The 72,089-nt window shown below is 42.7% G+C and overlaps 1 protein-coding gene across 1 annotated transcript; it reads right to left on the bottom strand.

The window, feature by feature from the left end:
* Nucleotides 1–51,530: 51,530 nt before the first annotated feature.
* Nucleotides 51,531–55,139, bottom strand: NR0B1 (nuclear receptor subfamily 0 group B member 1). The gene is made up of 2 exons (XM_053304492.1): nucleotides 54,275–55,139; nucleotides 51,531–51,856 (listed from the first exon to the last, which is right to left on the bottom strand). Exons 1-2 carry the CDS (start codon nucleotides 54,921–54,923, stop codon nucleotides 51,612–51,614), a joined length of 894 nt encoding a protein of 297 aa, XP_053160467.1. The 5' UTR covers nucleotides 54,924–55,139; the 3' UTR covers nucleotides 51,531–51,611.
* Between the last annotated feature and the right edge of the window lie 16,950 nt (nucleotides 55,140–72,089).

The raw sequence follows: 72,089 nt of genomic DNA, 5'->3' as shown, positions 1-72,089 counted from the left end.
ATTTTGATTTTAATTGTTCTGCAATCATCTCCAAATGTCCCCCTAAGCTAAAATGCCAGCCAATGATATGAATCTGATTAATGTTCCTTGGGTCATTTTTTAACAAATAAAGAGTGGTGCTATTTAATTTATAGACCTGCAGAAGTAGTTAAGGTTTTTAATAGCAGCATGTATTTTGTTTATGTGGAATCCTCCTACACCACATTTACACTTTCAGTCTCTAAGATTTGTGTGTCCCTTGAAGAGGCATAAGAGGGAGTTGTGGCATTTTGCTCCATGCTAACAGTCCCATTTTACTGAACTGTAATTATATTGTCATCGTCTTTATAGAGTATGCTGACCTTGACATTGTTTGCTTTCATAGTACAAGGAAGGTTAAACAAATCTGAAAACTCAAATAGGTAAATGTCTCATGGGCAGTGGGAGAAACAGTAATTATTAAGTGCATATCACCAGCATATCTATCTGCAAGAAACTGGTGCTAATTCTTTCAGTAGAGTCCTTTCAGACTTATTGTAAGGTCAATAATAATTAAGCCTGAACTCAAAGTATTTTCAAAGTATTCAGCAACAATTATATTAACTCACGTTGGCTCATTGCTTGACTAATGTGCTCATGGAAGTATTTCTGCCCATGCAATGGAGAAGGGCCAATTTTCACTGATCCCTTCCTCCCTGTCCTGCACCTGATGCCTTCCAAAAATATGCCCCTGGGGGTTGAGAGATCTTCAGGGGCATCTTTTATGGAGGTACTGGGGCAGAAGAGGGAAAGGGTGGATCAGCAAAAATGACCACTTCCTCATTGCACAAATGTAACATACTTCCATGTATGCGATGGTGGTCAGGTTGTGAGCCATTAGCTGGCATCCTGACTAACAAAGGCCCAGCACAACAACAACAACATTTATATACCTCTTTCCAACAAAGGTTTCCAAAGCGGTTTACGTGGATAAATAAATAAAATGGATCCCTGTCTCCAAAGGGCTTGCAATCTAAAAAGAAACATAAGATAGACATCAGCAACAGTCACTGGAGGTACTATGCTGGGGGTGGATAAGGCCAGTTACTCTCCCTCTACTAAATAAAGAGAATCACCACATTAAAAGGGTACTCCTTTGTCCAGTTATCAGGAGTTAACGGGAGAAGCACTGGTCTAACACCAGTGCTTCTGAAGAGTTGCAGATTATTGCTGCACCAGTGCTAGCATGTGAGTCAGAGAGAATTTCAACTACCTCCCCTTCCCCCAGAAGCTCTCTGTATCACCCAAAAATATGTCCCTGAAGACTGCATAACCTTCATATTTTCTGGTGGCACAGAGCACTTCCTGGGAAAAGGGAAGTCACTGGAATTTGTCCCCATTGTTGAGCCAGCAGTCAAGCTGACTGAGATAGTTGACTTTTTCAGAGTCTTTTTCATCCTGTTAGGATGTCAGCCACTGTGTTTAAAAAATAATAATTAATAGGAGCCAGATCTAGACAGATAAAATCATATGAACATTTGGTATGGCTGTCAAATAGATGCATTCAAATGGGATGAATTTGATTTGATTTTGATTTGGTAACACAGTCTGAAGCTCCTCTAAAGGAGGGGGTGGGGAATCACACCTGGCTGTCCTACTTAAAGACAATTTAGATAGAGACAGAGGACAACTTTGTTTGTTTAATTAATTAATATACTGCCTGACTCCAAAGGCTCTAGGTAGTTCACAAAAATAAACAAGAAAAACAAAATAAAACAAACTGTCAAAAACAGCAATTAAAACAATTAAAACATTCAAAGAGTACTAAAAGTCCATCTGAAAAAAATGTGTCTTAAGAGCTCTTTTGAAGGCTGGCAAAGATGTTAAACCACGAATGTCTATATAGGGAGCGCATTCCACAGCCTAGGAGCAACTACAGAGAAGGCCCGCTCCTGACTCACCACCAGATGAGATGGCGGCATATGGAAACAAACCTTTCTCGATCATCTCAATATGCGGTGGGGATCATACAGAAGAAGGCACTTTCCTGGGTAACCTGGTCCTAAGCTGTTTAGGGCTTTAAAGGAAATCACCAGCACTTTGTATTTCGCCCAGAAACCTATTGGTAGTCAATGCAATTGCTTTAAAACAGGCATAATATGTCTCTCTGAAGCATCCCAGAGACCAATCTAGCTGCTGCATTTTGAACCAACTGAAGTTTCTGAACTACATACAAAGGTAGCCTAATGTAGAGCGCATTGCAGTAGTAAAGCCTAGGGGTTACCAGAGAGTGTACCACAGTTTTGCGATCACTTACTTCAAGGAAAGGACACAGCTGTTGTATTAACCAAAGCTGATAGAAAGCGCTCCTGGTCAGAGTGAGGCCTGGGTCCAGAAGCACTCACAAGCTACATACCTGTTCCTTCAGGGCGGTGGGGAGTGTAACCCCATCCAGAACAGGAAGATCAATTTTGTTCCTCGAAGTAGGACCACTTACCATGAGTACCTCCATCTTGACTGGATTCAGTTTCAATTTATTATCCCTCATCTAGTCCATTACTGCCTGTAGGCAGGCATTTAGGGGGCTTATGCCAGTTCCTGATCTTGATATCATGGAAAAATAGATTTGGGTGTCATTGGTATATTGATAATATCCTGCTCCAAATGGCCTGATGATCTCACCCAGTAATTTCATGTAGATGTTAAAAAGCATTAGAGATAGGATCGAGCCCTGATGGACACCATACAATTGCTCTCATTTCAAAGAGCAACTGTCTCCGAATGACACCATCTGGAATCTACAGAACAGATTGGAATGGAACCACTGCAAAGCAGTGCCACCTATTTCCAAATCCCCCAGATAATCCAGAAGGATACCCTGGTCAAAAGTATCAAAAACCAAAGAAACGTCCAAAATATCCAACAGAGTTATACTCCCTCTGTCCATACTCTGGTAGATTTCATCCATCAGGCTGACGAAGGTTGTCTCCACCCCATAGCCTACTCTAAAGCCAGTTTGAAATGGATCTAGATAATCAGTATCTTACAAAACTGTCTGGAGCTGATCGGCCACTACCCTTTCAATTATCTTGCCCACCAGAGGAAGTTGGAGACTGTCCTATAATTATCCATTACTGAGGCCTCTAGGGCAGGCTTCTTAAGCACAAGTCTCACAATAGCTTCCTACAAACATGGAGGTATTCTACTCTCCCTCAGCAAGGAATTTATGATGTCAACTAGGCTATCTCTAACAGCTTCCCGACTAGAAATGTTGCGCATGGATCTAAAGGACAAGTGGTAGGCCGAACAGCTCCAAGGACCTTGTCCACATCCTCAGACGTCACAAATTGAAATTGAGCCAGAGGAGTTACTGGATACCTCTGCAATCGGCCCTGCCATAACTGTGGAGTCCAAGTCGGCTTGAATGCAAGAGATTTTTCCCACAACAGAGTTAATAAAATCATCACAGTGGGATTATGACAAATCTGAGTTTGGAGAGGAGGGAACCTGAGTCAACCCCCTCCCAAGTCTGAAGAACTCTGCTGGACATGAACTTGCAGACACATTATGTGCAGAATAGAATCGCTTCTTTGTTGCACATATTGCCACAGAATAAACCTTCAAATGGGCTTTGTGCAGTGTCTTCAAGTTGAGTCTTCCTCAACTTATGCTCTAGTCTTCTGCCTTGCCACTTCAGCTCCCATAGCTGTTCAGTGTACCATGGAGCCAGTTTTTAAACAGAACAGAGAAGGTGCTTAGGGGCAAAAGTGTCTCTGCACTGGTAAGCTCCTTATTCCAGGTCTCCACCAGGGCATTAACAAAATCCCCGGCATAACCAACTCTAAAACCTTCCAAGACCTCTTAGAATCCTATAGGATCCAACAGCCTCTTTGGGTGGACCATCCTAATAGGCCCTGCACCCCTGAAGAGGTAGGTTGTGGCCAAAAAAACCAACCTTAACCAGATGGTGGTCTGTCCATGACAATGGAGACCCTCTAGGAGTCTCCACCCATTGAACACCACCCTGATCTGAACAAAAGACCAAATTGAGAGTGTTACCAGCAGTGTGTGTTGGCCACGTAAACAATTGGGGTAGGCCCATTGTTGTCATGGCCACTATGAACTCCTGAGCTGCACCAGGACAAGCCAGCCCCGAAGTGAACATTGAAGCCACCCAACACCAAAAGCCTGGGCGACTCCAACACCAACTCTGCAACCAGCTCCATCAGCTCAGTTAGGGACTCCAATGGGCAACAGAGTGTGCAGTACACCAATAGAATCACTAGTCTATCCTGAGTCGCCAGGCCAAGACACATACACTCAATATGGTTCAATTGTCTCACAGGGATTCTGATAAGGAAGATGTTATTCTGATGGATCACAGCCAGTCCACCCCCAGCCCTTCCCCTAACCTGCTGAACCACAGAGTACCCAGCAGGGATGAGCGGAGCCCATTCTGGGCCACTTTCTTCCCCTCCCGTCCCCCAGCCAGGTCTTAGTTATACAAACCAAGTCTGCTTCCTTAGTCTTATTTTGAACCGACCTGCATTGCAAAGGAGTAAGGTCAGGTTCTGAGGGTGGATGGAACTACACAATGAGGCCTGAAAGCTGATGGGAAACCCAGAAGAGGAAACAGCTGTTAAATTTTTGATCTCCCCTTCCCTGTAATGGCCTGCTGACCTGCCAACGCTTGCCACTCCAGAAACCCCAGAAGTGCCCCCTATTTCCACACCTGTACCAGAGCCCTGACACATAGCTGTAAGTAGCCAGGCGACAAGAGGAAACCTGGCACTAAAGGAAAGGAGCCCAAAATAGTAGACTGGCCTCAGCCCTCAGTCCCACCCCTGAAGGCCGCCACCAAAGGCCAGCCCCCTTTGGTGGCTGGCTTCAGCAGCCTCCCACACACAGCCTGCTCCAGCGGCTGTGCCGCTGGCTGCAGCCTACCCTACTAAGGGGCCAGAAGATCAGAAGCCAATGGGTGAGGTTCACAACCCCACCTATCAGGTACTGCAGCCCAGGTGAAAGATATCAAACACAATTAGAGTGAGCTCAGCCCGATATAACTGATATTCTGATAGGCTACGGAAGGCTGGAAGAGAGCAGAAAAGCCTCAACCAGTCCCTTCCCCAGTCCAGAAGGGTAGTGGGGAGTAGAAGCCAGATGAAAAACTCCTTACCCCACAGTGTGTCTTCCAGAAATCTTCTGAGCCAACAGTCACTTATAACTGTGATGGGAATGTGCACGAACGGCCTGTGTATGGGCTGGCAGGGTGGGGAGTAGTTACCTTAAGGAGCCAGTAAACAGGTGCTTACCTGCTCCGCTGCTGCCCCATCACTTTTCCAGGCACAGCACTCACACTAGCAATGGCTGAATGGGGCTGTGGCGCTATTCCCTGCAGCGTGCACATGCGGCGCCAGCATGCACATGGCATCAGCGCATGCATGGGCACCATTTCCATGGTCTGCATGGTGTTGCTGACCATGCAAATGATGCCCATGCATGTAGGGCATGCTGATGCCACATGCGCAGTCTGTTCAGAACAGCGCAACAGCCCCACATGGCATTGTTAGGGCAAGCGTCGCACCTGGAAAAGGAGTGGGGCAGCATCTGCCTACCAGCTCCTTAAGGGAACTGCTCCCCCTCTTGCGAAGCCAGATTGGCTGTGGCTGCTCGAGCCAGTTTGATGCCTCCCAAAGGAGGCATCAAACCAGCTTGTGCACATCCCTAAACTGTGACAACCAGGCTTGCTACAATACCTCCAGTATATCCCTGTGCCCCCTTAATTATCACCTTGGAATAAATCTCCTTCAGTGCATTAGATAATGCAGTGCTCTCTAGAGCTGTCAGGTCATTACTTAAAATGGGAATAAAGCAGTGTTGTAGCATCTGACATTGTCACCCTGTTCCCTCCTGAACCATACATACATACATACATACATACATACATACATACATACATACTAAGCTATGGGCCAGCTTAGCCACTATATTATTGTGTTTCAAGTTCTTTTCATATTAATGCCTACAAAAGATTGGTAGGTTCCCTGGTCCCAAGTCTGATGATGCCTGTATGCAGAATACTGACCTTTTTGCCCTTATAAACATCTTGAATGTTGTTATTTTAGTTGCATATTGCCATATGTCCAATGCTCAGCTTGCAGGATTTTTAATTATATATAAGAGATATAGGGCAAAAATACTCATAAATTTTCCAGTGTTAGCTCACTGCCAAATACTAACAGTGTGAAATCATAATTTGCACCTTAATGAAAGAGTTTTGAAGGAAACAATTGACAACTGCAATCCAATATTCATAACAGGACTGTTTGCAATTTCCTGGCCATCCCCCAAAGTTACGGTTTGTTCAAAACTTCCAAGACAAGATAGCCAGGGCTTTTGTCCACTGCTCTAGAGCTTTAGGTGCTGCAGCATAGTTTTTGCCCCTCTAAGGTATCTTTTGCAGTATCTCAGATGTTCTCTCTCACCATAGAGAAAATGCTCATTGTCTGACATAACTGAGTTCAACCTTCAGACCTGCCACTGTTTATAGGAATATACTCAATTTGTGAAAGTCTTTCTTCAGATCCTGAAGGACAATGTGAACAGGGACAGTTATGGGTACATGAATAATTATGTTAATTATAGATTCCCTTATCTTAAGCAGATGCCAAGCACTGAGACAGCAAAGGTCGCTTGGGCCAGTGGAGACTGTTGTCAGCTAGGTGGTTTCTGTCACTTGCTAATATATCATGCTGTATATATTTGTAAGGCACAGCCTGTCTGAGGAAACAAGTACCATATTAAATAGTAGAGAGAGAGAAAAGCTACTTTTAAAGCAGAAATAATATGAAAATGTGACCACAGTAATCTGTTGGTAAATGAACTGTTGAGATATTTTGAACTTAGATAGCAAGCAATGCAACTTTCCAAAAAAGAAAGTATTATGTGACCATATTTTCTATTGCCAGGCAAGTTTCAGCTCACTGTGGAGAACCAGTTGCAAGCAGGTAGTAGAAAATGCCCAATATGTCAACATTAATTTGAGGTTTGAGTCAAGTGGCTTTTAGCAAGGATGCCCCAAAAGGTAAGGGGAATTTATCTAAAATCAGGGTTAATCCAGATTAATGAATTACTGTTATCTTTTCTTCGTGGTGCAATGGCCTGTAAAGTCATTCTTATAACCATTGCAGCCCAGTGGGGAGGGTGTGGGGGGAAGGCGAGATTGATCTTAGCTTCCCCCAGACAACCAGTAGCCTTGTGTGGGATGTGTGGTTCACACACCCACACAATCCATGCTGCTCTGGGCAGTGCAGATTTATGAGGATGGGAAGATGCAGGCCATCCTCCAGATATTCCTAAATGCATCACACAAGGATTTCCCCTCAAGCTGGGCGCTCTAGATGTCTGGCTCTGTGTCTGCTTGGGTGGCCTGTAGCCCAAGCAGACCCACCACCAGGGACCTGTCATGCCATTTTACCCAGATAAAAGCCATGGAGAAATTCCCAGGCTATCCGGTGAGGTAGGGCTGCTCAAGACTGGGTAGGGGTGTGTGTGTGTGTGTGTGTGTTGTGTGTGTGTGTGTGTATGTGTGTGAGAGAGAGAGAGAGAGAGAGACTGATTAATCTAGTCAATTAAGTTGCTATCGCTACTTAATTGATGGGTAGACATTGGAAAAGGCCAAAAGGTAGCATCTGGGACTGAAACAAACAGACAAAGGGGCAGAAAATGAATTGAGATAATAAGAGCAGGCATGAGTCTTAGAATTTTCTCCCTGCCTTGGAATACTTAATATTTCGCTGCATTCATTCTAAGACAAAAAGAGTATTTGTACTTCCTTTACAAATTATTTATTTATTTAAAACATTTATACCCCGCCCCTCCAGTTCAATACTGCTTGGGGTGGCTCACAACAATAAAATAGATACCATTGAAAATAAAAGTAGTAAAATTAACCAAATTAAATAAACAAGTTAAAAGTCAGGCTAAAAAACTACAATCAGTATTAAGTTTCAAATTAAAAGTTATTTTAAAATCTAAAACTTGAGAGTGAAAATTATAAAAACATTGTTGGCATATGTCTACATATACAAATGGGTGGATATTGGATTGGATAACATAAAATGAGTTTCTTCAAAGGAATTAATATAATGACAAGTAATTTCAGGGACCATCGGATTCCAATGCACTCATATTGATCTGTTATTAAAAGCTATTGAACAAGAAGTAATTGATATGTAGTGCTAAATTGGCTAATTCCACCAGAATTATTTGAAGAAAGCTATATCACCAACTTAGTCCTGTTTTCCTCCAACATTTAAAACAAAATCCTGCTGAGAACATCAATTGCATAAGTTGATAAGAACATCAACTGTATCCTGTATACAGCACCACAAAAACAGATGAGTTCTGAAATGAAAACCCAATGTACTAAGATAGGAAATACAAAACAGAGTAATTATCTGTGATTGTAGAGAGATTTCCTCATATATATCTGATGAAACAAAACTGAATTTTTCTGCTCAAAATGATCAATGTATTGAAATCAAATACAGCAAGCTTTTAATGATAAAGGTTTTATTTCAAAAAATTTATAGGAAAAAAAGAGAGGGACAGAGGCAGCCAGATGAAGAAACAAAAAGAGGAAACTGCCAGCTGCTTCACAGAATTGTTTACTTAGCCCAGTGCATTACAGATAAAATATCCTTTTCAAGAGCATTTTCGGGACATAAAAATGAAACATTTTAAAATAAAAACTGGGGGGCGGGGGACCCTCACCACAGCTCTGCTCTGTTGGAGAAGGCTGGCTGCTATTCAGCCAAAGCTTAGTTCATATTACATTTAAAATGCTGAGGACCAAATTATACATTTAAGTAGCCCTTGCATGCTTGGTTTATTTTTGTTAAACAGCATCCACAAGGGGACCCAATCTGGATTGGGACCGTGTTGTAGGTATAGAAAGGCTTCATATCATTTCCCTTGCTATGGTCCTGATCTGGATCACCCCCACCCCTGGAGCTATTTCCCCCAGCTCGAATGGAAGCTTCGCATCTATAAGAAATAATAGTCATTGGGAGCAATACAGGTTGGGACTATTACCAGGAGCAAAGGTCTCCCTCCCCCAACCCATGGTCCTGATCCAACCAGTGACCTAAGAAAACCTATGAGATATTAAACATTATGACGCGGGTCTCACTATCCCAAAAACTGGGTTTGCGGAGCGCTCACTCCGCAAACCCAGTTTAAGGGCCGGCTATTTGAGCAGGTTACCCGCTCAGGAACCACCGGGCTCGCAGCCAAGCCTGGTGATTCCCACGGTGGGACGAAATCGGGCTAGCAGAGGCTAGCCCAATTTCATCCCATTGTGTGAATAACTTCTGCGTGTAGTTTGGACCTCAAATACACCCTCTTGAACAAGCTTGGCAGGATGGCTAGCTCTTGCCTTTTTAAAATGTGGATTTTTGTGAGATAGATATCCTTTGCTTCTCAGATACGTTTCCACATACCTTCAGCCATGGATGTTACACTACAAACAAACACAAACAGCTTTCCATCATGTCACAAGTGCCTCTTATTGTTTTCTCCAGTCTTTTAAAAAACAATACCACATGCAGCTCTGCGCTGAATAGTACCACGTTCCACATGTTTACAAGGTGCATCAACTGTGAATGATAAATGGTTCATTCTGAATACCTGACTCTAACTTCGCTTGCTTAAAAGTCAAACTTCCGCTCAACTGTGATATTCAATATAACTTATTTTTGGTCATGACAACATTTAGTTTGTGATTAGTTTTAAAAAGGAGAAACTGCTGTACATCTGGGAGCAACATACACCTTTACATTTGGCTTTTAAAGAAGCTGCCAAGTATAAGATGGTGTGCCCCTGGGTAAATGCTATTTAAAGGCTAGGGTTTGTAACAGAGCAAGCTGTCAGTATTAAAAGGAACCGTGCTCATCTACTGCTGAGGGAGATGAGATGTGTACAGAGTTACTGAGGGGTTAAGAAAACACTCAGGCTAGGAGATCAAGAAGAGACAAGAAGGAAAGGGGATGACAGAAAAATGAGCAGATGAAGACATTTCACTGTGATTATTAAAAAGAAGATAGTCTTTTTTTCTGTCCTGAGCCCTTTCACAAGATCCACCATATAATTTATTGCAGTAGTGTTTTTTATTTCAAAAGTGGAATTTAGAAAAGAAACACTACTGGTTAAATATTGTGTTAATGGACTTGCTTTATTTGTTAAATATTTATTTGCCTTATTTGCTAGATATTGTGTTAATGGTCCCTGCTCCTGGGGACTTGTCAGGGACCCTGAGCTACAATTTAGGTTTGGGAGGGGAGGTGTTACCTTTCTTAAATGAAGCAGTCCACCTTCATAATAATTTTGTTCAAAGCTTCGGTCATGGAAAGAACTGAATGGATAGATTAAAGTTCAAAAATCAAGTAAGGTTTTATTTGAGGGTTTGGGGTACAGGAAGAGAAAATAATGGTAATTAGGCAATAATTATGGACTAGCAAGGCCATCATGTTGCCAAGACTAAGTTATGGCTCACAAGGAGTTGATTTGGCTTGCGTTTCTGAACTCAAGGACAGAGTTTAAAGATAGAGGTTATATACTACCTTGCTCCTTCCAAGAGAAATGTGTCTAAACCTTGCAGCTCAGTTTTTACCAAGGGGCTTCTCTTCTCTGCGGCAGGAAGGCAGGGGCAGGAGATCAGGAGGGGTCTCAGAGCCAAAAGTAAATCCAAAAATGAATAGGACTTTGCAACCACAAGTGCTGAGCAGACCAGGTTAGGAAAAGGCAGTATGGAGGTGCAGGTCAAGGTAGGGCAAGGTGGAAGTGCTGCTGTCAAGACATAACAGGGGGAAACTGGTGGTTCTGAGGCACGCAGGAGGCACTGGTGACCCAGAAGATATACCGACTGATGGTGTCTTCACTAGTTATAAGGAAATTCTTGCCTGAGGGCATTATGCTAAACGTAGCTTACAAAAGAGAAAAAGCACAGAATGTGCCATTATGCTATTCAAATGTGAAGAGTAAGTTTCTTCTTGGACAGAGGCTAGACCCGTGTTGGAAAAACACAGTAAACACATCAGGAGATATCTCATGTCTTTTAGAATCTGTGGAAGTGACTAATCTTTGCAAACAAGCTAGCTTCCTGCATTTGGAGTGGGCCATCAACATACTCATTAGCAAAAAGGATATATTCTACCTGCTTATCAGCCCTTCCTGAGTAAATGATAACATTACTTAATCTGTTCTGCCAACATAGGGTGAATACTTAGCTCTTCTTAAAAGAAAAAGCTCTCGCTTCAATCCTGTCGCTTTGGCATTTTTCACCTGGAGACAAAAAGGGAGACGCGCACGAAGTAGAACCTTGACCTCAGAACAATGATCCTAGCCCAGCGACATGCCCTGAAAGTTAGCTATAAGTGATTTTAAAATGGAGATCTCATGGTCCCATGAGGTCTTGAACAATAATGGTGGGTAGGGGTTTGCACGGAACTGGCTGGTCCAGTTTGGTTTGAGTCCAGACCGGACCCAAACTGGACCAGGCCAGTTTGGTCCGGCAATCCCTAGAAACTCCCCTCCCCCTGCCTTGGTTTGGTTCAGTCAAGGGGGGTTCACGAACTTTAAAGAAAAAGAAAAAGAAAAATTCTTTTTACTTACCCCCTTTGGGGGAGTTGTTGTAGGCGGCGGGGGGGCGGTCCGCAGAGGTTTCCCCTCCCCCCACTGACCTCTCTTTGGCCAGCCTTTTGGCCTGTTCAGGCCATCCCCCCCACACCTCCACGCCTCCAGGCCACGCAGCGGCCAATTGCGCAGGCGTGGCGGCCTCCAAAATGGCTACTGCACCGGAGGGGGAAGGCTCGAATGGGCTGAAGAGCCAGCCTAACGGCTGGTGGTGGCATAAAGCAAGGCTAGTGAAGGGAGGGGGAACCTCTGTGGACCCCTCCTCCTACAACTCCCCTGAAGTGGGTAAGTTAAAAAAATGTATTTTTAAAAATCCGTGAACAGTCAACGGGTGTTCAGTCCGGGGTTGGACCAAATAGGGGGTGGTTCGGTTCGACCCTGAACAGTTGAACCAAACAGGTTTGACATCGAACACATTTGATGTCAAACCTGTTTGCACATCCTAATGGTGAGCACTACAGTACTGTAGCCCCGAAACTAGGTAGAGGGGTGCTCGGGGGGGGGGCGGGCAGAAGGCTTTCTTTGTACCAACTGTGCAGATTCCATTTCCCCTGTTTAAATATTTTGTGCCATTTTTATGCTGAAGGCAGTGGTTATCAAATTTGTATGCATCTGGAAAAAATAGTTATTTCTAATTTGGTAAGTAAGTAAGTATTAAGAACAGAAGCAGGAAACAATGATTTCATAGTGCTTGGCTGTACTTAGGAGAGAGAGAAAAGAGACAAAAAGGAGAATGAAAATAAAGTTCAGAGAAGTTACAAGAGTAACAAGTATGAAAAATCATGAAAGACGCTCTTGGGTGGGGAGAGATATGAGACTGGAGAAATTTACATGTAAGTGTTGAAAAAGACTACTTAATTATTCTTCTCTTATTGCTCATTTTGAAGATCCCCCCCCCCAATAAGTGCTGGATTAATCCCAAAATGCATTTGGCCTTTTGTTTCCATTTGCTATAATAAATATGTTTTTGGACCTAGCTATTGATTATTGACTGTTTTCTGCTTTCTGTTTTCTACATTAAGAACAACAGTAAGAACAATTTTCTTACAACCATTTTTTCCTTTGAGTAAAACAAAGGACTTTGCCTTCAGTATAAGATATTCTGTGGCACTGGAAGGAAAATCTAGAGGCTGTTCTAACAAGCAGGCTAGGGCAGTCTAGCCTGGGCTGGGCTGCATATGTGGAGCACAGAGATCCACATGGATCCTGGTGCTCCTGCCCAACCAAACCTAACTTTTAAGCCTGGCTCTTAGCTGAGGTTAAGGGATCAAGCATGCCAGGGCAGCCTAGTCTGGGCTAGGCTGCTTGTGTGGAGTGCTGGGATCCACATGGATCCTGGTGCTCCTGCCCAACCACACCTTACTTGTAAGCCAGGCGCACAGCCGAGGTTAATAATAATAATAATAATAAATAATAAATTTTATTTGTTAGCTGCCCCATAACAAATTGTTCTCTGGGCGGCTCACAACAGAGGATTGAAACTTACAATAAGGGAGCGAGGAGTCCCTTAATCTGGCTGCCAGAATTGTGTGCCTCCTTGGGCTGCACGCAGCCCAAGGAGTCACAGAGACAGGCACTTAGAGCACCCATCTGATGGGGAAATCCCATGATGCATAGCACTTGGCACATGATGCATTGTGGGATACCGAGAGGCTGGGATGTGTCACCCCAGCCTCTGGAGCTCTGTGCTGACTGACTAAGTGTTGCTCATCTGGGAGACAGTCCACACTGCCAGCAACGTTCAAAGGATCATCTGAGGAGAAGGTAAGGTTTTGCAGCCTTCCCCACACCCTCCCGAACGGTCCTGTGAATAACTTCCCTGTGTCAGGTTATCAAATGCCTTTCTAACTTGGCATCTCCATTCAACGCCTGATGAAACACACATTTCTGATTTAGTTATAACACATTTGCTTCCCCCCCCCTTACATCTGAGTCCTTCAATCTGGTACCAGCACATGTGGCATATAGCTATATCGGAAAAACTGGCCCATATTATTAATCTTTGACTGTGTCAGGTCAATCTTAATATGTGTTTTTACTGCATGGTGTGATTTCATTTTGTTTGCAATACTTGCCCATTCTCCACCTTTTAATTATATAAGTGCCTGGAAAGATTGTTAAATGAGTTTGTTTTTGCAATTTAGTAGAAATTCTATCTAGATTGTATCTAGATAGACTGTTAGGCAGTGCTGGGGAGGAGACAGCTGTCATGGTATACGTCAGCACCAATGAGGTGGGGAAATGTAGTCAGGAGGTCCTGGAAGCCAAATTTAGGATGATAGGTCGTGTATTGAAGTCCAGAACCCCCAAGGTAGCATTCTCAGAAATGCTACCTGTTCCAAGCACACGTACAGTGAGTCAGGCAAAGCTGAGGGGTTTCAATGTGTGGATGAGACACTGGTGCCAGCAGGAAGGGTTTAGATTTGTTACGACAATGACAACGACAACTACTACTACTACTTACATAACGCTCCTCAACAAAACTCTCAAAGCGGTTTACATAGAAAAATAAATAATAGATAAATAAGATGGTTCCCTGTCCCCAAAGGGCTCACAGTCTAAAAAGAAACATAAAGTGGACACCAGCAACAACCACTGGAGCTAGCTGCTCTCCTCCTGCTAAATATTAGAGAATCATCACTTTAAAAGATGTCTCTTTGCTCAGTTAGCAGGGGCTAGGCACCTCTGTTGCCAGATTTGGCTTTTTTAAAGCCAAATTTTGGGTTACAGCCCATTTGACTCACAAGTATACCCCTGAGGTTCTGGCCATGCTGCTAGGCACTTGGATACATTTTGGGGCAAGCAAGGCCTGTACAAAAGGGACAGGCTGCACTTGAACCAAGATGCAACCAGACTGCTGGCACTTAAAATCAAAAAGGTTGCAGAGCAGCTTTTAAAATGATGTCTGGGGAAGAGCCAACAGGAGCTGGACAGTATCCGGTTCGGCAAATGCCATCCTTTAAAGTGTGAGGGTGCAAAGAATTAATATAAAACAGAAGGGGACAGAGTAGAACCACAAAGAGCAGGCTGTGCCAGCTGATCCAAGCGTCAAAAGAAAGCCTCCTAGCCAAGATGGGTGAGCTGGAGTGCTTGGTTGCTAACAAAGAAATAAATATAGTGGGTATAACATAAACGTGGTGGAACAGTGAGAATAAGTGGGACACTGATCACTAGGGGTGGCCAATACATACCTATGGCTCTCAGGGTGGTCTGAGTCAAAACTGTACTCAAATGCTCTTTGGGGCTCCGCTATGGATTCAGGGGATACAGTCGGAGATGGATTCTATTCAGTCCAGATTTCTCAGAGCTATTTTTAGAGTGCTGAAATGTGTTTCCTATGGCGCTTTGTGTCTGGAGTTGGGTTCCTATTCCATTGCTTGTCGGGCTTGAGAGCTTGCACTAACCCGCTGGCTTAATTTTTGCCTTGTGTCTCAGGGATCATTGTATATTCAACTTATGCGGAGGGACAACTTCCCTAACTCTTGGTTATCTGTGGTTACCAAAAAAGTGCTGAGGTTGGGGCTTTCTCCCTCCATTTTATTGTCCCTGTGTTTTACCTGCGCCAAGGCTATTATGATCCAACGTCTTAGAGACATTGAGTATCAACGCCTTGTCTCCTTAGCGAATAGATGCTGCTCTCCCATATATCTTGGTATTTCCCTCCCTGCCCAAAACCATCTTGCTAAATATCTCTCCATGCTCCATCTGGTTAAACTGAGGTCAGCCTTTGCAAGAACCAGGCTGAATGTTTTACCCTCTGCCTTGCTCCTTAGAAGGTTTTGCAAGGATTCCCCTGTTTCAGGGCTATGTTCTTGTGGAGAGGGCTGCTTAGAAACAGTTGCTCATGTGCTTTTGTACTGCCCTCTGTTCTGCGACTCAAGAAAAGAATTATTGACCCCTTTATTTGATCAGTTTCCCGGCAAGCCTGACTCATTTTATCTTAATTTATGTCTTGCTGATGTTAATGTGGGTATTACTAAACTGGTTGCTAAATTTTAATATGGGTCTATGAAACTGACCTCTCATCATGGGGTTTTATGAGCCTGATTGTGTATCTTTTAGTTATTTTATGCTGTATATTTATCCATGGTAACAGTCTAAAGTTTTAATTTTGTTTGGCTTATGGCTGTAAATAAAATGATTGATTGAGTGAGACACTATTATCCCTAGATATAAAGTCTGTAGAAAGGAAAGGGAGGGGTGCCTTGGAGATGGAGTAGCACTGTATGTTAAAGAAGGAATAGAATCTAACAAGGTAGAAAACCTAGGAGTCTTCCACAGAAACCCTGTGGGTAACAATACAAGGCCTGAAAGGAAATGTGCTACAGGGGACGTGCTATTGCCCTCTGGATCAAAACGCTGACAGTGACTGGGAGTTGCAGGAGGAAATCAGGGAGGAATCAAGGAGAGGCAGGGGTGTAATAATGGGTGACATCAATTACCCACAAATAGACTGGGTAAATTTACAGTCAGATAATGTCAAAGAGGTCAAATTTCTAGATACACTGAATGATTGTGCCCTAGAACAGTTGGTCTTGGAACTAACCAGAGAGAAAGTGACCTTGGACTTAATCCTGAGTGGCACCCAGGACCTGGTGCAGGATATCAGTGTCATTGGTCCTTTAGGGAACAGTGACCACAGTGTGATCAAATTCAGCATACATGCGGGGGGAGAATCACCAAGGAGGTCTAACACAGATATTTTGAATTTCAGAAGAGGGAAGTTATCCAAAATGAGGAGTATGGTGAAAAGAAAGCTGAAAGGGAAAATCAGGAGAGTCACTTCACCCCAGAATTCATGGAGTTTAGTCAAAACCACAATACTAGAAGCCCAGTTAGATTGTATACCCAAAAGGAGGAAAGGTACCACTAAATCCAGGAGGATGCCAGCATGGCTAACAGGTAAAGTCAAGGAAACCATAAAAAGGAAGAAGACTTCCTTCCGAAATTGGAAGGCCTATCCAAAGGAAGAGAACAGAAAGGAACACAAACTCAGTCAAAAGAATTGCAAGGTGACAATAAGAGAAGTGAAAAGAGAGTTTGAGGAACATTTAGCTAAAAATATCAAGGGGAATAACAAAAACTTCTTTAAATATATCAGATGCAGGAAACCTGCCAGGGAGGCAGTTGGACAATGAAGGAGTGAAAGGGATTTTTAAGGAGTATATGGAGGTTACAGAGAAGCTAAATGAGTACTTTGTGTCCATCTTCAGGGCAGAATATACTTAGCATATACCTGCTCCTGAAACAGGCTTTTTGGGGATGGAAGCTAAAGAACTGAGTCAGATAGAAGTGACAAGAGATGATCTTCTAAACTGTCTGGAAAACCTGAAAATTAGCAAACTGCCAGGGACAGATCGCATCCATCCGAGAGTCCTCAAAGAACTCAAATGTGAAATTGCTGACCTCCTTGCTAAAACATATAACTTATCCCTGCAATCAGGCTTTGTACCGGAAGACTGGAAAGTAGCCAATGAACTACTTTTGGGAAATTACAGGCCGGTTAGCTTAACATACGTTCCAGGCAAATTGATGGAATGCGTCCTCAAGAATAAAATTGTAAAGCACATAGAAAAACAGGTCCTGCTGGGAGAGAACCAGCATGGCTTCTGCAAACCATTTGACATTCTCAAACAAGTGTGTGGATCAAGGTGATCCAGTTGACATAGTATACCTGGACTTCCAAAAAGCTTTCATGAAATTTCCTCATCAAAGACTCTTGAGAAAAAATTAGCAGTCATGGGATAAGGGAACAAGTACATGTGTGGATTGCTAACTGGTTGAAAGACAGGAAACAGAGGGTAGGGATAAATGGAGAGTTTTCACAATGGAGGAAAGTAAGAAGTGGGGTCTCCCAGGGATCTGTACTGGGTCCGGTGTTTTAAATGTATTCATAAATGATCTAGAAGCAGGGGTAAGCAGTGAGGTGGCCAAATTTGCAGATCATATCAAACTCTTTGGGGTAGTGAAATCCAAAACGGATTGTGAGGAGCTCCGAACTGGGTCAAGGATCTCTCCAAACTGGGTGAATGGGCGACAAAATGGCAAATGTGGTTCATTGTTGGCAAGTGCAAAGCGATGAACGTTGGGACAAAAATCCCAACTTCAAGTATACGCTGATGGGATCTGAGTTGTCAGTGACTGACCAGGAGAGGGAACTTGGGGTCATGGTGGACAGCTCGTTGAAAGGGTTGACTCAATGTGCGGCAGCTGTGAAAAGGTCAATTCCATGCTAGGGATCATTAGGAAGGGGGTTGAAAATAAAACTGCTAATATTATAGCGCTCTTATACAAATCTGTGTCGTGGCCACACTTGGAGTACTGCATTCAATTCTGGTCACCACATCTAAAAAAGGACATTGTAGTACTGGAAAAGGTGCAGAAGAGGGCGACCAAGGTGATCAGGGGCCTAGATCTTAAGAGGCATAGCAACAACACCTGGGGATATTTAGTTTAGAAAAAAGGCGACTGCGGGGAGACATGATAGAGGTCTATAAAATCCTGCATGGTGTGGAGAAAGTGGATAGAGAGAAATGCTTTTCCCTCTCACATAACACTAGAGCCAGGGTTCATCCCATGAAATTGATTGCCAGGAAATTTAGGACCAACAAATAGAGGTACTTTTTCACAGAACACATAACCAACTAGTGGAATTCTCTGCCACAAGATGTGGTGACAGCCAACAACCTGGATGGCTTTAAGAGGAGTTTGGATAACTTCCTGGAGGAGAGGTCTATCAATGGCTACTAGTCGGAGGGCTATAGGCCACCTCCAGCCTCAAAGGCAGGATGCCTCTGAGTATCAGTTGCAGGGAGTAACAGCAGGAGAGAGGGCATGCCCTCAAATCCTGCCAGAGGGCGTCTGGTGGCCTCTGGTGAGCCACTGTGTGAAACAGGATGCTGGACTAGATGGACCTTGGGCCTGATCCAGCAGGGCTGTTCTTATGTTCTAATTAGGGTTCACTTGAATTTTAGAAAGGGTTGAATTAGTGATGATGCTGTTGTTCTATTACAAATGATTGTTATGTGTTAGGTTTATTCCATAAATATAATAAAAAAGGAGTCCTTTATTTATGCATCGTTCATTCAAATATTAAAAAGCAATTTAGCAAAGAAATTAATCCTATTGTAACCCGCTCTGAGACCTTTAGGTATAAGGCAGGCTGGAAATACAAACAAATAAATTATTGAATAAATGCTTATCATGATTTTGCAAGCATTTGCTTTAGGTGGCTCATCTTAAACAAGATGCTTACTCATTTATTTATTTTTCTGAAGGGAAAGAAGCCTATTTGGCTATATTGCAAAGCCCTTGCCATTAAACAAAAAAACATAGGTGCCGTATACCTCTAACTGTTGTGTAGCAGAGGATGTTTTTTGGGCAGGTATAACCTATTTTATAGGATTGAGAAATGCCGCACCTGCCAACATTCCCTCTTTTGCACAACTCTTATAGGTATAGGAGCCCTCCTTTGCTCCTGATGATCCTAGGAGCATATACTCGCACCTGCAGAATATATATAATGAACAATGCTGCTGAAATAATCTAACCTGTTTTCATTATTATTATCATAGGTCCTCCACTTTTTTTAAAAAAAAAAACTTCATATTGAAAGTAACTTTCTTCTTTCCAGCTGCTATCCAGGATGCACCAAATAAATACATCTAAAAGGAAACAATAATAATAATCATTTCAGCAAAAATAACTTGTGAATGCCATGTCTGGAGTTAAAGGAAGACTACAGAAAGTAAAGACTGCCATCTACAGGTCACATCACTGCATCAATTAAAAACAACCCAAAATGACAATTTTCTGTAAATGTGGTGTTGAACTGACTTATATAGCTCAGGCATTCTTTTACAAAAGACACTGCCCATTTCATGTCTCATCCCACCAGTGACATTGCAGCTAACATGTATGATAGCCTGACTTTCTTCTAGTTGAGGACTTTCTGTCTTACTCCCTAAAATGTAATTAGTGGGGCATTATTCTGTTCTCATATGCTAGCCCTTTGTTTGATACAAAGAACATATTATTCCATTACTACTTGCTTAAGTTGCTTAAGGCTCTTGGGGTTTAACATGGAGGAGAGCAGCTCCATACCTGCTCCTGCTCCTCCTCCACATGCTGCCACTTCCGTAATCACAGCACTCCTCCCAGCTATGATTGCACACCAGCAGGGCATCTCCCAGCTGCCCCTGCATGGTAGCTATGTGCATACTGGTTATGCGCAAGGGCAGCTGGGAGATGCCCCACCAGCGCACAATCATAGCTATGGTGAGCACCATGATTACGGAAGTGGTAGTGAGTGGAGGAGGAACAGATATGGACCTCTTCTCCTCTGTGTTAAAGGGGCTGTGTAAACCCTCAGTTACAAGGGGACTGTGCTGCAATTCAGACGTCGAATCACATTTCGAGCACATCCCTAGATCCTAGCGCTTCAGTAGACTAGGAATAATCTACTGAGTGATAAAATTATAGGATAGGCATCCTAGAATCACGAGTACAGTCACACAAAAATCTTTTCCCACCTCATCGTGATGTTTAGTGATCACACTGTGAGAACTGCTCCCTGCTGCCTCATCGAGCTAGTGCAGGGGGTGGAGTTGTGCGCCTGGCCTTTGGGACAGAGACAGGGGCTACCGATTTGGCTCCTTCAGCACGTGACATACCAGCCAATGAGAGCAGCAGAATGGCTGCATAAGCGGCCAGCACCTTTCTGTTCTTTGTCAGTTGCTCTTATGGCAAAGCACCCTTTCCTCCCACCCCAGTTCAGTGAGGGTTGTCTGGTCGCCTTTGGGGCCAAGTAGGGATTTTTTTTGGTCACATCTTATTGGTTCTAGTGTGACCTTTTTTCATTTACTTCTCACTGACTCTAATTGTTAGGTTGTCATTGTTGCATGTTTGGTCACTTTGCAAGTGAGTGTGGGTTGGGATAGATTGTCTAAGTTCAGTGTATGCCTGAAGAACCATTTAAGGTGAGTGAGCAAGCTGAGGAACAGCCTTTGCAGGTTTTGTGGCCCCTTGCAGGTTTTGCAGCCCTTGGACAGGTTTTGTGGCCCTTGGCTGCCCCTACTTGGAGACTGGCTGGTACGCATCAATCAGAGTTTTGTGGCCTGGGTGGGAGTTGGTTGGCCCCTCAGCAGGGTTAAAGCCTCATGGTTGTGGTGATGTCCGGACTTGGTGCCGGGCTGAATCAACACCCACTCCTTCACCCTGTGGTGGGCAGTCCTCCTTATGAGGCTGACCCTCAGAGGTATCCACACTCTAACTGTGAATACTTCATTGCAGGTTATTGTAATTTATTAATAAAAGTGGCCCTAGTTCATTCGATCACATGTGTCTTGTCGTTATTGGGCCTGGATGTGCAAAACAATCCTTCTGAAACCTGAGGTTTTTCAATAGGACCACAACACAGTAGTTCTTTTCACGTGTTATGAAACTATGTACAATGGGAAAACATGGAGAGATGGAAGAGACTCCACCGACTGCCTTCAATTCTGGCTTCCATGTTTCCTGGCTCTGTGTTTACAGAACTTATTCATCCAAGTCACATGCTTCTTACAGAATACCAGTCTGTGTGTACAGAGTATATGCATGTACAACTTGTACAGATATAGGCTATGTGCACATGGAAGTTGGGGGCAGGGACAGTGGGTATGATCCTGCTCCTCCTCCATGTATTTATTATACTTTGTATTAGACCATATGAAAAGGGCTATGGTTGGTAACCCTGCAGCATGCTGTCAGTTTGTCTCTTGCTTAGGGAATGGGGACAAGGAAGACAAGTACGTGATTATACAAGAGTCTGTGACATTTCAGTATGCAAATTAGGTTCTCTTGGAGAGCACTGACTGACATGCAAAATCTATAAAGGAGGAGGAAACCTCTAAGAATATACAAAACCTATACTGTAGTACATGTCAATACAAAGTGTATGGTACCATGAGTCTCTAACTGGCGACTCTGTCAACAAGACCCAAGTGTTTTACTCACTATTGCTAGATATGGGATCTCCTAGCCTGATCTCTGCTGTGCTCAATAGATGCCACAACTGCAGCTGGCCACTAGACAGGACTGCAGCTTTAGCATTTGTCAGGTGACATAAGAGACCAATAAGACAGTTCTACCTACTAGACTCTATAAAATCTCAGACTCTGGCTGAGCCCCTCAGGCTGAGTGAAGACCAAGCTTTTTCATATCTGCTTGCTGTGCTTCCAGACTGTCAGATCTCACACACAGATGCCTAAATTTCACAACTACAACTTATCCTATGAAAAGATTTGTACCTATCTAAAATGAATTTGGAGAAGAAATATTTGAAGGTAACTAGCTGAACTGGGTGCAGAACATCTGCACCTCTAGTTCGCCACCACCACCGCCACACACACCCCACCATCATCATCACTGTCTTCTTCCACCTCTGCTTCCCCCTCCGCCCGCCCGCCTGTCAGCCTCCCTCCACCACTGTTCCCGCCCACCGGTGCTTCCCCCGCCTGCCTGCCTGCTGCCACTGTTTTCTTCCCAGCTGGCTGGCCAGCCAGTCACTACCATTTGGTTTCCAGCTGGTTGGCTGGCTGGCCAGATGGCTGCCACCACCATTTTCTTCCCTCCCTCCCATCCCCATCACTATCCGGCAACTGCTCAAACTCTCACAAGAGCTGCCACTCATGGGATTAGAAACGGGTATGGCAGAGAGAGAGAGAGAGAGAGAGAGAGAGAGAGAGAGAGAGAGAGATACACATGACACTAGAAAATCTCTAGTTCTAGTCACATTACATTTAATATTTGTATAGTAGTACATGCTGGTCTGCCTCCCTTCACTTGGTCTGTGTTAGCACTACATGTGAATGTTACTTTTTGAAGGATCCAGTCCCTATGTTGACTTTTTAAAAGAACACGTATGGTCATTGATGCAAAAAGTGGAAAGAGAGAGAGAGAGAGAGAGAGAGAGAGAGAGAGAGCTGTGTACAGTGTAATATATGAACAGTCCTTCTGTATAAAAGGACAAAATGTGCATGAACCTGGCATGAGCATTTATCTTATAGTACAGTAAAAATGCTAGTGGAAAAGGTGGCTATCTAGCCATTTCCAGCAAATGCATTCACAGATGTCAACTGTCACTAAGGACTATGTCACAGATGACATTTTGCCCTCATGGAAATAATCACAGTATACAAAACAATGTTCACACCATTATGTGTGAACACAGCCCCAATGCCAATGGAGTACACAAATATTTTATTTTTTGTAACGAAAAAAGTGTTTGGGCCATGTTCACACATAATGGTGTTAACATTGATTTTAAAACTGTGATTGTTTCCATGAGGCAAAATGCCATCTGTGACATGGTCCTTAGTTGCAGTTGAACTCAGACCAGTGCATTATCTTCCTTCCATTAACTTTGCAAGTTTCCTCACATTGACTTTTTGACACGAGCTTTAAAGAGAGAAGTTGTGCACACTCTTTAAAGAGAAGAGCTGCAGACATGACAAACAAGGAGTACTTGTGTGCAAGCATTTTAATGAAAAAAACCAAGGACTCAAAAGATAGCAAGCACAACCCAATGCTACAACCCAAACATACATCTTGGATTGTGTGGACTGTAGCTTTAGCCATAACCATTGGAAATAACCATTTATTTAGCCATAACCATTGGAAAAAATCTTAATGAAGTAACTTTACAGAAATATGCCTACAGAAGTATGATCCATCTACAAAAAGTGGTATGTTGTAGTATGTTCAGTAGACAAAGAGAAACCTTCTGGAAAGTTCTGCCAGGTAAAGAGAAGAACTGCCTCACTCCGCTCAGTCTGAGTTTTGATCCGATTTCTTTGTCAGAAACTCCTTTTTTCCTTTCAGAAATGGTTTTGGTCAGTTCTGACCATGAAAAACAGAGGCTGGACTTACTGAGTTCAGAGACTCCTTCTAGCAGCAGACAAACAAACAGCCTGCTTTTATGCATCTTTACTCAGAAGCATGTCCCACTGAGTTCAATGGAACTTACCCCCTCATAAGTCTGTTTAGGATTGCACAGCAATCTTCTTATTGCATTGGAAGCAAGAGACAGCTCAGATATGTAAAACAGTCCTTTCCTCTTACAGTTGCTCCATCCATATGGTGGCATAATTCTGATTCAGGATCTCCATCATATTTAAGCTTCATTCAGTACTGTTGTTGTTGTTGTTGTTCCTTTCCAGGGGAAAGAAATAGCCAGAATTAGCATGCAGGGTTATGGCTAAAGCTACAGTCCAGACACCCCATGATATATGTTTGTGTTGTAGCATTGGTTTCTATCATCCTTCAGATCATCAAGAGGTTATGACATATTCAAGAAACCTACTAGTGTAGGTTATTCTTTGTTTTGATCATTTCATTATTGCCTTTAATCTGGATGCCTCTATCAGCAGCACTTTTCAAGGAGTATCTTTGCAAGCATATATATTCTGTTCACACACTGTCCATTCATCCATTGTGGTGTGATAAATTATTCTCAGACACATTAGCTCAATGTAAAGCTCACTCTTGGTGAATATGGTTGGTGCAGTCTACATTTTGCTTTTGAACTAAATTGACCTTTACTGCCATTACCATTTTCATTGCCACATGCTGTTTAATTATTTAGGAATCAAGAAGTGTATCTCCATCATCTAAGCTTCATTCAGTATTGCTTTTTGTGATTCTTTTGCAGAGGGTAAAAATAGCCAGAACTGGAATATGGGTTCATGGTTGGAGCTACAGTCCAGGCAACCCGAGACATTGCCCATGGGCAGTTCCCAGCAGTGCTAATGGCTAATTCAGAATGGAGTGAACTTTCTGTTCAACTATATTCCAGCACAGTTAGCTGTCAGGATCAGTCAGTCACAAAAATAGCCTAGTGTAAGTTGTGGAGCATAAAGTGCTAGGAAGAGTCAGAGGCTGCATTCACACATAACATGGAACCGCAGTTGCAGGGGCCAGAGGTTTCCCTACTGTTATGTCTGAATGTGTGCAGCTCTGGTCCTGTCTGTAAAGTGACCTGAGGTTGTGCCATGCAAACTCCAATTTGAATCCTTGGCTTGTAGTGAGTTTCGCTGTTCATAACCAGGGTTGGAATTTTGGAGCATGATTTTGGAGCAGCCTCCAGTGCATTCCTCCAGTGTGAGGAGGCTCATCCCTCTCTGGTGGTGATTGGCTGTGCAGGCTGTCCTTCAAGCAAGAAGGAAGCCTGCACAGCCATTTCTCCCTTCTCTCTGCAGTCTCCCTGACAGTAGAGAGCCCACTCTCTGAATGCAGATAGGAGGGGGGAGTGGAACCGCAGGTCCATTTGACCTGCATTTCTGTGTTATGTGTGAATGTGGCCAGAGTTTGAGGTAGCAGAGCTAGAAATATAAAGTAGTCGAGGAATAGGTCACAACATAGTACAGAGATAAGTAATCCAAAAGTAAGTTGTGCAATATTGATTAGGGAAGAGAACTCAAGCATGAGAGTACAGTCATGTTAGTCAGGGATTCTGGAGAGGGTAACGTGGTTGGTAAAGGAAGAATGATCAAAGTGCAGGCTAGAAGTAGAAAGGGTGAAAATGGCACTATAGAGAAAAGGGGTTTTTGTTAGAGAGATACCAATAAACTAAATGTAAAGTTCAATCTGAATGAAATAATGTAAGGGAAGAGAAAAAGTGGTATTTAAAAGTCACTTGCCTTCTGTCATGACCTCCAAAAGGCTTCTATAAATGATAAGCAGTTGTATTGCCATTATACATCATACAAATCTAGCTTCATTTTCAACATTAGATACACATTTGGGCCACACCAGCAAATTATACAAATATAGATATAATACCTATAGAGGAGGTAAAATATGTGGATATGCAGTTTTATCATCACCAGAGTACTTCAATTGGAGTTCCTAGCATGTCAGCCACTCATAAAGATTAAAGAAAGAAACTACTGCCCATTTGACTCAGTTTAATTGTCCAGTTTTAGCCAAGGAAGAATCTTTGTGTAGCTGGTGTTTCACTCTGTAAGCTGCCCAGCCAATTCAGCAGAAGGCTACCAAACAGCAGCAGGACTTTACTGAATAGCACAGTAAGAAACCTATTGAAAGTGCCCTTCACTATTGAGTGCATATGCCCTTTCCTGTAGGTGGCTCCAAAGCAGTAGCTTCAGGAGCGTATTGAAGAGTCAGTGAGTCTCAAGATAGCACTAAGGGACCCTTTGGAAAGAGCCGGTCGTTAATGAGTTCACATAGAGCAGATGCAATTTACAAAGTCTCAACTAAAACGAAGGCCTCACACTGCCTTAGGCACCTTTTTTGTAGAGTCAGTACAGAGAGGATAAGATAGGCAGTGCAGTGCGTTACCAAACACAGGGGGAAAAATAGACATAGATCTATCTGTGATTTCGTTTCCTTTGCTCAGATTGGGATTTATCTAAAGAGGTTTTTTAATGGGAGAATATGCTAAAATCTATAAAAGTACAAATAGGGAAAATGTATTGAATCCTTTAACTGGAAGGCTTGTGTCAGAGTTAACAAAGGTTAAAATTAACAAAATGGATTTTTTCCACATATTGTATGGTTGATCTTTGAACTCACTCCCAGAAGATATTTTATAGAATATTTATATTTCAAGAAATATCTTTAGCAAGGCAAAGTCCCAGTATAGTAGCTGCCTACCACGAAGACTACATTCTAATGACATGATTACACTAAGACTCATATCTCTTCATTTCTTTGTTCTTTTCTTTTTCCTTTTAAGTGCCTTTCACTTTTATCTCTCTTTGTCTTGGAAAGATCTTTGTTTAATTTAATTTAATTTAATTTAATTTAATTTAATTTAATTTAATTTAATTAATTTTAAAGAACTATTCTTTTAAAACTATTTTGAAAAAACTCAAGGTGGCTCAGAAGAAAAGTTAAAATATGACCCTGAAAATATAATAAAACTGCAAATCCAACACTAAAACCATCAGTTTAAAACACACCAAACAGAATTATCAAACAGCAAGGACAAATAATGCACCATCAGGAAAGGCCAGTTGAAAAAGTAAAATTATTAATTTCTGTTTAAAATTGAAAATAGAAATTAATTATTATTTTCTATTTAAAACTGTCAGGGAAAAGAGCACAAGAGATCAGTGGGTAAAGAGTTCCAGAGGACAGGGGCCACCCCAGGGAAGGCCTACTTTTGTCACTGCCAACCAAATGCAGAGAGTGGTGGACCAGGCAAGAGAGTGTTCCTAAAAGGAACATTTCTGTTTGAATATAACCCCCACAATTTCCTGAACTGCTAGTGAGGGGATTATTTTTAAAATAATAATAATCATTTCTGCAATTGCATTCATGCACTGAGGTGCAATGCTGGCTGTGAAGGAGAAAGGATATGACATGTTACAAAATATATCTCTCTGTGGCACTGTGGTGACTGGGCAGTGGAGATTCCATATGAGATAGGGGGAAGGAGCCTGTGATGGTTAAGGTCAGTTGGAATGCAACTGTTACTGGTCGGAAGATGTTCTTAATTGTAGAGGAGAGGAACCTATATATATATGGATAGTGGGCAGGGGTTTGCAAAGAGAGGGGTCGTGAGGGAGGAAAGAGCCCGTTGGAGGTCTGTTAACTCAGGAAGAGAGAGAGAGAGAGAAAGAGAGAGAGAGAGAGAGAGAGAGAGAGAGAGAGAGAGAGAGAGAGAGAGAGAGGGGAAGAGTAAGTGGAAGTGAGAGAAAGAGAGAAAAGGAAGGGAGGGGAAAAGAGAAAGAAGGAAGAGCGAGGGACGGGCCCAAGCCTGTTAGTGGCCTGAGGGGAACGAGTGGCCATGGCGGCAGTAGCAGCAAGGAAGGGCCCAGTTAACCACTGCTGCTGTTTGGGGCCACCAAAGCCACTGGCGGAGGGAGACAGGCAGGCAAGGGACAGGTCCGGGCCGGTCAGCGACCTGAGGGGGATGAGCGGCCATGGTGGTGGCAGCAATGAGGAAGGGCCCAGTCAACTGCTACTGCTGCTGCTGCTGCTCTTGTGGGGAGGAGCAGGAGTGGGCCTTGGGTGAGGGTGGGGAGGTCTCTGGGGATAGAGGGCTGCAGCTTGGCCATTAGGCTCCAGGAATGCTGCAGCTGTGACCAAGAGCGGTGAGGGGGATGCAGTAAAGGGATGGAGGAGTGACCAAGAGGTGTGAGGGGGATGGAAGCAACTGGATGGAGGAGGAGGAGCAGGAGAGGGTGGAGAGATCTCTGAGGTGAGGGGGGCTGTGGCAGGGGGTAAGAGGAGCAATCAAGTACTAGCACGCAGATGCTCTGCACGAGTTATTCTAGTACTCTTTTCAAAAGTATTTGAATTTTTTTCATGGAAGCTGTGAAATGTAAACATTAGGTTCCCAGGATGTGTCGAAAATTGTTATTCTTCTTCATGTGAAGACCAGAAGAAGATCAGGTAGAATAATGCAGGTGCAAACACTTCCTACTACAAGTGGCCTGCACAGTCAGTTGGAAACTTCTAAAATGGGCCATTGTTGAGGGTTGTAGTGGTTTACTGTGATGCCGTCTTTTGCCTACTGACTGAGGAAGTGGCACTTTTTAAAGTGATAACTCTGTTATATTTAGTAGGGGGAGAGCAACTATCCCTTCCCAGCCACAGCACAGTGTCGTTCCAGTGGTTGTTGCTGGTGTCTACCATATGTTTCTTTTTAGATTGTGAGCTGGAAAGGAAACAATCTTATTTATTTATTTTTCTGTGTAAACCACTTTGAGATTTCTTTCAGTCAAAAATTAGTATAAAGTTGTTGTTGTTGTTTTTGGTGGTAGTAGTAGTAGTGGTAGTAGTAGTAGTAGTAGTGATGGTGTTGGTGCCCCGTGGTGCAATTCTGCTGAATTTCCAGATATGCTAAATTAAAAAGGAGTGAATGAGAGCTATAGGGAGTTGCACTCTGAAACCCAGAGGTTCTGTATAGTGAGAGGATACACATGAGAGACTCACATGCAGAGCAGTTCTCATGCAGCTGGATTTAAAGCAGTCATTCATCAAATGGCAACTTAGTCATGTGACTTGACCCTGAGGCAGTTAGTCTGCCACGTGCCTCACCATTGTACTTGTAACAGTTCATGTTTATTATTATCATGCCAATCTATCAAATCCCGGCTGCTTTTATTTACCTCTTAAACAAAAAATGTGCCTGTTGCTTTTATTACATGGAAAGCGCATGTTACATGGAAAGAGCTGCTCTTCCAAACTGGCAGGTGTAACCCTGTCACCGAAGTACATTACAAATGTTTCTTATCTAATTTTGTAGGACTGTTTTTTGCCTGTTCCTTTAAATACTCAAGATGAAATTGCTTAATAATTGCAAAGCTGATGTGGAAGAGAAACACTGTATATTCTAATGAGGCTTTGCTGAGGTGTTAATGAAATACCATACCAGAAAACAAAATAAAACGTTATGCTCCCTTGTGTCTGATTCTGCTGCCAGAGCAGGTGCCACGTTCTTATTGGTTTAATACCTGACATCAAAGCACTACTGAGACTCCCTCCAGAGAGTAATGCTTCTGCCTGAGCTGATATGTTTAATAAGGCATAACTAATTTCCTTCATGCCTTTTGATAACAGCAAACATGTCTTCTCCAATTAAATTTAACATACTTAGCATTCTAGGCAGGGCTTTTATTGCAATTCCGGTGTGATAGCTCTTCATTTGATTGCAACTTCTGCAAAGTAAGGGGCAGAGGTGTAGCTAGGTAATTTTGGACCCTGGACCTAATGAACTCAGCTCCTCCTGCCCCCGCAAAATAAGCAAATAAGCTTCCAGTATATATACATTTAACCACAAATCCAAAGGTCTGGGCCAGAGTGCATTTGGCGGGTGGTGGTGGTGGGGATACTACACAACCCCCAAAGGGTCCACACATCTTCTTGATCTTTCACAACCTAACTAGGACACATGTGTCCCTTGCTCTGCAGTTCAAACACAAAACCAACTTGGACATTTGTAAGGAAAGTAAATTAAAACCACAACAAATGCTCATGTGGACCTTTTGGATCACAAACCCACTTGAGCATAGTGCATTTGACCATAGTGCATAGTGCAAGGAGGGGCATGTTGTAGTTTTTTATGAAGGCAAAGGGCAGAATCCTTCACATGGGGGTGGTATGATGGTCCAAGGGGGGAGTTCAGTTCCAGAAGTTTTTTGTAATTTTCTAAAGAAATTTAGAAATTTATTTTTCTAAACAAGCCACTTCTAGGATACACACACATACACATAACAGTTTTAAAAAATTATTAAAAACCAAGAGATTGGCCAGTCTGCTTTGAGATAAATACACGGTATCCTGCTCACCTGCCCTACATCTGAACCCAATTTCAGAACTCTAGGCCAAGCCAATCTGTAAATATAAAAGGCAGGTGAAAAGGAGTGATGTTTATCCTTTTTTATGAAGGCAATGGGCATATTCCTCCACAGTGCAGTCAATGGTGATCCAAGGGGCAGGGCAGTGTTCAGCTCCAGAAGTTTTTGCAATTTTCTGCCATGAAACAAGGGCTCTTATGGGGCTTTTGGGGGAAGTTTTGAAGTTTTTTAATTCAAAAAATGATTAAAAATTAACAGATTGCCCAATCTGCTTCAAAATCAATACATGATAACCTGTTCTACATTTCTATAACTCTGTTTTTCAGAAATTTCCAGATTTCAGAACTATAGGGCAAGCCATTCCAGAAATATAAAAGGGGCCCTCTTTTCCCTTGGAGAACATAATGGGGCCCTGTGGGAGAGTGGGAACATAGATATGGGTCCCCAGGTCCATATCTAATGACACACCTCATAAGCGGACACCATGATTTTGCACATGTGTTAGCAAAAATCCCCACCAATGGGTGAATGCTATCAGTGATGCAGGCTGCCACTGTACTTTAGTCTTGGTCAGGCAAATGGCTGTTTCTTGGAAAAGGGATGACTAAGAAACAAAATGCTTCCCGCTGGAAGAACCAAGTCCTTGTCCTGCTATGACAAGTGGCCCATATCCTAACTGAATATTGGTCCTAAGAACATATTCAACCAGTTATGTGAAAACTGCACTTAATGCTTGCTGGGCAGAGGTGCTCTTACCCCTGGAGTTCAGGGCCGAAGTCAAGGATGTCTACACTCCCTGGGGCCCCCCAAATCCTCTTTAGTCTGTCCTGCATGGTGTGGTTGCAACACCGCACCACCACTTGTGCTGTGCCAGGTGGCCAAGTGTGACTGTGATCTGTGCCGGGTGTGGTGTGTGACCTCTGCATTATAGACAGAGGGGGGAGTGGGGAAAGAAACATGTGGGATGGGAATATATTAAGTTGCATGTTGAAATGTTTCTGCTAATACATATTTGCATAAATATACCTGTTTTATGTTCTTACAGTCTTGTGGATTCAGATAAAACCCACATATTAAAAATACTGCATGTGTCACGGTGTGTCTGCGAGTGTACGGAGATGATGCTTAACTTGCAGCGGGTGTGTGTGTGTGACTCCAAACAAAGGCCTGAAGTTGAAAGTTGCACTTCGTTTATGCTCTTTTAGAAGAGTTGTATTTCAGACAGTGAGTGTCAGTTGCTGATGGAATTTGTAGGCTACAAATGCTGTGTGATGAATGCTGCTTCTCAAAGAAGAGGAGGTTCATATGGGAGAAAGTTTCCCCTCACATACACTGGGCCCAGGTAACTTAGAACTTTATAAATAAAACCCTATAACCTTCTTATCAGCCTTTTTTTCCTTGGTGTTAAATAGAACAATTGTTGTTCTAACTCTTGTTTTATTTTCTGTTATGATTTTTTTATAAATAACTTTTTGTATGGGAAGAATGGATTAATCTTTTAAATCTTTTAAATACATAAATAAGAGGTCAGACAAAAGAAGCTGGAATTAAAAATGGCTACAGGCTTATTGAGGAATTAACCCCTGCTAACTGGACAAAGAGGCACCCTTCAAAGTGCTGATTCTCTTTATATTTAGCAGGAGGAGAGCAACTGACCCTGTTCTGACTTCAGCATAGCATCCCTTCAGTGCCTGCTGCTTATTTCTACCTTGAGTTTATTTTTAAGATTGTCACCTTTTGGCCCTGGCCCTTTGTGGACAGGAAACGATTTTCTTATTCTCCGAGAACTTTTGTATTGGAAAGTGGCATATAAGTAGTAGTAGTAGTATTAGCAGCAGCAGCAGCAGTAGTATCATAGTAGTAGAATAAGAATACCAGTGTCATCAAACCAAATGAAGCCAATGGTGTGAAATAAGAGCTTCCTCAAGCATTCTTACCACTTATCATCACCACCATGCTGGTGTCTATCTTATGTTTCATTTTTAGATTGTGAACACTTTGGGGACAGGGAGCCATTTTACTTAATTATGTAAACCTCTTTGGCAACTTTTGTTGAATAGAGGCATATAATCTTTTTCATATTTGTATTTTCTGAATCTTTTAGAGGAATTAGGAATTGGAAGCAGTGTTTTAGGGTGATTCCATTCTTATCTAATAGGTTATTTTCAGAAATCAGAGTTTTCAGAAAGTAGTGTTTATTATGCTGTGAACTACCACAAGGTTATGCCTAGTTCAAAATTCTATTTCATATTTTCGTAGAGCTGCTGAAATAAATTAGGATACATCTAAATTAATACTTGTTTCCCTGTTTCAATGCTAGGGATATAAACCATATCATTTAATATATGAGCAAATACTTTAGATCTAATGCATTTCCTATATGGAAGTAATCAAAAAAGCAAAAGAAAAAAAAACATGTGTCAACATTTGTGACAAAGTGCACATGTTTATTTGCACTAAGTGTAGATTATCTCTACAATTGTGCCAACTAGTTGAAAAATTAAGGGGGGAAATATTTATTAAAAGAGCTGGAGGTTGTCAGTGAAAAGATGATAGTGGGGCTGTTCACATGACTGTGTGTATGATCAGACAGGTGTGTGTGGGCGGGGGGAGGCAGGGTTTGACCTACCTTCCCCCAGATGACCGCTCGCAGCCCCAAAGGTGCACAAGCTGTGCACCCACTTGACTCTGTGCTGCTCCAGGCAGTGTGGGCAAACTAGTCCTGGCCTCCAGAGATCCCACAATGCACCATACAACATGTGTGATGCTTTGCTATACCCCCAAGAGACATGAGCTCTAGGAACATAAGAACATAAGAACAGCCCTGCTGGATCAGGCCAAAAGCCCATCTAGTCCAGCATCCTGTTTCTCACAGTGGCCCACCAGATGCTGCTGGAAACCATAGGCAGGAGTTGAGGGCGTGCCCTCTCTCCTGCCATTACTCCCCTACAACTGGTTCTCAGAGCCATCCTGCCTTTTGAAACTGAAGGTGGCCCACAGCCCTCTGACTAGTAGCCATTGATGGACCTCTCCTCCATGAAGTTATCCAAACCCCTCTTAAAGCCATCCAGGTTGTTGGCTGTCACTACGTCCTGTGGCAGAGAGTTCCACAAGTGGATCATGCGTTGTGTGAAAACGTACTTCCGTTTGTTGGTCCTAAACCTCCTGGCAATCAATTTCATGGAGTGACCCCTGGTTCTAGTGTTGTGTGAGAGGGGAAAGAATTTCTCTCTCTCCAAATTCTCCAAACCATGCATGATTTTATAGACCTCTATCAGGTCTGCCCGCAGTCGTCTTTTTTCTAAGCCAAAAAGCCCCAGGTGTTGTAGTCTTGCCTCATAAGAAAGGTGCTCTAGGCCCCTGATCATCTTGGTTGCCCTCTTCTGCACCTTCTCCAGTTCAACAATGTCCTTATTAAGATGTGGTGACCAGAATTGTACGCAGTACTCCAAGTGTGGTCGCACCATAGTTTTGTATAAGGGCATTTTCAGTCCCCTTTCTAATGATCCCTAGCATTGAATTTGCCTTTTTCACAGCTGCCGCACATTGAGTTAACATTTTCAATGAGCTGTCCACCACGACCCCAGGATCCCTCTCCTGGTCTGTCACCGACAGCTCGGATCCCATCAGCATATACTTGAAGTTGGGGTTTTTCGTCCCAATGTGCATCACTTTACACTTGCTAACATTGAATTGCATCCTCTATGAGTTACAGACAAAACATAACCAACATACTGTGCAGTGTCCCACAGGCATTGACAGTACCCATCTCTGTGTGCAGACGGGCTGGAAGCAGCCCAGTTTGCATACAAGCAAGTAGCCCAGGTTAAACCCTTAAGGGCTCACTCCCTTAACCTTGGCTAGCATCCAGGATTAAAAAACAGACTAGGCAGTGCTGGCCCACTGGATTCGGGCCTGATCTTGATGGTTCTCACACACAGCCTAACCCAGGCTGGGCACCCCTAGCATAGGTTAGGCTGTGCAAGAGAACATCAACAGACAAAACATAACCAACATACTGTGCAGTGTCCCACAGGCATTGACAGTACTGTTAAAATTGCTGTGTGCTCATAACTGTATTGCATTTGACACAGCTGCACAAGAGCACTCTTGCACAAATGTAAAGAATTGCTCAAAGTTGCGTGAGAATGGCCATAGGAAATAATGCTCCACAATTTGAGACCAATGCCATGAACAGTGCAATTAATGCAAACCCACCAGGTTTGAAGCAGGTGATATTGACAAGAATGATGTATCTCCACAACCTTTCTTTAAGCAAAGAAGAAAAGTTCAGCATTGCCAGTGACTTCCAAAATTTCAGGTTAGATTAAGGTGATGAGCATTTTGAACAGACATCTGTGCTTGATCAAAGTTGTGAATCTGATACTCCCAGCACAAGCCAAACTGTGAAGTAAATAAAGTTGTTCTAAATGACAAGTTGTGAGTTAGGGCAAATGGGGATACAGTACAATGTTTAAAAAATAGCACCAAAATTCTACTTCTTGGGAGGTGTAGTAATAAGTGTGTAGGTGGTATGTTTCACTACCTGCATATACTCTCTTCTCCATGTGCTCCTAGAATTGCTAAGCAAACAAGAAGGGGAGAAAATCTCCTACCCACTCAGTGACTGACTAATCATTGGATGTGTTCATTAAATGCACTTGTTCAGTTCTGCAGGAAAAGTTGACATAAGTGAGCTATAGACGTAAACAGGAGTATCCATGACGTACCATTTCACATAAACCTTCATTTTATGACAAAACTATTGGTTTAATTCTCCATCAAATTGCACATTTTTATAGAAAATTTGATGCTTTACAATTTTCAAATTTAATATTTTAATAGGTAATAACTAGCACTTTGTATTTCGCCCAGAAAAATATTGGCAGCCAGTGCAACTGTTTTTAAAACAGGCATAATTGGTGACCTGCCAGCTCCAGGCAGTCTTAGATGAAACTAATTATCTAGACCCATTTCAAACTGGCTTTTAGGTGGGGTATGGGGCGGAAACTGCCTTGGTCGGCCTGATGGATGATCTCCAATTGGGAATTGACAGAGGGAATGTGACTCTGCTGGTCCTTTTGGATCTCTTGGTTCTGGCCATTGGCTGTATTAATAAAGACTGACTGACTGGATCTCTTGGTGGCTTTTGATACTACTGACCATAGACTCCTCCTGGAACGTCTGAGGGGACTGGGGGTGGCAAGGCTTTGCAGTGGTTCTGCTCCCACCTCACAGGCAGATTCCAGATGGTGTCTCTTGGAGACTGCTCTTCAGAATCTGAACTTTCATATGGTGTCTCTCAGGGTTCCTGTCGTAAACCTGTCCCACTAATCTGCAGCTATAAATATCAGGTACCAGAGAGTGAGACAGACAGGGGCAGAAGTCAAACAACAGAGCCAGGCAGTAAGCAATTTCTTCAAACCAGAGCTAGTCCGCGTTGTAAAATCATCAGTCAGTCAAACAGAGTCCAAATCGTAATCCACAAACAAAGTCCCACGGTCCAAGGTCAACACACAGGCACATACAGAATCCAAACGGTACAAGGTCAAAACACAGACATGGCAAACAGGAACACAGCCAAGTATCTCAATGAACAACAATGTTGATACCAGCACAGCAGCTGTGGCAAAGCCGGCTAATATAGGCTGAAACAATGTGCTGTTAATCATGGATCCCTGACTCAGCAGCCTTGCTAGTTAGGCTACCTATTCTGCACATGTGGTCCTTTATCTCCTGCTGTCTCTTTGAGTGATGCACCTCTTCTGCTGAGACCGGCCATCCTTCCATAGCAGCTGCCACGACAGGCTCTAACTCTTCTCCAGCCTCCCGTGGGCTGGTCCCACTCTCCTCTGCAAGTTCTGGACCTTGCACTCCCACCTCTGATGCTATCCCGTCCATCTCTTCCTTCTCCTCCTTGGAGTCCGTCCACGTGCTCATGACAGTTCCATATTGTCTCCAAAGTTGTTTAACATCTACATGAAACCGCTGGGAGAGATCATCAAGGGATTTGATGCAGGGTGCTATCAATATGCTGATAACACTCAGCTCTATTTCTCTATGTCAATATCATCAGGAGAAGGCATAACCTCCATAAACGCCTGCCTGGAGGCAGTAATGGGCTGGATGAAGGATAATAAACTGAGGCTGAATCCAGATAAGATGGAGGTAATTATTGTGCAGGGTTGAAACTTGGGAGACAATTTTGATCTGCTGGTTCTGTATGGGGTCACGCTTCCCCAGAAGGAACAGGTACGCAGTCTGGGGGTGCTTTTGCATCCAATCCCTGGTGTTCCAGGTTGAGGTGGTGGTCAGAGGTGCTTTTTATCAGCTCTGGCTGATGCGCCAGCTGTGTCCATTTCTTGAGATGAATGACCTAAAAAGAGAGGTACATCTGCTGGTATCCACTAGGTGGGATTACTGCAATGTGTTTTATGTGGGGCTGCCTTTGTATGTAGTTCAGAAAATACAATTGGTTCAGAATGCAGCAGCCAGGTTGGCCTCTAGGGGAGGCCATATTACTCCTGTCTTGAAGGAATTGCACTGGCTACTGATATGTTTCTGGGGAAAATACAAGGTGCTGGTCATTACCTATAAAGCCCCAAACAGCTTAGGCCCTGGGTCTAAGAGAACGTCTTCATGAGCCCCACCACCTGCTAAGATCATCTGGAACAGTTTGCCTGTGCCTGCCACGAACTCAGCTGGTGGCTATTCGGGAACAGGCCTTCTCTGTTGCAGCCCCTGGATTTTGGAATGCGCTCCCTGTTGAAATAAGAGCCTTCCCATATCTGGCAACTTTTAAAATGGCACTGAAGACACATTTATTCACCCATGCTTTTAATTAGATTTATAGTTTTAAACAATGTTAATACTGGGTTCAAAATGTTTGTAATCTTTTAAATGGTTTTAATTGTTAATTGATTTAATGTTTTAAATGATTTTAATTGTAAACCGGCCAGAGATGCAAGTTTTGGGTGGTATAGAAATATTTTAAATAAAATAAAATAAATAATATGGTCTTTCCAGGTTACCCCATAGACCAGACTGGCCATTGCATTTTGAACTAACTGAAGTTTTCAAACTATGTACAAAGGCAGCCCCACATAGAGTGCATTGCAGTAGTTGAGCCTGGAGGTTACCAGCTGATCTACCACTGTTTTGAGAAGCACACGTGTAACAAGAACTGTGGGGATGCAACTGGAGCCTACGTGCAACTCCCTAAATCTTCTAACTGGGCAAGCAAGTAAAGGGCCTGGGGGAATTGCACATCCTGCTGTTCCGTGTTACACGTGTACTAGTCAGGATGTCAGGCAAAGGAATTTGTTGGCATGATCTCTGCAGCACTGTGGCAGGCAACTCGAGAGTATACTCCAGCTTTTTAGCCCAGCAGGATCAGGTGACCAGAGCAGCCAATAAGCTCCCATTTGGCCTTAAGTAACTGTTGACTTGGCCTGACCCCACAGTTTGAAACAACTTGTGCTATCACATCTTCCCTAGGAGATGTGCCTAAGACAGGAGTTTTCCTGTAAAGCAAGGTTTACAAAAATATGTTACAGCCTCCTATAGTTTTCTTTGTTGAAATTAGTTCTATTCATCTTTCCTGAGTCATACACTTCCAGCTCCATCTTATTACAAAAAATGGGTTGTGGTGGTATAAATCAATATTCATTCCCAAGTTATAATATTGACATTTTCCTGGAGGGGGGGAGTCTGGAAGAGAAATATGGTGCTGCTATAAAATTAACTTTCACGTGTGTTCAGAAAGAAATATTTTTATAGTATAAGAGCAAAATTCAGAGACAGGGAAATGCTATATGGTTTAAGTAATTGTGTGTGGCTGTGTTTGTAACTACCCTGGAGTAATATACAGGGAACAGCTGTAAACATGCTGATGAAATGGCAGCTGAGGCACTGGAGCATAAAATTAATATGCATCAAAAGGCAAAAGGGTGATCATCAGTTGATAGGGTGCTCCATAAGGTTTGCATGCATAATTCAAACAAAGCTGCTCAGCAATTCAAGGATCAAACAATTATATAGGGCTTTTATTGCTAAACTCTGAAGTATGTCTGTTCAGGTAATAATGCAGCTTGTTGCCAGAACTAGGTATTTATTTTCTTTGCTTTTAAGGCAGCTATAACTGTTAAAGTGCTGAAGTGCTTTACGATCAGGCAACCATTGCCCTCATGCTGCAGGACTAGCTTTGCTTCCAAATGCATGCAGATGAGCTCTCTTTATATTGTCCCAAAATTGAACCAAGATTGTCATTAATAAACTCCATAGCAATCTAGCTGTGGGGGACAGTCTGTAGTGAACTGGAAACTATGGGCCAAACTATCCCTGACATTAACCACGTCATTAGCCCTAACGTGTTCATTATTTAACTATAAATAGCACCCGAGGTGAAGGCAGCCATCAGGATTGGGACCATGGAGGGCGCGGTTTAAATCATTTTCTCTTTGCATCACAGTCCTGATTAAAATGGTCCTTTCCCTGTGACTGTTTTTTTGTCTCAGAAGCTGTTATATGCACCTCACTGTCATATGAGAACTGGACCAAAGTGAAATATTTTTCCCACTGTGTAGAGAAAGTCTTCAGTGTAGTCTTAAATTATGCTAGTTTATTCTTCACAGCAATGAGAAGGCAATGACAATCTGCTGTTACTGCTAGCCTGTGGGAGGTCCTGGACCCCTGTGACAAGAATCCATAAGAGTATTGTAAACTGCTTTGGGTGCCTTTGTCAAGGCAGAAAGGCGGTATAAAAATGTAGTAGGTAAGTAAATAAATAAGAGCTCCCTGAGAAACCAAGCAATATCTGCATTTCTTCAAGCTTATTCCTACTGAGGTTGTTATTAGAAAAGTTTTTAAATAAAACTGAGATGGCTCCACCTTGTGTTTCATAATGGTTTTCTGGTCTTCCAGACTTGGAAAATGGTTTTCCACAAGAATTGTGGAAGAATTCCTGTTGCACAGAACAAAAGACAGTCAATATAGAGAGAACAGGTATCAGTGGTGACAGTTTTTAGTAGGCAACTGTCTGCTATTTAATCTCTCTTTTTTTCTCCTTTCTCCACTGCAAGTATGCTTGAAATAAAAGCCTGAGCTCTTTGTGAAATAAAAGGTCTGTAATAATTATAGTATTTAACTTCTGATGTAAAGTGTCTACTTTGAGCATGCAGCAAACAAAAGAGATTAGCTGTTCTCATTGAGAATTCTTCTCTGCATGCTAATTTCCACTTGAACTGATGCTAGAAAGGTGCTGAGCTATTTTTTTAAAATTCTTTGAGAAGAATTAATTTGAAAAGCTACATTCAAATCATCTACTAACTTTTTGTGTGTGAGGAGAATGTATATCTGGAAGGAAAGTCTAATGGTTGTCAATCATATAATGATATTGTAAGGCACTGATAAAACTTTTTCATTAAAATAGAACAATTAAATATTAAGGACCCATCTAATCATTTAACCCTTTTATCTTACAATATAGGAATGTTATCCACTAGGCAGTCTCATGTTTATTTTTTATATCCATTTTTGTAGTTTCCCTCATAAAAACATAGAAAAGACATTTATTCAAAATGCATTGGGATTCCTATGCCTATGAATAATTAAATTAGATGTGCCTATAATTATATTTTCTTCAGTACATTGTACTGTGTTTTTGGGTAGCATGCCTAATCCTTTAACCAGTTCCACAATTTGCCAAATGTAATCAAAAAAATATAATAAGACTCACCTTGCTGAATCAGAACTTGAATTTTTTCAATACTGAACATTTGCACAGAATCAGAATTGGAAATCAGAAGGTTATGTAACAATAAAATAGGCTGAACAAAGAATTTTGCTACAATTTCCCTCATATTATGCAAAGGACTAGATTATGGGTTGCTTATAAATATATATATATTTATAAATATATTATATGTGCTCATATCATGATCATGAAATATAAAGTTGGACACTGTCTTAACATCCTGTAACACTTACACTGCAACATATGTTATTCTATACCTCCTCTCCTGTAAATGACCAAGGGTCTAACATATCCCATATTCTGTCTCCAATAGCATCAGTCCAGATACTTCTGGAAGCTCACAAGCAGGGCATAATGGTGACAACCTCTACTGCTTGTCTCTAACTTTTGGAACTCAAATGAATGGTATTGGACATGTTGTTTTCATCTAGTTTTTCATTTGCCTCCTGCAGATTGGGTGGGGGAGCAAAGTGAAGGCAAGACACTCACTGATGTTAGCAGAGCTGCCCTAGAATGCTGGCTGGACATTCCAACAATGCTTTTGCCTAAGGTGGGGTAAATAGCTTGGCTTGAGGGAGCAGTTCTGTTACAGAATCAGTTTAAGCAAGTTTGGTAACTGGAAAAGATGGGGAGGCAGAAATACAATACAACAGATTTATTGGTGGGGTACAGGAAGGCAAAAGTTAGTTAGGCAAGGCAATAACACTTAACTAATAGTCTCAACAGGAATCTTTCTGGAGGTGATTTAGCTTAGGGTCCAAATGGTGGGTTAAGGCTTACCTTAGAAGTAGGGGGCAAGGAGACTCAGAGGCTGAAGGTCAGCTTTAGCTATCCTTAGTCTGGTGGTGCATTCAGCGCACTTGCAAGTCAGTGTAGTGGCAGGTCTCCTCTCAGGAAAAGACAGGAAGGCAGGAAGAAGAAAGGGTGAGGAGAAAAGGGCTACCACTCACACACTTGAGAACCAGCAGTATCAGCCCCCTCCAGTCCAACCCTTCCCTATTTTCTTCATTATCTCCTTCACTTCGAGGGGCTGCTTGGGATAGGGGTGAACACAGGCCCCCTATGTCCTAGCTACGCTCCTGAGCAGGGTACAAATTCATGCAGGCTCAAAGGCCATGTGGTTTGGCCAGGAGGACTTATACTCCAAAACATGCCTGCCTGGAGACCATTCATAAATCATGGTCCCTCCCTGGAGGGACTCAAGTGGAGCAATGAAGTTCATAGCTGCATGAACTGGTCAGTCTTGGGTGTGACTGGCCAAACAAAAGGCAAAAGTAACTTGTGGAAGTGTACATGTAGATCTGAATAGCAAGGTTTAAGGCTTATCTTGAGAAGTAGATGATACTCCCAGTGCAAAGAGATATGATTTTGGATTTTGATGGATTGCCTCTGCTCTGGTTGTTGCCATCCAATTGAGCTATTAATGATGGACTGGGAAATGTTGCTTCTTAACTAAAGAGATAGAGAGTTGCATAGAGAGGTGCTCTCTGTGTCCACAAAATATATATCTTCTGGCAGCACTGAAGGGTGAGGGAAAGAGCTTACTTTCATCACACCACTGTGAAAGCTTATGGTTTTCTAAGGGTACCATATCAGTGGAAATCTTCCTTGCTGTTTTGGCTGGTATTGCTGTAGTTTCATCCTTTGACCAGAGCTGGGTAGTGACACACCAAGTTGACCCTGCCTAACATCTCTCTGTCCTAGGTTCAAAACTCACTGCAAACTTAAGTCCAGGCAGCATAACAGATAATAGCTGTTAATGCATCAATCCTCCATAAATGTATCTAAACTTTTAAGCTAGATTAAAGTTAAATTAAGAGATAAATTTGGGAATAAGGAAAAAGCCAGCAATCTTGGAATAATGCTTACTTTTATGAGTGAAATATGCCAACTCCCAATTTAGAGAATTTAGCTGAATTGTGTTGATGTTCTTGTGTGATCAATTGTACATGGGATGACAATACAGTTTAGATCAGGAGTAGTTTACTGTCAGTCCCACCTGTTAGCAAACCTACTCCTCTTCCCCAACTCACACATTTTTAAAACATCATTTTGTTCATACTGGAGCCTATCGCTTGCTATTAGGAACACCCCAACACAGGCAGGCATTTCATACCACAGAGAAATATTTGATCTGGATCAGGTAGACTTGTTGTGAAGAAACCAGATAGATGGACATCTACCAGGAAATGGGAGGCTCCTTGCTGCCAAGTCATTTGTGTCCTGGAGGAAGCCTGAGTTTGGGACAAACATAATTAAGGTTAATGTGCTGAAGAGCATGTGATTACACTTCAGAATGTAATCAAGGCAAGAAACCTGAAACTAGTATGCAGATTATGGACAATAAAGGCCTTTGGCTTAGCCATCAACTGAATGAAAGAAAACCTCTTTCAAGACCCCAGTTCCTTTAACTGGAATCTTATGTATTTATTATATTTGTACACCGCCCCAAACTTCTCTCTGGGCAGTTTACAGCAATATGAAACGCTGTACAGCAACACTGTTATCACCTTTGAAACCGTGGATCATGGGATCCAGAATCTCTAAGCTGAATCACTAGCTTCAAGTGCTTCTTAAATGATGGGACAGCTGCTGTCCTGTCCTGGTTGCTCTCAGCACTCCAAGTTCCAGGGATGCTTTCTGTGCTGGGCTTACAGGAGTCCATCCTTGTGCTTTGACTGTCTGAGAGCAGAGGGCTCACTGAGCAGAAAACCTAGACAGGACCTGTGAGAATCCCTCTGAGAATCCCCAGATAGAAGTCTTAGAGCCACTTCACACGATTGGTGTGAAGTGCTGTTATGGTTAGTGCAGGGAGAGAGGGCTTAGCCTGCTCTAGACGCACATGGGCAGTGAGCGAGTGGGGAATTCTGGAGAGACCTCTGGGGCTGGGAGGCTTGTTTTAGCCTCCCGGCGGGGGTCCTCTTCTGTGTTGCTGCAGCATGGAGCCGCACCACAGCAGCACACAGTCAACCAAACAGGATTAGCGGAGCGCTTGTTCTGCTAACCTCGTTTAAGGTGGGGGTACTTTTGGTAGTTTGCTGCCGGGAGCCACGTGGTTCCTATGGCAGCAGATGACCAGGAGAAATTGGACTAGGATCCCATAGCACGATTTCTCCTGGTCATGAAAAAGGCTTCTTAGAATCCTTCCCAAAGCAGACCTGGCACAAGCTAACCCGTGTGCTCCCTTCACTTGCTGTTGGCTCAGGCAGAGCCACAATCCTGGGTACTGTGCCCACACCTACTGCCTATACTTGGCCCATACTGGCAGAACTTAATGAGAGACTGCACCATTCCCCCTTCTTGCAGAGGGAAAACAGTCCTTGGCATTTCACATGAGACAGCAGACTAAGGAAAGGTAACTGAAATTTATCTTCCCCTTTTGATCTGTTCTTTCTGTTCCCCTCCCCGCCCCAGATCCCTTTTGCTTGTATAGCTGTTACACCCCTGCTTCCCTTCCCTCTCTGTGTAGCCTCACTGCTTCTGAGGTTGCCAAATATTCAGTTTGCATTGTGCTTCCATATATAAACTCTGCTTCTTGTTTCAAATGACTTGTTGCTCCTCTGGGGTCTGTCTCTAATGTTGACATTTGCCTGTGTCCAGATTGCAATCCCTTGTTACGCACATTCACAAGATTGTTTTTTAGAGCTAATTCTTCCAACTCTGGTCAAAGTACAGATTCGCACGTGGATAGTATATACATGTGTCTGAGCAAGAGTTGTATCATGCTCCCATATACATACCCACACCAAGATGAACATACAAGGTGAGTAACCTCTAAATAAAGGGTCTGAACTGAATCAAGCCCCTGGGGCTAAAGATCTAAGCGCTGAGCAGCCAGTCAAGCACTCGCCTATAGAGCAGGAGCTCCACCCTAGTGTGGTCACCTTATCAGTTTTTGAGAGGAGCACTTTTTTTTTTTTTTTAGGCAGGATTTTGCGTGCCATAGGAGCTTTATGCACCCTGGATGTCTTTGGATATGTAGCATTCCTTTTGTTCTCCCCTGCTTCTATGCTTTTTGGGGGAGGCACCCACTGTACTAATAGTACAGACAGGGTGAGGCTGTTGGCTTTGGTATGGATGCAGAGGATAGCAAGTGCTGTCTCTCCATCAGCCCAGGCAACACACCATAGGCCTGCCTTCCACCCTTCCTTCCTCACCCCACTGGGGAACTGGGGCTTGCTGTTCATTTTTCCTTCCTGGCCCACTGAGGTGTGCCTCTTCTTTCCTCCACCCCAATGCCAGCTAGGAACATTCCTGCTGCCACAGGCTGGGTTGGTAGAATGGTCTGGCAGTGCTCCTGTGCCACTGCTACTGCCTCAGTAGCATGGCCTGAGAATGCTGACATCTGCCCACAGATGGAGTGAGGATATCAAATTTGCCTCAGCCAGCAAAACCGCCCTGAGCCAATTTCGGAAGGGCGGTATAGAAATCAAACAAATAAAATAAATTTAAAATAAATAGAATAAATAAACTGTCTTGGACTGCCCCTAGTGGGGAAGGAGGGCTATTTCCTACTTACGTCTGCTCTTTCCTACGCACCTCTTTGCCCACCTCCTGCAAATGCAAATCTTTCAGGACATATATACACACAACCATCAGGTGAGTTAACTTATTTTTAATTTGGAATCTGAAAACCTACCAGCTAAGAACTGTGAAAGTCAAAAGCTCACTTATATCATGCTTAACTTTCATCCAAGGAACGTAATCCTAATTGTTCTCTGATTCTTTTTTTTTTTTAATCTGCTCTTTATGGACAGTCTTTGTTGCTCATTTGATGAATATATTTTATATTTTACTTGCATATTAATTCTTATTAGAAGGTAAATTGTAATTTATGCTGCAGTAACTGTACTTCTACAATAATAGCCTGCTTCTATTAGTGAACTTTTAGCCTGTGAAATGCAAGCTCACAAGGTTCTTCTAAAGATACTAACTGAACTAAACATGTGCTGCAATGCCTAGAATATCCACTAGATGAAGTACTTTAGTTCTCAGTCATATGAAATAATTGATGCAATTCCCCTAGTAAAAGCATGGGAACTCCTTTGGACACTTAACTGAGGTTGATAATTTGGCAATTAAGAGGTATAGATTGATTTATATTTTTTAGTTATAATACGACTCCTAAAGTTTATTGAAAAGGCTGTCTGAAAAAATATATGCTACTAATAAGAAAGCAAGACACAAAACTATTTTCTATAAAAAATCATTTCCATTACTGCAGGTTTATCCTCTCTTTTTATGGAGAAAAAGCCTATCTCAAGCACAGAGCCTAATGAATGATTACATACTCAGAATACATGTACAGCAGTAGCTTTTGGATGAAGCTACTGTAGCCTCTAAGATTGTTAAATAAAATGTGTAGGTGTTACTTTTAGCTTCTTCAGCCTAGAAGAAGGCTTCTTAGGCTTCTTCAGCCTAGGGTATGCATTAGAAACCCTGTTTAAGCAGATAATATTGCTCAACCTACAAATGAAAAGAGGTGTGACTGGTACCTGCCAAAAATGGAATGCTTTGAATTCAGCATGTAAAAGGAGCGTGAAAAACAGGACTCTTAAGAAATCATCCCCATCCAAAGGTCTAAATTATTTGATATTGTCCCTGGAGGAGCAGAGATGCTTTAGCAAACTTTCATTCTTCTCTCTGTGATTTCTGGCCTTTATTCAGACTTGGCACTTATATGGTTTGTTGCAGTTTTCAGTTTGTATTTTTAACAGATTATTTATGTGAATGTACACATTGTTTTTTGCTGTGATTTAATCAAAGTCCTGCTATATTATAAGATCACATCAAGATCCCTTTCAATCCACCTATAAGCTGCTGCACTTTATTAACTTGTAATAAGGGGGGGGGGAGATGTGAACTAAAAACTACAGCAAACTGCCATTGAGCAAATTTTATATGTTATATCAAATCTGCAAATTAAACTAGAAAGCAGAGACAGAGAGAAATGTGGTGTAGAGGGAGCTATGGGGATCCAGCAGGGCAGATAATCAGGACTGGGCAAACTTGGCCCTCCAAGTGCTGTTGAACTACAACTCCCATCATCTCTAGCCACAACTTATTAGAGGGCCATTTGCCCACCCAACCAGAGCAAGTGGTCAGGAACTCATAGAAGGTCAAAGACACATAGTCACCAGTAGCCAGTGTCAGACAGGAATCAGGAACAAGCTAAGGCTCAAGTTAGGTGAGCAGTAAGTTGCCAGAGGGTCAGCCAGGTAGTCCAAAACAAGGCAAGGGTCAAAACAGACAAGAGAGCTAAGAAAAATGCACCAGAACAAGAGTCTTGATACTGAGGCAGCCAGGGACCTCTTATACTTCCTGTTGCAGGGAAGGGCCAATGAATGAGCCCTTAGGGCAAAGTTTGTCCAGGGATTCAGAGGCCTAGGGATCTGCTGCAATATAACAGGCTGCCACATGGGGCAGCAATACAGAGAGCAGGCAGTGTATGATAGTGGGGGGTATTTTGACACCCCACTGGTGTCTCCAAATCAAACACTGTAGGCTGCCATTTCATGCTTCACGGAAGGCCTGCCTCTGGTTTGACTCCCAAAGCCTTGCAAGCTATGAGAACAAGGGGAGATAGAAAAAATAAAAGGAATAGGTAATGGTGCAACAGGACAGAGCAAGAGATAAAGTGAAAAGAAACAGAAGAGTATATGGGTTTACTATCCAAAACTCTGTCCAGTTCTAATCTAGGAAATGATGTTAAATAAAAATAAATCTGAGCAAAATGCTTTCCTCAAACCTGTTATTTAGCACATCTCCATATCATAATCATACAACATTTGTTATTGGCCCGGTATGTACACACATGCTTGATATATAACTAGTAGGTGAAGCCCATCGTTGACTGGGCAAAGTCCACAAAGCCTTTAACTTTTGTGGTGCCCCCTTAATTTGTATTTTGAAGGCTACATGGCAGCCAAGATATATAAAATACATTTTTATTGGTGGCATTTCTACTTTCCCCCCATAATTCAAGCACCGATGGGATGCATCTCTGTAACCAGTCTGCATGGCTACATTAAAACGGGCATATGTGGTTTATGAGCTAGTTTCACGAACCATGGCTGCAATGTGCATTGCTAGATGCAGATGTTTAGCTGTGATATGACCACCCTGTTACATATGCAATTTCAAATCTGCTTTTGCCCACAAGTTCCTCTTACTGTGTGGTGACAAATGTATCCATCATTTTTCCTGTGATTTGTCACAAGCACTGGAAGTATAAGATAAGTGACTCTTATCTGATATGTATATATTCCTATGTTCCTAAGACAGGAAGAATGGTAATAAACGGTTGGAACAGCAAGAGCAGCACATTATAAAGTAACTGGCCCTATTCACCCCCAGATACAGTACCTCCAGGGACTGTTGCTTGTGTCTGTCTTAAGTTTCTTTTAGATTGTGAGCCCTTTGGGGACAGGAAGCCATCTTAATTTATTATTTCTCTGTGTAAACCGCCCTGAGCCATTTTTGGAAGGGCGGTATAGAAATTGAATTAATAATTAATAATAATAATAGTAGTAGTAGTAGTAGTAGTAATACCTCCCTCACAGCTCAGGTGGAAGAGGAATGCTGCAAGTCCATCAAACAGCAGAGGAGGAGAAAAGAGGCCTTGAAGAATATATAAAGAACAGTAAAGAAGATGCACGTAAAATGGTCAATAACGCGAAACTACTCAACACCAATGAAAGAAAGCAGGCCTACAAGAAAGAACAAGTCAAGAACCGAGCAGAAAAATGGAAAAATAAGCCACTGCATGGTCAATATTTGCACAATATAACTGGAAAATCAGACATCACCAAGACCTGGCAATGGCTTAAGAATGGCAACTTGAAGAAATAAACAGAGGGTTTAATACTGGCTGCACAAGAACAGGCACTAAGAACAAATGCAATAAGAGCAAAAGTCGGGGGGAAACACAACAAACAGCAAGTGCCGCCTTTGTAAAGAAGCAGATGAAACAGTGGACCACCTAATCAGCTGTTGTAAAAAGATCGCACAGACTGACTACAAAGGCATGACAAGGTAGCAGGGATGCTACACTGGAACATCTGCAAAAAATACAAGCTACCTGTAGCCAAAGATTGGTGGGACCATAAAATTGAAAAAGTAGAAAATGAAGATGCAAAAATATTATGGGACTTCCGACTACAAACAGACAAACATCTGCCACACCATACACCAAATATTACTGTAGTTGAGAAGAAAGAAAAACAAGTTAAAATAATTGACATAGTAATACCAGGGGATAGCAGAATAGAAGAAAAAGAAATAGAAAAAATAAGAAAATACAAAGAACTACAAATTGAAATTGAAAGGCTGTGGCAGAAAAAGACCAAAATAATCCCAGTGGTAATTGGTGCCCTAGGTGCAATGCCAAAAGACCTTGAAGAGCATCTCAACACCATAGGGGCCACAGAAATCACCATCAGCCAATTACAAAAAGCAGCTTTACTGGGAACAGCTTATATTCTGCAACGATATCTATAACAACAGCAACAACACTGATAATAAAATTCAGCCATCCCAGGTCCTTGGGAATGACTCGATGTCTGGATAAAACAAACCAGTCAATAACACCTGTCTGTGTAAATAAATAATAATAAATGTATGCTTCAGGTCATTTATTTGCTGGCACAGTAAACCGTAACCATGTGTCTTAAAACATGGAGTCATGTGCCATAAAATGCTGCTGTGAAATCTTCATGGAAGTCATGCAGTAGCTATTAAGGTTGTGCAAAGCTTCAAGAGCCTATTTGGGCTCAGTCCAAAGTGAAGCATCATGTGAGGGGATTCGGCTGAAGCAACGTTACATGACATGAACCCTTTGCACCCTGGAGATTTGCTTTGCCTTGCAACCCTGAACTACTTACTGGGATCTGCACAGGTGTGGTGAAAAGGTTTTTGACGTTATCCTTGCTTCCGACCACAAAGGTGCAAGCAGCCATTTTCATTGACTGACTTGGAAAAGGACATTTTAAAAGCAGCCATTGCTACAGCCTCGAAAAGATAACAAATCCCAGGAGAACCCACACTATTTCCCTAGAAAAAAGTAAGAATGTGTCCCTTTTAAACTCAAACCACAGAATGGAGCTGCTTGCTCCCTTGGTATGGGAAGCAATGTGAAAAACTACAGCTTTTTCTCTTTCCCTTTGCAAGTCCCAGTAGGTAGTTTAAGGGATAGGGTGAAGCAAAGCTTTGAACACTAAAGGATTCAGCTCAAAGCAAAGCAGCCCCCTCGCAATAGGGCCAATGAGGTATGAGGCAAATGTGGGACTCTTCAGAATCTCCAATATGGTCCTTGGAGTGAAGCAGTCCTGCTTCACACAGGCTTAATAACTATGCTTGTGGATTGTGTCCTTTTGTTCTATTTAACAAAGCACTATCAGCATAGCCCTATCCAGACATTATGTTGTAGGAGTGTACAGATTCACCGATACATGTTTTTGTGTGAATGATTATATAGTCTGATGCTTTCCTGAAAATGTAAAAAAAAAAGCTGAGAAGCAACATAAAAACTCTGTCAAAAGCTCATATATATAATTTATCATTCAATAGCATAATCCTGTGCTTTCAAAATGCTAGTACCAAATGGTTTGAGACAGAATATATCATTGAATTTTCACTCTAATTGCAATATGCATCCAATACTTATGGTTCTTTTAATCGGCTTATTCTGTCACTAGGAATATAATGCCTTTTGAGTATTCCTACTTCACATATAGGGCACTTAGAATAAGGTCCACCTAATTTTCATAATTTGTAGATGAACTTGTAATGCTCAGTATAAAATTACATACATGCCAAATTCTTGTGAAGGCTTTTAAAACAATATGTCAATATATGATATAGTGAAATAACTTAGAATGTTTTCCTGTAAGATAGCAAATAAATTTTATAAATACAATAATTCTGCTTTCACTCTGAGAAAACAGAATATACAGTTTGAAACATTATCATAGTAAACATGATACTGTATATCAGAACTCCACACACTGTGACCGATTAAGCCAAACACAATTTTCCAACCTTTTATCTTGAAATCCACTAAGGCTTGGCTTCCCAATCTTGGGTCCTGAGATATTGTTAAACTACAATTCCCATCATCCCCAGCCGAAGTTCAACATTTCGGGACCCAAGATTGGGAATGCCTGCTCTACAGTAACTTTCCAGGTGCTTCACCACTCACCAACCTTTCAAGTGCTTGATAATTCCCCTATTTTGCCATCTGAAACAGACCACAAAAATGGATGTTATATCTCATTTGTAATCCATACATAACTGGTGGGCTGCATTTGTCTTGGCAAGTCAAGAACTGTCAGAATATTCTAACCCACATGAGGCTGTGCAACATGACTTTGCTCTAGTCCCCTGGAGGCTTAGGAAATTGTTTTCCAGTTAGATGATCAATTTGGTTGGCAAGCTTTGGTCTTTTCTATTTTTATCCCTTTTATTAATCTTTCATTCTATCAGAAGTGGCTGAGTGAAAAGTGTAAGATGACTATACCATAGTATCACAGAATCAAGGAAAGTTGTACACATATTCAAGCAAAAGGAAAACATAGGGCAGGACTGAGACAAAGTTGGTCATGATCAAGTCACATGGAAATTAAAAGGATCGTTAGTCATGACTAACATGTCTCATTTGTTTCAATGGTTCATTGAGAAGCATCTCATTTATTTCAAAATGACTAACTTTGTCTGAATCCTGCTCAACATCTGTTGTTTTTGTGACAGATGCTGGGTCAAATTCTAATCTCTGGGACAGTACTATAGGTCTTATATTAAAAGCATTGATTTCAAGGATTATTCTCCCACAACAATCAGATGAGAATCTAACATTTGTAGCCCAAAGGAAAGAGAGCAGTTTGTGTTTACTGACAGTTAGGAACATAGGAAACTGCCATATACTGAGTCAGACCATTGGTCTATCTAGCTCTGTATTGTCTTCACAGACTGGCAGCAGCTTCTCCAAGGTTGCAGGCAGGAATCTCTCTCAGCTCTATCTTGGAGAAGCCAGGGAGGGAACTTGGAACCTTCTGCTCTTCCCAGAGTGGCTTCATCCCCTGAGGGGAATATCTTGTAGTGCTCACACATCAAGTCCATTCAATAGACAACCAGGGCAGACCCTGCTTAGCTATGGGGACAAGTCATGCTTGCTACCACAAGACCAGCTCTCCTCTCCAGTTCTTATGACCTTGTTACAAGTTTACTGTGCGCACAGAATTGAGCTGGTTCTAGATTCAAACATACAATTTAATGCATCTCTTGCTTACAGGCACTGGCAGTATCAATGTTTTTTTAGTCAATCTATTATATAGTTTTAAAAATTCCTTTGGTGAATGAGTATCTCCATCACTCCATCTCAACCTGATCCAGATACTGGTGTGTCAGATCTCTCCTGACTCAGGGTACTTTGCAAGAAAACTAATTAAGTCAGGAATTGGTTTTGCTCAAGAGAGTGGTAACTATTTGGTCAGAACAGATATAAAATGCAAAACAAAATATTACAAATTGGGATTACCTTGTGTTTGAGGTATGTAGGACCATATCAACAACTGACAAAAGGAGAAACCTTCCCATTGTGCACAGATCAGTCTATGCTTCACTGAGAGATAAAACACTGAATATTCAGTGTTGCTTACTCTGGAAATGAAACTCGTGTGTGTGTGTGTGTGTGTGTGTGTGTGTGTGTGTGTGTTTGTTTTTAAGGGCCCATAGATGATGCTTACTTTTCAAGGTATGTGTATTTAATAAAAATTAAGAGCACTCCAACAATATTATTGAATACAAAAATACCATCTATGTAAAAATAATAAGTTAGTTTATTTTACAATACTTTACACTATTCTGCTGTAGGACTTTTCATATAATGCTTGTACACAACTTCATAATTTGGCACAAAGCATCTCCATCAGCATGTCGTCCATATTCACTGTTCCAATGATGGGCCTAAAGAAAAGTTCAGCAATAACATTGGCATTAATGGACCTGAGCATGGACAGAGCCACATTCAGTTTGGCAAATCTGGCCTGGTCCCCTCTGTGGATCAGTCTGACATGTTCATTTAGGGCTTGTTGTGCTTCTTGCTGCAGTCCATGGATATACTGCACACAGTGCAGCCCTGGCAAATCTGGAAGAGGAGGAAAAAGAAAGACACACCAAAACTAAATTCTCTTTATAAACTTACTCCTTAAATTATGCCAGCCTGAATAATATAATATGATTATGAGCAAAACCAGACATTACTGAGCTTTCAATAGTAAAATTAAACTGCTAGAGAGTCATGCCAATATAGTAATGTAAATGTGGAGAGTTGCTTAAAATACATTAAAAAGTGTAAGGGTTCTGTTCCATTAACAATCAACTGAATTTTTGCTACTGATTTCAGCAAATGGTGGGCTGTACAGTCACTACTAACAAACTGAGTGGAAATAACGTTTTTCATAATAACAACTTATTTTAATAGGTTATAAAATGGACCACTGGAGTTTATTTTTTATCATTCAAAATGCACACAGTGCCATAAGTAAAAAAGAAAAAGGGGATTGCCAGCAACATGTGGATTGCCACTATCATTCATATTGCATGTGCACTGCTAGCAGCTATATTTCAACAGTTCCACACCAAACCAGAACCAAAAAAACCCCATGGCACTCCAAGGATGCCAACCTCTATTTACCTTTAAAAACAGAGGTGGTTATCTTTCAAATCTACATCTTGTGCACACATAATAGGAGTTTAGTTCCTATTTTTCTCCTAAATTTGGCAATATCCAATTCAAAATTCTAGAATCATTTCTGAAAGCCTAAGGGGCTGTTTCAGATATATTTGAAAAAGAATTTTTAAAACTTATTATGGATTCTTCTAATTTAAGTGTACATGAGCATTAATGTGTTTTACTTTGAGTAAATATTTTCTTTACAACTCAGTGCAGTTATTCAATCCCAAAGTCTTTATCTTGAATAAGCTAGAGCGGAATATCCTGCTACCTTAACCACAACACACTGTATATGATCAGAATTAATTAAACAGACTACCACAGAAATAAACACACACACACACATTTTTTCATGCCACAAGTTCTACAGTGGTTGACATCCAGATTCATCTGTAGTCCTTTTAAATTAATGGGACTAGTAACAATTTCAATGGGACTACACAGAAGTCATTTAATCTGGATATCAGTAACTAAGGTTCCATGAAGGTGTAGTGGAACACAAGCTTTAAGCCTGAATAAGGTTTGTTTTGCAAACCTTGATATCTTTAGAGTCTTGTGGGGTTTTAGATGAAAATCCTAAAGTTTAGAGAGAAGATAATAAAGACTTTTGTAGCTCTGCAGCCCAGTTCTAAATAGGCTTACACAGAAGTAACACCCCCCAGTCCAATTAACTTAAAGTATGCTTAGTGCTACAATCTTATTTGACACAATTTTTCTTAGGCTGTAACATAGATGCTGTTTAGCCTAAACCAGAGGACAGAAGATAGATTGGGGTCTACTGGTAGATCTTTGAATAACTTGCCATTGATCAGTAAGGATTGACTCCCAATTGTCCAGCAGCAAGAACAAAAAGGCTTTTTTCCCTCTTGAAAATTAGAGTACTGAAACAAAGATTGGTAGGTAAATCCAGTGCTAGCACTTCTAGACTAACATAAATTCCTGGGCTATGTACTTAAAAGCACCCCATTTCATAATTTTGAGTGTATATTAATCCCCCTGTCCCAAACTACTATTTTGAACCTGGATCTCTGAACCTTGAGGTTCTATGTTTAAAAAAAAAAGATCCCACATATCTGAAGTTTGCCCACCTCTGGCCTAAACAGCAGTAAGCAAATGGCACATGGGAGCTATTTTTTGCTCTTGTTTTCCAGAAACAGTGTTCTGTTTCACTTTGTTCAGGGAAGTGTTGAGCTAACTCCTGGTACTTTTTAGGCAACTTTCCCATTCCATGTTTTCTGCAAGGACCACTTTTTCTCCCAGTCCCCTTTCTCTCCCTAAAATCTGTATTATACCCCAGCCCTTTTCTGCACCAAGTATTACAATACCCAGTGGGGTTTTTTGGACTAAGTAAAGCCTAAGTTCTCTTTGCATGAATGGATCTGTCTTCAACACATCAAACAAAGGCAAGGTTTTTCCCCCCAGACGCACACCGAGTTTCTTGCCTTTACAAATAGGGAGTTTACAAGAGGCTGCAGAAGCCAACACCTTGCCCATAGTCAGGCTTTCCTGTCACTCACTTCACCAGCATTGCTTCACCAGCATTCACTCAGCATTGCTGTCGTTTTCTGGCAACACTTCAGTACCATTAAGAGGTGTGACTGGCAGACAGAAATTGAACTGGTTTAAAAAGAAAAAGAAACGCCTTTCGCAGCATCAAGATGCCCTGACTGAGAAAGCTGGACCGTGCCGTTTTCCCCTCAGGACCGCTGTCAGGATAAAATAAAGCATAAAAAGGGCAACCTCCGCATGCGCCTCTAAGATCAGCCTATGCAGTGGTGCAGATCCTTTCCCTGAGCTGAGAACAAGGGGCACAGAGGTGCCCGGGCTTACCCGGATTGAAGAGCACCGTTCCCTTGAGATAGGCGTACTCCTTAGTGCTGATGTCCAAGCTCCAGCACCTGGCCAGGAAGCCTTTGATGGCTTGGATCTCGCCCGCCGACGGGGCGCTGCCGGTGGTGCCGCTGCCTGCGCAGGTCAGCTCCAGCTGCTCTTGGGTCTTGTGCAGCAGCAGGAGCTGCTCGCGCTCGTCCGCTTCTTCCTGCTCGTGCCGCTTGTTGGTCAGTATCCTGTGCAGCATGCTCGGCTCCGTGGTCTCCACCGTCTCGAAATGCACGCGGTCCTGGGCCAGCCCCAGCACGAGCAGCGGAGCCCAGCAGCTGCGCACCAGCACCAGCTGCTCGTCCAGGGGCAGCTCCTGGAAGCAGGGCACGTTCTTGACGAAGCGCAGCGTCTTCACCAGCACGGCCGAAGCCGCCTTGCACGCCACCTGCGGGCTCTTCAGAGCCACTCGCCTCTGCGAGCCGCACGAGCAGCCCAGCCCTGTCGCGTGCCCTCCCTGCCTAGGCTGTGCGGCCGGCTGCTCGGTGCCCGCCTGCTGCTGCTGCTGCTGCCGCTGCTCTTCGCTCTTCAGGATGTTGTAGAGGATGCTGCTCTGCCTTCGGTTGTCCGTGCAGCAGCGGCATCTGTCCACGCACGCCATGGCTCCGAGAGGAGGTGGCCAGCGCGGAGACCGCTGCAAGCGCGAAGGGAGAAAGAGCGGGAAACCCTCGTCCCTGCCTGCCTTCTTTCTCTCAGGCAAGCTCAGTGCTCGCCCTCTACTTGGCCCTTAACTTTATTTATAGGGCGCGTGCAGCCGCGGCTCTGGAGCGCCGGAGTTCAAAGGCAGAGCAGAGACGCTCATTACTGGCTGAGGGGAAAGGACAGCGGGGAGGAGAAAAGCGTTCTCCAACTCCACCTTCTCCCCTCCCTTCTCCCCTTAGGTAAAGAGAGAGCCTATGAGGTGTTTGCCTTTGTGCTTGGCTTTCAATGTGTCCCGGCCATCGCTGAGGCAAAATATTTACTGACAGCAGCATTCCCCTTATCTTTTTTTATTTTCCTTTCGGCTTTCGTTAGACTCGCTTCCAGGGAGTAGCAAAAATAGTGCCAATATTTATATTTTGCCTTCCCCGCATTCTCTTCTTCCGACTGGGGATCTGGAGGCAGCGAAAGCTTCTTTCGAAAAGCCAATAAACGCAGATCATAGTTCAGGGAATTAAATATGCTTTCAGGTAAAGTCGCTCTGTGACCTAATAAGGCAACTTGGGTTTTATGGGGATTCTCAGGGAAAGATGAACTTTCTTCTGTAGTTTTGGGGGATGATTTTAATGCGCGACCTGTCGAAAGGGTAGTTTTAAAACCAGTGGTGTAGTGCTGCAGGGACACAGTCCCAGTACTTCTCCACCCTACCCCACCCCCAGGGTCTCAGCAGGGATGCAAAGCCTTTGGCTTTCTACATGGGAAGAAGAAGAAGAAGAAGTTATTCGATTTCAATACTGCCCTTTGAAAAATGGCTCGGGGTGCTTAACTCAGATGGATCCCTGTCCCCAAAGGGCTCACAATCTAAAAAAGAAACATAAGATTGACTCCAGCAACAGTCACTGGAGGTACTGTATCTGGGGCTGGATAGGGCCAGTTACTCTATAATGTGCTGCTCTTGCTATTCCATCCGTTTGTGACCATTCTTCATGTCTTAGGAACATAGGAACCCAGGGACGGAGGGAGGCCAGCGGCAGCCCAGGCTCAGCCCACCTCTGCAGCCCTCTAGGCCCGCCCCTTGCACCAGTGTCTGACATCAGATGCAGGGAGGGGTTAGCTATGCCCCCTGCGTCTGATGCGAGGGCGTGTCTGGGATGTGAGGCATGGCCCCTGAGGGGCAGGAGCCCGGGTTCTTTGAACCCATTTACACAGTGGTGGTTCCACCCCACCTATAAGGAGTCAGACCCTTGGTTCAGCTAGCTCAGTATTGTCTACACTGGCTGACAAGAGCTCTCTGATTTCAGGCCGGAGTCTTTCCCAGCCCTTCCTGGAGATGCTGCCAGTGAATTGAACCTAGGACTATCAGCATGCAAGTCCTATGGTGGACCAGTGTCAGGAAATACTAAAATGAATGGCAGAGAATGCCCTCTGAAATGCACTGGTTCCTTCCAAATGACCATGGAATGTGTTGAAAAAGTTGATGCATTCCTATGGCCATTTGAAAGGAATCAGTGCATTTCAGTGGGCATTCCCTGTTATTCATTCTAGTATGTTCTCTAGAGTCTACATGATCCTTGACTTCTTGTAACATTACCCCCCCCCCAATTATTAGGGGGTTTAGGAGTGAGGCCATTGGGATCGGTGTGGCCATGGGGCATGGCTTAGGGTGGCTGTAGCCTATGGGAGCTGTCAGGAAGAGTGCCTACATTTCTGAATTTGTGACTACATTACTGTTTAAAACCAAAGAGATTCTTACACATAAATATTTTAATTTCAATTTACCACCACCTACCCCTACCCCCACCCCCCAAAAAACCGTGCAAAAAGTGGTGGAAAGTGAGCAATACTGTTTTCCCTCTCCTTCACAAATCTCATTGTTGGACATAGAAAGTTGACAAGTATCAAGTTTTTCAATTTCTCTTTTTGTTATGCACAATTAGACTTTTTAAAAAGTTTTAATGTTTTGTATATAGGCAAATGGCTTATGTTGAAATGCATGCAAATATACACACCTGAGCAAAGGGATTAGTAGGGTTGCTTTGCCCTGAACTTCCGAATCTTCCGGATTCTGAATTTCGACCTTCTACCTGAATTTAAGCTATATACCTAATATTATTTATTTACCTATGTTACCTAAAATAAAATAAAAACAATAAATTGCTATGGGTTGGTTTTGTGTTGTTGTTTTTTTAAAACATGGAATTACCAAACTAGATTATGCTGGAACTCATTCCTGTTATACATGTGCAAAACAGCAGTGCAATATAGAAATAGTTTAAGTTAAACTGAAGACAGTTGAATTCCTGTTGAAATCAACAGGAATGGAATAGCTGTAGTTCAAGTGCTCCTGTTTAACTGGTTTGTGTATTGAACTGAAAGTTGATAAAGCTTCTATCACCTCATATATATGTATGCAGATGCAGACTTTTTATATGCCTCTCAAAATTTTGCAAGATAAAAGCCTCATTAGGCAATTCCGTATGACTAGTGCTTTATCTACATGTAGGTCTCTTTTTTACCCCAATTGGTGATTTTTTTCTCATCTATTTTCTGTTTGTTGATCGCTTGCCTTCACACTTGTTCATCTTCTGCCCAACTGCTCCTGTTACTTTTTCCTAATTCCAGCTTTGGGTTTTGTAATTTGGTTCTACTGGTTTTTAGGCCTGGAGCAAACTATTGTCAAACTACCCCTATCTTCTTTCAAATTGCTTATGAAAACCTGTACCTTTTCTAGATACATGGAATTCCTTAGCACCCTTTCTTCACTGTAAAACCATGGTTGCAATTCTAAACAAACCTACTTGGAATAAGTGCCTTATAATGAGTGGGACTTTCAAATAAATATACTTGGGCCCTTATAACCAGCTCTTTATAAAACAAGGTGTAGAAAAATGAATGTGTATCTCAGACATACATGGAACTGGAAAATGTATACAAAACTCACTAGCCTGAATGGGACAGTGAAGATAAGGAACATTAAGAGGAGGATTCTGCCCAAACCCTTTACTGTTCACAGTAGAAAGGATGAGATTAAAGAGCCCTTTGGCTGGATCATATCTTGTGAGAATGAAACAGTGTGTAGAGGTAACATGCTTGGGCCCTTTAGCCTTTGCTTGATTCAAAGTAATTGTTCCTTATATAAATCTGAATATGGATTTTTTAAAAATTGCTTCAGCTCTGTTTTGCTATTGGCTTCTAACTTTATGCTGTCTGTGTGTGAAGGAAAGAAAGAGATTACATTAACAAGTGGAAATAGAATAATTAGTGGCTAGAATAGTACTTATCAATTTCCTGGAAGAAAGGAAAACATTCATATTGCTGTGGTGTCTTGTCTTTTTCAAATCTCCATCTTCTCTTTTTGTATCCCCACCCCATAACAAACCATACTTGATTATCTGTTTATGCCAGTGTTTGCTTTCTTAAACTCGAGCCGCATTAAGTCCACTCCTTGTTCTACTATGACATGTTGAACTGAATGAAATGGTAATGGCAGTAATTTAAATATGCAGAAATAATTCCTACTGAAGGTTTTCTTTCTTTCTTTCTTTCTTTCTTTCTTTCTTTCTTTCTTTCTTTCTTTCTTTCTTTCTTTCTTTCTTTCTGCAAGTATGTCAATATTGTGCCATCAGAGTCAGGACAAAGCTCATTTTGAATCAGCGACATAGATTCCCAGCACAAAGACCTTCTCTGACAGCTCTTAATCATGCTTGTGGGGAAAATGTATTGGGGGAAATGCAAGTATTGACTAATTTCTTAATGAATATAACTGAAATAAGTATAGTCTCCTTTTTTATGTTTATGTTTTACACTCTGCAGGAGTAGTTTTATTTTTTTATTCCTACATGGAAAAAGTTACCATGGACTCTCAATTTCCTTTTATAAATTGCATGCAATATATTTCATTTATAGTCATCAATTGTGTGCACATAATTCAGCCCCAAATGGGAGTTTCTATAATAAACTGTTTTGTTGGCTTATTCAGTAAACTAGTAGAGGCATGTTCCAATTTTATGAGATTTATTACCTGTGTTGCTGGATGACCTTAGCATCTTGTTCTCTTTCTCCTGGTGATGAGAATTAAGAGTTATTACCGAGTGCAATGGAGACTTCTGATGCTATTCTAGCTTTAAATGGTTTAACTTGGGGAACCAGAAGACTTTACAATTCAGTTGTGAAAAGAAAAAAGTAATTTATTTAAATAGACAATTGATAGGGGTAGTGCAATTTTTTAAAAAAACCCTTCAGAAACATTTTTCATTGGATTTTATTTATTTTTTTAACTGAGGACTAATTCTTGTATTACTAGTTGTCCAATAAAGCCCAATAGAAGAGCAGCATGAGCACTGTGTATGCAAAGATCTGTTTCACTTGCATTGTGACAAGTGAACTGTTAATTTTTCTCTTCTACCTTTACACTGTATTTGCCTTACCCTGTATTTGCCTTGATGTTTTCCATCCACTTAATAAAGATACTGGATTGCTGTGAATACAATATGTGCCATGGGGCACACGTTCCAAACACACATTAACATTTGGTTTCCACATGGATACTCTTCTGCTGAATGAGACAGAGTACAATATGGATGCACCTCAAATACATTCAGCAGCTAATTATTACAAGCAACAACACAAGTACAGGTAAATCCTAAGATGACATAGAACCATCCTCAGATAAATACAAAATAAGGTAATATCAAAGTAACATTCCAAACCTTCCCTCTAAGATTTTATAAAATTCTCTGAAACTACAGCATATTGGGTATGTTTACAGTGTATTGGTGAACTGAAAAATTATGGGTATGAACAAGAAGCTAGTGGACTGTTAGTCTACAGGATGTTCAAGGGAAAACAAATAAAGATAATTCCATCCAGTTTTGAAAACATGTTCTCAGCTCCTATGGAAAGAAGTGCACCTCAATATTTGGGAAGTTGAGTACACCTTTGGAAAGCAAGCAACTTGTTTACTATATTCATAAATAAGTACATTGATTCCAGAATGGTCATTGATTCCAGAATGCCTTGGCCAGGGGTGCCAGTAGACATGGACCTGGTGGCCCAGGTCTGTGTGCCCACTCTCCTAGAAAAGGTAAAGTGTGCCGTCAAGTTGGTGTCGATTCTTGGCGACCACAGAGCCCTGTGGTTTTCTTTGGTAGAATACAGGAGGGGTTTACTATTGCCATCTCCCGTGCAGTATGAGATGATGCCTTTCAGCAGCTTCCTATATCACTGCTGCTCGATATAGGTGTTTCCCATAGTCTGGGGAACATTCCAGCAGGGATTCAAACTGGCAACCTCTGGCTTGCTAGTCAAGTCATTTCGCCACTGCGCCATTAGCACCCCATAATTTTTCCCAAGGCCCTTTTTTATTTCTGGAATAGCTTGGCCTAAAATTCTGAAATTAGGAACAGAGGAGAGCTGGTCTTGTGGTAGCAAGCATAAATTGTCCCCTCTGCTAAGCAGGGTCTGCCCTGGTTGCTTATGAATGGAGGACTAGAACTGTGAGCACTGTAAGATATTCCCCTCAGGGGATGGAGCCACTCTGGGAAGAGCAGAGGTTTCAAGTTCCCTCCCTGGCTTCTCCAAGATAGGGCTGAGAGAGATTCCTGCCTGAAACCTTGGAGAAGCTGCTGCCAGTCTGTGAAGACAATACTGAGCTAGATAGATCAATGGTGTGACTCCGTATATGGCAGCTTCCTATGTTCCTATGTAGGACAGATTAGCAGGACTGTATATTGATTGAAGCAGAACAGTCAATCCATTAATTTTTAATGATATATTTATTTTTTAAAATGTAAAAGTCCTATACAACTCCTATATCTATACTGGAGATATAGGAAGGTGCTGAAAGGCATCATCTATACTTTGCGGGAGATGGCAATGGTAAACCCCTCCTGTTTCCCCCCAAAGAAAAACCACATGGCTCTATGGTCGACAGCGACTCGACAGCACAACTTTATAAGTGGCTTGTTTTATGGCAGAAAAAAAACAAAAACTGTTGAAACTGAAGCCCTGCCTTGGACCATCATATTACCCCCATGTGGAGGAATATGTCCATTGCCTTCATAAAAACGGTAAACATCACCCTGCTTTATATTTCCACAGTGACTTGTCTAAGAGTTCTGAAATTGGACTCTGATGTATAACAGGTTAGCAGGACTCAGTGTGTCTGTTTTGAAGCAGATTGGTCAATTTAAAAAAATCATACAAACTTGTTTTTTAAAAATCCTATATGTGGCTTGTTTCATGGCAAAAATGTTTAGAACTAAAGTTCCCCCTTGGACTCCCATTTGAAGGAACCTTCCCTTTGCCTTCATAAAGAAGTGCAATATGCACCCCCTCCCCACTCCTTTGTCCAATTCTTTACATTTCCAGAATGGCTGTGTTTAGTGTTCTGAAATTGGGCACACATGTAGCCTTACATGGTGGGCCTTCTTTATTTTAAGGATCAATCCTGTGATCAATCATAATTTTCCTCCTACTGCAGTAGAATGTATATATACAGATAAGATGCTTATTTTGCAGGAGCCCCTGAAAGTTCATTAGGTCAAGAAACCAAAATTACTTAGTTGCACCTCTGGACTTGGCTTTCCCTTTCCATCCATTGCCCCTTAGTCTATCTGGTGGTGGCACCACTGCTGCTTTTCTTCTGCTCCTGGCACTTCAAAAGACAAAGACAAAGGGAGAGAAAGATGGAGAAAGGAAGTAGAGTGGCACTTACTCTAGCAAAGCACTCTCCTCTCCTGCTCCTGCTCCCTTTATTCTGGCCTCTGGAAAATGCCAGTGGCAGGAGCAGGAAGAGGAAGAAGAAAGTAGTAGTTATAGTTGGTGTGCTGGTCACTGTCAGCTAAAGTTTGCAGCGGTTGGGGATTTGCAGTGGCCATGTGGGGTTGTGGGCTGGTGGAGGCAACCAGCAGGTAATCCACCAACTCTGCCAATCTGCTATGTGAGGCAGCCACCTCACCCAGCCTCACTGATGTGGGCAGCCCTTAGTGGGCTAGCCACGTCAGTGGTATCAACTACAGATAGTTTGAGAAGAATCAACAAGGTTGTATTGTCCTTTTCTATCCCCAGATAAAGATCACCCACCTGAAAAACCAAAGCAGTTTCAGTTCCAAAACCAGTCTGGAAACCAGAAATCCAAAGAAATCTAGAAAGTCAGTCCTCCTTTCTAGTATGAAAAGCTCTTGTACAGAGCTAAAATAATGAGATTTATTAGCCAAGGGGAGTAGATCAATGGAGGGAGGGAGGGAGATCAATGTAAAGAATACATAGATAAAGTCAGTTTGAATATAAAGCTACTGATAACAGTTGGTTATGGACATAATCAATGTAGTAAGTCTTTATGAGTTAAACACTCTGAATTATTGAAAGATCTATTTGAAAGAATACTGCCCACTGCCCTGTTACTGTTCTAATCACTGTGTGTGTTCCCTCAGGATCAATGCAGACTGGTGATTAGGCTTCATGATCTGCAACTATTAATTTAAACTGGCCTCTAGAGAGTGGCATATACTTAGGCCTCAGATCTTTCTGTTATTCCATTGTTCAGATGCTGAGCTACTGTGGGTTCATAGGCTGGAATATAGGCACCCATTCTAATTTTTCTGGGTAGATCCTACATTAGGGATGTGCATGAACCGAGGTTTGTGCACTGGTTTTGTTGGGAATTCTCTTTGGTAAGAGATACCCTTCTAATATAGCAGAGTGCACAGAAGCACAACACAGCAGAGTCTGCCCAGGCATGTGTGTATGCTAAGAGTAGAATAACTTGGAGCCAGTTCATAGTTTCAAATCAATATATGGAGTATTTATTAGTGAACTCCATTCTAGATAGTAAAGTGGAGAGATAGGATCTCTAATCTAGCTAGCTAGCTGGATGCAGATGGATTCTGCATCTCTGCACACATGGTGCAGGGAGAGAGAGGAGCTTGCATTTTGCAAGGGAGAAGAAAGGAAAGAGAAGGAAGAGGAAGTGGCCAGGAAGGAAGGAAGTCCCTAAGAGTAGCAATCTACATACCAAAAGGGATTGTGTCAGAGCAGTAGAGAAGGGATAGCCAATGTCTTGACCTCTCTAGCTCTCTGACTCACTAATGTGTCCCCCTTTGTCATTGAGACATGAGACAGCGCAAAGTCCTTCACTTCCAACAGGTCTGGCACTGCGGGAAGGGAAGCAACAAGCAGGATCTTTTAAATAGTGGGAAGCAGGTCCTTACCTGCTCTCAACTGCTGCATGTAGCTTTCTGCTGTGACGGTGCTGCCCCTAAGAAGAGAGGAGGAACAGAGTGGAGAGCTGGTCTTGTGGTAGCAAGCATGACTTGTCCCCTTAGCTAAGCAGGGTTGCATATGAATGGGAGACTAGAAGTGTAAGATATCCCCTTCAGGAGATGGAGCCGCTCTGGGAAGAGCAGAAAGTTCAAAGTTCCCTCCCTGGCATCTCCAAGATAGGCCTGAGAGAGATTCCTGCCTGCAACCTTGGAGAAGCCGCTGCCAGTCTGTGTAGACAATACTGAGCCAGATGGACCTATGGTCTGACTCAGTATATGGCAGCTTCTTATGTTCCTATGTTCCTAACCCATGTGCAGTGCCAGCATGCATACTGCTGACTATGCAAATGACACCTGCACATGCGTGGATGCCATGTGCGTGCCAGCATTACTCACGGGTTCTTGGGGCAGTACTGTCACTGCAGGAAGCTGCATGCGGCATGAAGAGCAGGTAAGGACCTGCTGTTCTCTTTCTAAAAGATCCAGCTCGCCACTCTACTCCCCACGGCTCCAAACTCATTGGGACCTCAGTTGTGAACATCACTATGCTACTTCATGATCATCATCACTATCAATCCATTAGGTTACCAACAGCCTGTTACCAGATCCACTCACTTTGCCATTTGGGGGGTATTTCAGTATAGTTCCTAAACTCAAGCCTCAGCCATTTTCTGTCTTGCTTCTTTTCTGATTTCTGATTGCTTCAGAGGGAAACACTGACTGCATTCCAGATAAACAGTCATTCTGAAAAGGGGTTTTCCTAAAAAGACCATACTCAAGTCCATTTGAAAAATAACTGCCACAAACCCAGGGAACTACCCTTGCTGATTACATTATGGCATAAACAGGTGAGATGCAGAACAGACCTGCCTGAATGTTAAGGAAAAAAAGAGAACGGAATGCCAGCTCTTTTCCCTCTTTAGTTTGACAAGAGTTCCCAAGATGAGCCAAGTTTTCTTTCCCATCATAGTTGAGCGAGTCTGTGCCAGAGGGTGCGATGTTCCCTCCTTCCTTCCCCTTTGTCGAGGTGATTGCTCTGTGATCTCCCTTTGTTTGAAAATTGGTCACAGAGCATACAGGAAAATACCACCCAGACATAACCTAATCATAACCCAATATTCATTCCTTATGAGTAGCAGTATTTCCTGAAGTCATCAGGAAAACTCCTGGAGGATCTAGTGAGATCTAGGTAGATATGACACACAGTTTTCCTCTTCTCTCTCTTTTTCACCCTCAGACTTTTATCCCCCTTCCTTGTATTGTAACTTGGTAGCATTCCTAACAATCTATTAGAAGTGAGAATTCTAAAGCACAGTTCTTAACACTGCAGATACCTTTTCTGGCCATTATAGGCATGCTGAGATAGTAATAGGCCTGTCTTGGTCAGTTAGAGGCAGAATTGTTCATTTGTGTTGAAAGCTACTGCCTGTTTGGGTATGTAGTTCAATGACTCTCAGTATGTGATGTTTTAATTTCTTAATAAACCTTTGGGGTTTTTTTTAACTCAACTGAATGTTTCCAGATAATCTTTTCTGCTGTGTAAGAATTTCAGTGCTTCTCCTCACACCCCTCAACATAATCAACCCCGTTTTTCATTTCCTCTATCCCATTACCCCTCAATAAAGCAACTCATTGTTTTCAAAGTCGCATCTCTACCCTCTTTCTTGTGCAGCCACATTGCTGCTGCCTGTCCTGCACAGCACTTAAGGTATTTTTATCGCTGTTCATGAGTCTGTACTATTTTATGGTAATTTCCCCCACTTGACTGAAAAAAACATAGTCACGGAGGGTGGTAGCTGAAACACCTCCTGAAGGCCTCATAAGAAATCAGTATTTTACTGATTCTGCTAGTTAGCTAGTATTAGGGTCTTAGAAGCCAGTCTACGACATAATCTGTCAGGCTCTGCTCATGATGAACAGATTCCATCCTGGTTCCACTTTGTTCATTTCTGACTCTGCTCATCTTGGAAACTCTTTGGACCATCTTGGGACCTCTTTGCCCTTCCCTGACTCTGCTCTTTGTGTCTTAACTCCATCTTCTGGCCTTGGCTTAGTAACCAGTAATTTTTTAAACCAAAAGTTGCCAAGCCAACTTTTACTATTGAAATACTGAAAATCATTCAAAATGTGTACCAATTAATTAAAAAAAAAAGTTGTCAAGCCAAATTTACTATAGGTATTTCCTTGGCTTTGGGAATAAATGATTTTCAAGCATTTTCCTGAAGAAAACATGAATCTAGCAGGAGAGAGTTCACTTAAGAGAGTTCACTTGAATAGAATCTAGAACTTCAAAATAGCAGTTACACAATAGTGAGTAGCGATGTGCGAACCAACTTGCTTTGAGACAGGCTCGATATCGAGCCAGCCTTGTCCAGGTGGTCCGAATTCAAACCAGCCCGGCCCCTGGTTCGAAGAACTGGCTCGTTGGCCAGCTTGGGCATACTTGTAAAGAGGAATCCTTGAGGATAGGGATGTGTGAGTGGGATGTTAGCCTAGTTTGGCTCCAATCTGGCCGAGCCTGCTCATGGGCCGGCTCGGGAGGCAGGGTGCAAAGGTGAAACCAGCTAGGATTCCCTTTTACAAGTACAGGGGATCTCCTAGCCTAAAAAGGCTTTCCTTTTAGAACATTAAAGTGGTAGCATGGGCATAACTACAATTAGGCAAGGGGAGACAGTTGTCTGGGGATCCGCTGCCTCGAGGGGCCCCCAGAGACATGTCACATGACTCCCCATTGCCCAGGCCCATGGCCCCTCAGCCAGTCCCCCTTGCCATGTTCGCTCTCTCTCCTGCTTGCCCTCCTGGCCAGCAATCTAAGCAGCCTGCATGCTGCTAGAGCTCCTTCCCTCTCTGCCTCTCAGCTGATTGGCAGGAGGGCGGAGCTTCCAGAGAGGCCTATGCATAGGTCTCACTGAAGCCTGAAGCTCACCAGCCAGCCAGCAAGCAAGGAAGGAAGGAGGCAGAATGGCCAGCGCTGGCTGCCCTTACCCACCACAGTTCTCTGCAGACTCTCTGCCCAGCACAGACCAGCCTCTGCCTGCTCATTAATGGAGGTATGATGTGAATTCCTTTTTGTGGTTACCCACCCCACAAATATAGGGATCTGCTTGCCATAGGGTTTTGATATGGGGGGGGAGGATTGAGAAGTCTCTGAATATTTAATTTGAAACAGATTGGAAAATTTGCTGGCTTTTTTAAAAAAAAAACTATCTAAAAAGTCCGGTAAGTGGTTTGTTTCATGGCAGACAATTACAAAAACGTCTGGAACAAACAATATTATATTTATATTTATGTATTCATTCATTCATTCATTCATTTATAAATGCACTTATGTTCAAGTTGTTTTGCAACCCAGAAGGTCTGAGTGAGAACTGTGAAGCATGTGTTGTGCTTTTATTTTATTTTATTTTTCTTTAGAAATGCCAAGCTGGTTGGACATGTCCAAAAACCTCACTCACACTGTTTTCATTGTATGTCATCAGTCAATATGATTCTGTAATGATATGAAATGTTGAGGAGTCCCTGCACATGCTGATTTACCCCCAAGCCCCGCAACCCCACTAGGGATGACCCTTCTTTTGAGCACCTGCAGAGAGTGGTTTTTATCTCAGAAGAGTGAGAGACCACAACCAGCCCTACTTCCACACTGGGGAGCAAGGAGAATGACTTTTAGGACAGACTAGGGCATAACTTCAGGAGCTCCTTGAGCCCTGGCTTGTCTCATCTATCTTCAAATTTTACCAAGAAGAGGCAGATTCCTCATTCTCCCTCCCCTCCTTTTCTCCCGAGGAATGGTGCTAATTCTTGCTCTTTTCTCTATTTCTCCCCACCTATCTTCCTTGCTTCAGTGGGACTTACTGGTCTCCTAAACAGAGCAAAATATGCTGGGAGCACAAATTACTTTGGCTTGGTTTACATCCTTGAGCATGTGCAATCCAATATGCACTTACCAGGGAAGAATCTCAGACAGTTGAATGCGAGTTTATTTTTAAGTAGACATGCTTTCCTTGCTAGTAAGTCCTTTAGGTTTCCATGAAATGTACTTCCAGCTAAACGTGGTTAGATTTGCTGCCTGAGGCTGCAATTCTCCACACACTTAATACCTGGGACTTCTACACACAGCAGGCTTTACTGCAAGTTTATTGGGAAGCTTTACTGCAAAACTGAAGTTGTCCCAAAGAACCAATGCAAAATAGTGGATTTTTTTTTTACTCTGGATATAAATCAAGCTACACTCTAATGAGCAGAGAAAAACCTGAATTGCATATGAACTGCTCCCCAATAACTCTCAGGGACTTCAGAGTAAATCTGGCCAACATGTGAATAGAACACCTCCATTCCAGAGGAGGTGTGTGTTAAAGGGCTTTAAAAGCCCCATATGGAAAACCTCCTGGAATCAAACTTTACTGAATTTGTTCAGAATTTTGAGAAAACTTACATAGGCTCACACTGCATGGTTGAAAGTCTCCTTTGCTAATCTGCAGTGAGGGGCTCATTTTAATGATTAGTGTTTTCAATGTATATCACTATTTATTGTGAAGTGCGCATGTGTGTATTCAGTGAAATGTATTTCCAGGCAGCATACTTATTTTGAAATATCAGATTTAAATCCTTGGGGGCCTTGTTGTGTGCGGAGGCCCTGGACTTTTACAATCTCATCTCTGGGCCCACTCCAACCTTGCTACACCCCTGAGTGGTAGGGAAGGAATACTTTTTAAAAATGAAGCCCTACTGGTGGTGGGAGCGGCCGCTGTGGCAGTGGATTCTCAGGAAGAGGCAAGAGCTCCTCCAATTGCCCCACCGGCAGGTGACATAGTTAAATTTCATCTTTTAAATAAAGCCCCGCTGGCAGTGGGGGTGGTGGATACTTGGGAAGTCCAAACAGAGGCCCAAACAGGGCCACAGCTACCAGCTATCCTATCAGGTGGGAGGGTGGTGGAGCGGTTGGAGGAGCTATCACTGCCACCTCCTCCTGAGTATCCACCGCCCCCACTGCCAGCAGGGCTTCATTCAACCATTTTGCCCACTGGCGGAGCAGTTGGAGGCGCTCCCACCACTGCGTCCCGAGTATCCTCCATTGCAGTGGCCACCCCCACCACTGGCATTTCACTCCCACCTTCACACCATGGTACATTTAAACTTTGAAGTTCTTTAAACCTGTACTTTTAAGGGGGAATCCTAGCCAGATTCCCCTTCGCAAGTATACCCCACCAAGCCAGCCCACTAGCCTGTTCTGCAAACTGGGGTGATGGTACGGTTTGAAATCAGACCACCAGGGGCCAGGCCAGTTCAACCTCGGGACCACCCGAACTGGGCCGGCTTGATTGTGGGCATGGCTCGATGCAAGCCAGCTTGCACATCCCTACTTGAAGATTCCCCTTTACAAGTAAAGAGCATCCCTAGTCCTAATAGTAAAGGCGATGCGGGGGCAGGGGGTTGCTAAAGAAAGTGGCCTCTGTCAGCTTCTGTACCTTTAGAAGAGGCAGTGGAGGTGAGTGAGAAGTAGGGCATGGTTGTGGGGCTCCTTCAAGCCCCCTGCCAACCTCCCAAATGACGGTCTGGGCCAGTTGCGGCCTGTTTGGGCCTCTGCGCATGTGCGGAGACCATTTGCATCACTACCAATCACACCATAACTTCCAGTATCCATGCTTTTTGGTACATGTGTGAATTTACAGCTTAACTCTCAAAGTTTGTAGAGAACCAAGCCTGATTTGTATACTAAATATGCTTATGAGCTAGCATACAAAATTAGGCCTGTTTCATCAGTGTCACAAAGTGACCAGTTCTTTTATACGGTGACCATGTAGGATCTGGGCACAAGGAAGAAAGGAGATCAAAGAAATCCTAAATGATTCAATGGGCTTTATTGAGTATAAAAGAATAACAACATCAATCTAACTGAGCAGAAAACAGAACAATCTATCAGTATTACTAACAATATTTCAACCCTAGCCAGCAACCCCATTCACCCAGTGTTCCTAACTAACATGTGTGTGTGTGTGTTAAATCTTCCTAGAGCCTTATATAATTCAGATATAGGCAGAAAGGGGGGGTGAGGTTGATGACTGGCATGGTTTGGGGAGATCAGGAATTAGTAGAGGGAAGAGGAGAAGGGAGAAGGAGGGGAAAGGATGGAGGGATCCAACGCTTGTGGAGCAGCATATTACCAGGGTCAGAGGCTTGAGAGCGGTGGGGCTTTCAGCTGAAGGAGAGAGGCTGTAGCTGGAAACAGGAGCTTGAGAACGCTGGTCAAGTGGGTAGTTTGCTCAGAGTAAGGCTGAGAGTGAGGGCACCATGGCTGGGCAAGTCTTGAGTTCTCACTGTGCAGCAGAAGTCACAGACAGTTCCTGTCCATGGACAGAGTTCCTGCTTGTTGCCCCGCGGCTTAGCAGCAAACTCTGGGATGTCTCTTGAGCAAGCATGCTTGTTAAGATTCCTTGGGAGTATCATGGCTGGGGAGTCTTCACTTCTCACTGTGCAGCACAAGTCACAAACAGACAGTCCCTTCTCACTGGAAAGAGTTCCTGCCTCTAGCCCCGCAGCTTGGGCAGCAGACCCTTAGATTGCTCATGAGCAAGTCTTGCTTGTAGGCAAAAGATTGCTAATCTCTGTCCAGTAAGCCTCATTCTTTATAGTTGTATCTTCCTTTGATCTACATAGACTCTAGCCCCTGGTGGCGCAGTGGTAAAACTGCCGCCCTGTAACCAGAAGGTTACAAGTTCGATCCTGACCAGGGGCTCAAGGTTGACTCAGCTTTCCATATTTCCGAGGTCGGTAAAATGAGTACCCAGAATGTTGGGGGGCAATATGCTAAATCATTGTAAACCGCTTAGAGAGCTTCCAGCTATAGAGCTGTATATAAATGTAAGTGCTATTGCTATTGCTATTGGAAACATCCTCATCCTTCCTGGGTCTCCAGAAAGGTGACAATCCGCTGTTTCCTTCTGGATATTGTCTTTTTAATTATTCAGGATATTAGCTCAGTCCAGAGAGATTTTAATCCCATCTTCTGTTAGCTGTTATCTTGGGGAGGGGACGTTCTATTTCGCCCAAAGCAAATCTGCATCTCTGAGCTGCAAATGGGCATCTTCTCTTGTCCCCAGATTTGGGGCCTGGCCCCAGATGTTAAAAGGTGTTAGTAAAAGACTAAATCTACAGGTGTTTTCCTAGAGTGGAATTTCTATAGACAGCAACTGAGTATCCCCTTTGAGCATAGCAGAGCAATCATTGACAAGGATTAACATAGACTTCTTGCAACAGGAAAGAGGAGCTCAGCCTCTGGCCTCTTCCACAGACATCTTTTAGCTTATTGATAGCTCAAGCCTAGTCCTTATGTTTCTGTGAGTGCCCATTTCACAATACAATGCTGGATTGCCTCTTCCTTTAGCTGAGGCAGTCATGAGACCTGGGTGTCAGTTCACCTTGAGTTCAGGCATTTAATTGAACTCTTAATAAAATGGAATCAGACACCCACCTGAATCCTACACAATTCTGGGTTGCTATTCTGGGTTTAATGTTGGGGGGCGTGTCCCCAACAAGTTAAGTTTTTTTGATGCAGAATAGCATGGCTCTAGGGTTGTTGGGTTTGTTTGTTTGTTTGCACTCTATGTGAAGTCCCCCCTCCCCCCATCTGAGAAGTGTGGAACCCTGGCTTTAATTTGCTCATTTGCCAGGTCAGGAGAAAGATAAAAGCAAGGCAGGGTTGGCTTTGCTCTCTCACTCTTTCTTCCCACCTCTGCACCCTGCAATCCCCCTCCACGGAGGAGAGTGATTTGGCACTCCCAGCAAGCCAGACATCAGTGGTTGCTTGGAGAAGGAAAGAGAGGCATCTAGTGTGTTATGAACAGTCATAACTAATCAGAACCAGAGGTATCAACTCAGAAGTATGTGAAATATAGGCCCGGAATACAGGCCTGTATCTGATTTCGTTTTATATCAAGAAATGAAATCAAACCTGAACTCTGGCATGTTGTTCCCTGCTCTGCGAAGAGAGGAGGAACCTGGCATTGTGTTGTTAAAATGGGATATGCAAGGGAACAATGGAGCCAGGTCTGAATGCTGAATGCTGCAATCCATATGCTAATACCACTGGCTACCAAGGTGTCTGTGGATGGGTTTTCCAGACCTGTTGAGTTCCTCCTTCCATTGTCAGTGATGGCCCTGTAAGGCCCAAGTGATTAAGCTCAATTGCTGTCTATAGAAATTCAATATAGCCAAATGTATACAGAGATAATGCTTGTAGACTTTAATTCTCACCTCACTAATGCTACAAGCCTCACACACATGTATGTTACTTTAAATATTCTCTTGTTTTCAGTTGCAAGCAAAACACTGGATAAAGGTACATAAGAAATAGTGGAATGATTGTCTCACACCAAATGGGACCAATTCCACAATCCCCTTACTAATTCTTGACTTCTTAACACCTTCTGGGGGCTAGACTGCCAAGATGTAATTTGCAGCATCTTAAGATGCAGATTCCCCCCCCCCTTCCTGAATGCGCAGTTTACAGGAGAAGAGTCAAATCTCTCTCTGGACTAGCTGATATCCTGAATAATTAAGATTTTGTTCAGAAGGTGGAAGTTGACACCTGTTTGGACATACAGGAAAAGAGGAGATTTTTGAATAGATCCTATTCAAGGATCAAAGAGAAAATGACTATAAGAATGAGGTTTTTGAGACAGAGAGCTAGCAGTTCTATGCCTATGGGCATTCTGCTCACACGCTAGCATTCTTGGGCCTACAACAAGATTTTCTCACACGCTTTCCCAGAGTTTGCTGCACAGCCGCAGGGGCTAAGCAGGAACTCTGCCCATGCTCAGAGGCTATGACTCTCACTGCACAGTGAGAAGTCAAGGCTCCCTAGCCAT

This window comes from Hemicordylus capensis, chromosome 3 (assembly GCF_027244095.1).
Source record: "Hemicordylus capensis ecotype Gifberg chromosome 3, rHemCap1.1.pri, whole genome shotgun sequence".
NCBI classification, from domain to species: Eukaryota; Metazoa; Chordata; class Lepidosauria; order Squamata; family Cordylidae; genus Hemicordylus; species Hemicordylus capensis.
The sequence above is the reverse complement of the archived record's forward strand: the minus strand, read 5'-3'. Positions and strand labels throughout refer to the sequence as shown.

What these genes read in the sequence shown, in the direction of transcription:
- NR0B1 (XM_053304492.1), bottom strand. Translation starts at nt 54,923, where the DNA reads ATGGCGTGCGTGGACAGATGCCGCTGCTGCACGGACAACCGAAGGCAG. An exon ending in AACGGTGCTCTTCAATCCGG is followed by an intron (nt 51,857 to 54,274) that starts GTAAGCCCGGGC and finishes CTCCTCTTCCAG; the next exon opens with ATTTGCCAGGGCTGCACTGT.